Genomic DNA, 72089 nt, shown 5'->3' with positions numbered 1-72089 from the left:
GAAGAAAAGCCTAAGAGTTGCTTCCCTTAAGTTGGGATCAAGAGCACTCTTCATGGTATGTCAAAGAGATGCTTCCCTTAAGATGGGATCAAGAGCTCTCTTCATGATATGACAAGAAATTTTGACATGTATGATAAGCTATGATATGCATGATGACATGATATGTATGACATGATATTTTATTTTATATGGATTGTACCAAGGGTGGGCTCCATAAGCGCCCCGAGGTCGATGGTCTATGAAACGGGCCTCGTAAAAAGGGATGGGCTCCTTAGTACGCCCCTAGGTCGACGGACTATGAACGGACCTAGATCCCTAGTAGGTTCGGGGCTAGCTACCCTGTCCTAGGGATTGCGCGCATTATGTATGTATGTGGTACAAGCTGGGCCCTCATGATGATATTATGTTCAAGTATGTATATGATATGTTTTAAAAAGAGACATGATGCATATGTGCATTTCATGATACATGTTTTTAAAAAATAAATAAATAAATAAATAACATGAACAGGTATGAGTTATGATACATGCTTACATGATATGATATGTCTCATGATATGTGCTCACATGATATGATATGTTTCATGATATGCGCTCACATGCTATGCTATGCTATGTTATACTTCTTATATGAGATGACATGTTTACGTTATGTTCCCTCATGCTATGTTGTGATATGTTATGTTTCTTACATGATAAGATATGTTCTATGTTATGATTTCTCATACCATGTTATGATATGCTATGTTTCACATGCTATGTTGTGTTATGTGCTTTATGTTTTATGAGTAGGAAAGGAGCTCATTAAGCCTTTGGGCTTATAGTTTCTATGTTCCTTGTACTGCAGATAAAGGCAAAGAATGGATGAATTAAGAGGAGCAGTAGGAAGGGCAATGATGATGTGTGTGAAAGTGGCATGGTGGATAGATCGAATTAAATTTAAATTTATATTTGGTTAAATTGTGCATGTGAACTAAGTTTGAACTCTATGCTTATGTTCTTATGATAGATTGAGCTAGTATGTTATTCTCTTATGATATTTTACTCTTGTTAGAATGATCATGATATGATAAAATGTTAAAAGTTATGATTCACATGCCATGGTTTAAGACAATCAAATGCATATGATAAAATTTTAAGTATGTCTTCCGCTGCCATGAGTTCATATGCATTAGTATGTTAGGTGAATGTAAGTAACCCCGTCCCTCTAGGGCAGTCAGAGTGTCCATGGAAGGGCGGGCGTTACATCCTCCCCAACGGAGTCACTGCTATTGTTTTGTGTGACCAAAGGAAAACTAACTATTAATTTTATTTGTCATAAAGTTTGGATGACAAGATAATAAAATTAATGGGTTACACCCTCCTCTTATAAATGTTGAATTTGTATACGTCCACACTAACGTGACATGCAATATTCACGGTGCTTTGAGGTGTTGGTAAATTTAAATAGTATTGTTTGAGGAATCAATATTATTCTAAATTTAGAGTACTGACCAAAATTTATTTTGTGATTCTTAGGATGACTTTCAACCCACTGCCCATTATTCTAAAAGAGAATAGACTTACGGTCCAAACTATATAGATTGGAAAAGAAACCTGGATATTATCTTAACTGCTGAAAGCTATAAGTTTATACTATCAGAGGTATGCCCAGATACACCTAATGGTGACTCTACCTCAGAGGAGATTGAGTATCATAAGAAATGGGTAAAAGCTGATGAGATGGCGCAGTGTTACATTTTGGCTTCAATGTTAAATGTATTACAACATCAGCATCAAGATTTACTAACTGCTTATGATATAATGAACAATCTCAAAGAACTCTTTGGGTACCAGAGTCGGACTGCTTGGCAAGAGGCAATGAGAAAGTTAATGACAGCTACCATGTCTGAGGGGGCACCCGTAAGGGATCATATCCTCAAAATGATGGCTTATCTGAATGAAATACAAGTCCTTGGAGGAGAAATTGATGGGGAAACCCAGGTCGATATAATTCTCCAAACGCTACCCAGAAGTTTTGAGCAGTTCTGCCTGAACTATAACATGAATAAAAGGGAGTATACGTTGGTGGAACTTCTGTCGGAACTACAGGCAGCAAAAGGTATATTTCATCACATCTCTTAGATTCACTATGCTAAAAATGGTTCTACTTCTAAGTTGAAAGGCAAGAAGAAGAAGAAACAGGTCTTTTCAGCAAAGAAGATGAATAAACCTCAGGGTACAGGATAAAAAACTGGAATAAAGAAGTCGAAGGGCAAGTGTTCATCTGCAAGCAGTCAGGACATTGGAAGGTGGATTGTCCTTATAGGAATCAGAACAATAAAGGTATATCTCATGCTCTAGTAGTTGAAACATGTTTAGCGGTGTTATCTACCAGCACCTGGTGTGTAGATACGGGAGCCACTGATCATGTCTACAATTCTTTGCAGGGGTTCCAGGAAATCCGATGACTATTTGAAGGAGAGATAACCGTATACATGGGCAATGCTACTAAGGTGGCGGCTATTGCAGTGGGAGACGTCTACTTATCTTTTGATAGGAATAAAAGTTTGGTTTTAAGAAATTATCTTTATGTACCCTATTTTAGAAAGAATTTAATTTCAGTTTCTAAACTGTAATTGGATAGATATTCTGTTTCTTTTAATAAAAATGTGGTTATAAAGAGAAATAAGATTATTATCTGTTCTGGTGCATTGGTTGGTAGTTTGTATACTTTAAATCCAATTTCTCTCACAAAGCAAAAAATGGAAATTAATAACACATCTTCTAACTCAAATAAGAGAAAAGAACCTTCGGAGATGAACCAAACATATCTTTGGCATCTAAGACTTAGTCATATTAACTTAAGTAGGATTCAAAGGCTTATAGCCGATGGACTCTTGGGTACATTAGAGTTGGAAAATTTTCCAACCTGTGAATCTTGCTTGGAAGGTAAAATGACCAAGAGACCTTTTAAGGCCAAGGGGCATAGAGCCAAAGATGTGTTAGAACTGGTTCATTCTGATTTGTGTGGTCCTATGTCTATCCAGGCAAGAGGTGGTTATGAATATTTCATCTCCTTTATAGACGATTATTCAAGATACGGATACATTTACTTGATGTGCCACAAGTCTGAATGATTTGATAAGTTCAAAGAATATAGGGCTGATGTGAAGAAACGTCTTGGTAAAAGTATCAAGACACTACGGTCTGACCGTGGTGGCGAATACCTCTTTGGAGTGTTTAGGAATTACTTATCAGAAGCCGGGATTCAATCCCAATTGTCTGCACTTGGTACACCCCAATAGAATGGTGTGGCAGAACGAAGGAATAAGACTCTTATGGAAATGGTTAGATCGATGATGAGTTATTCAGAATTACCAAATTCATTTTGGGGATATACTCTGGAAACAGCAGTGTACATTCTGAATATGGTACCTTCTAAAATAGTTCCTTCTACTCCCATGGAATTATAGAATGGGAGTAAGCCTAGTCTGAATCATCCGGATATGGGGTAGTCCAGCACATGTGCTGAAGGGAGATACTGACAAGTTGGAATCACGTACAGAAGTTTGTCTATTTGTGGGATATCCTAATGGAACGAAAGGTGGTTTGTTTTATAATCCTAAAAATCAGAAGATCATTGTTAGCACCAATGCTCGATTTTTAGAAGAAGATTATGTAATGAACCATAAGCTCATGAGTGAAATTGTTCTAGAAGAAATAAGAGAGGACACATCTACTTTAGTACCAACAGTACAAGATGAAGTACCACAAGAAACTACAACACGTGTCACACATGATACACAACCAAAGACAGTGCCTCGTCGTAGTGGGAGGGTTGTAAGGCTACCTAAGACATTCATGTTTTTGGGAGAGTCTTCGGACTTGATCCCGGGTAAACATGAACCTGATCCCCGAACATATGACGAAGCACTCCAAGATATAGATGCAATATCTTAGCAAAAGGCAATGAATTCTGAAATAGAATCTATGTATAATAAGGTCTGGGAGCTTGTAGAACTACCAGATGGTGTAAAAGCCGTTGGATGCAAATGAATCTACAAAAGGAAAAGAGAGACAGACGGGAAGGTAGAAACCTTCAAAGCAAGGCTAGTTGTGAAAGGGTATACTCAGTGATCCGGCGGTAAGAATGGGGGACCCACTTCCTGAAGGGTCCCAGCTTGAGGACAGATGGAGGGCTGACTAAGCGGTTAATGGCCGCGCCGAGCAGTTGAGTAGGTCCGAGCGGAGCCAAAGATAACCCAGCCATGGGCTTGGGTTTCCGACGCCAAGGCGGGAAGACTGAATGGCTGAGCGGGTGTCCGCCCGGCTGGGACCGAAGGGCCGAGCGGGTGGTCCGCTCGGCCAGGATAAGGGCGAGGATACAAAGATTAGCCGAGCGGCCTATTCGTTCGGCTCAGGATATGGGATGTCAGCAAAGGCATGTCTGATGATTACGCCGTACACAAGAGTGCACGATGGAGGATCTCGCCGTCACATCATGGAGAGGTTGATACAGTAGCGGTATGGCCTTATGGATGCCCTTTGACAAACCCATACCTGAGCATGGTCGAAAGCAGGTGATTGCTTTGATTGGCGCGCTCAGGCTCCTTCGAGAGGTCTATATAAGGCCTCCATTTCTTCATCGGAGGTACGCGGGTCTTAATCTCTGAAGCCACCTCTTTGTTATTCCTCGCCTGACTTGAGCATCGGAGGGTCGTCGCCTGGACACCCCTCCTGGCTCGGTTTGTTGCAGGTTCACCGGAGCACTCGAGGGCCCAGCAGGGAGCGCCACGTCCCCAGCGTCCGTTGACTTCTGATTCGGACAGGATCACTCAGAAAGAGAGAATTGATTATGAGGAGACTTTTTCGCCGGTAGCTATGTTAAAGTCTATCCAGATTCTCTTATCCATTGCTGCTCATATGGATTATGAGATTTGGCAAATGGATGTCAAGACAGCATTCCTTAATGGAAGTCTTGAAGAAAACATCCATATGAAGCAACCAGAAGGGTTCATTGAAAAAGGAAAAGAGCATCTAGTGTGCAAGCTCAATCAGTCCATTTATGGACTGAAGCAAGCTTCAAGATCTTGGAACATCCAGTTTAATGAAGTAATCTAGTCATATGGATTTATTCAGTGTCCGGATGAGTCTTGTGTATACAAGAAGTGTAACGGAAACGTGGTGGTATTTCTTGTACTATACGTAGATGATATTTTGTTAATTGGCAACAATGTTAAGGTATTATCAGACGTAAGGGTATGGTTGTCCAAACAATTTGATATGAAGGACTTAGGAGAATGTGCACACTGTAACACCCATAGGGTCCTTAGCAAAATTCTAGAATATTCTATCATGAATAAAGAAAAATATATATGCTTTAGTTGAATTTTGCTCCTAGCCGAACACTTAAACAAACAAAATAGAAATAAAAATACATAAGATCTAGGACTTGAACTCTAGATCTCTCATTAGATGCCTGAATAAGATAACCACTAGACCAAGAGAAATTATTGTTAGGAAATAGAGGGAAACCATAATTAAATGTAAGAAGAAAAGACTCTTCTCTTAGAAGGAGAAGTAAGAGTTGTCTTCTCCCTCTCTAATGAAGAGATGCTCTAGAATATTCCTTTCTTACTCACCAAGAAGGGATGTATCTAGAATTTCTCTTAATTATGAGGAGAGTAAAAGAAAGGAGGAAGAAAAATATATTTTCCTTCCTCCTCTCATAATGAATAAAAGGAGGAAATTAAAGATGAGTTGTCATTTTTGCTCTCATTCTCCTCCTACTCTCCCTCACCGTGACCTCTCTCTCCCTCTCATCCTCTTGCCGAGACCAAGGAGAAAGGAAGCTCTCCTCTAGGAAGGATTCACAAGCAAGGTTCCCTCCTTAGAGAATTTAGCGAAGGATGTGAGTATTCCCCTCACTGCAGTACAAGTTGTTGTCGAATCGATCGTTAAGTTTTTTTTCAAGAGTTTTCAAAACCGTAAAATTTTCTTGTGGGTTTTGATGGATGATATTTTAGGGTCAACAAGTTTCAAGTTATGTTTTATAAAAAAAAAAAAAAGAAATCTAAACCCTCACTATGAATATTTCGGCCAAGAGACAAAAGAGGGTTAAGGCTAGGTTCTTTTTCTTGTGAGAACATGCTTGATTTCATACTTATATGATATGTGAATTTTATGTGTTGATAGTTAAGTTCTCATTCTTCATGTTGTGACAAAAACAAGGAGATTTCTATACATATGTTTCGGCCAACATGACTTATAGGCCTTAGGTCAAGAATTTTGCATAGAAACCATAGTAGTTGTACTCTTTTATGATGTAGGAAAAGTTATATGTGGATAACTTAATTTTTTATGCTTGATATGGAATGAAAAATCATGAAACCCTACTGATATGTTTCGGCCAAATTTAGATAAATAAGTTAGGGTTATAATTTTGAACTCAAATAGTCTCATTCATGAAGTATGGTGACTTGTATGTGCTTGTACAATGCCTTGTATATACTTAGATTAAGTTTGCATGTTATATGGTTAAGTTATATGATTCATATGGAATAAAATGATATGAAACCCTACTGATATGTTTCAGCCAAGTTGAGATAAATAGGTTAGGGTTAAAGTTTTGAACTCAAATAGGCTTATTCATGAAGTATAATGCCTTGTATATGCTTGTATAGTGCCTTGTATATGCTTAGATCAAATTTACATGTTATATGTTTAAGTTGTATGCTTCATATGGAATTGAATGATATGAAATCCTACTGATATGTTTTGGCCAAGTTGAGATAAATAGGTTAGGATTAAAGTTTTGAACTCAAATAGGCTTATTCATGAAGTATAATGCCTTGTATATGCTTGTATAGTGTCTTGTATATGCTTAGATCAAATTTGCATGTTATATGTTTAAGTTGTATGCTTCATATGGGATAAAATGATATGAAACCCTACTGATATGTTTCGGCCAAATTGAAATAAATGGGTTAGGGTTAGAGTTTTGAACTCAAACATGCTTATTCATGAAGTATAAAGCCTTGTATGTGCTTAGGTCAAGTTTACATGTTATGTGGATAAGTTTTATGCTTCATATGGAACCAAATGATATAAGAACTCTACTGATATGTTTCGGCCAAATTGAGATAAATGGATTAAGGTTAGAGTTTTGAACTCAAACATGCTTATTCATGAAGTATAATGCCTTGTATGTGTTTAGATCAAGTTTACATGTTATGTGGGTAAGTTCTATGCTTAATATGGAATGAAATGAGGATGAAACCTACTGATGTGGTTCGGCCAAGATGGATTAATTGGGTTAGGAAAGAGTTTAAACCTAACTAAACATGTTATGTATTCTCATGATATGTAGCCTTTGATATATGAGTAGATTAAGCTTTCATGCTTCATGATATGATGAAAATATGCCTTATGATATGTTGCATTGCTATGTCTTATGATATGATATGCCATGTTCATGATATGATATGATAGACTTATGACATGATATGCCATGTTAATGATATGATATGCTAGACTCATGATATGATATGCCATGTTCATGATATGTATGCTAAGTTCATGAGATGATATGCCATGTTTGATGATATGAAAATGACATGTTATACTTTATGTTATGATAAGAACATGTTATGTTTCATAATGCATGTATGAATGGCTTATGTAAGAAGAAAAGCCTAAAGAGTTGCTTCCCTTAAGCTGGGACCAAGAGCACTCTTCATGTTATGGAAAAGAGTTGCTTCCTTAAGTTGGGATCAAGAGCACTCTTCATGCTATGGTAAAGAGATGCTTCCTTAAGTTGGGATCAAGAGCTCTCTTAATGATATGACAAGAATTATGACATGTATGATATGATGAGATATGATATGCATGATATTTTACTTTGTATGGCTTGTACCAAGGGTGGGCTCCATAAGCGCCCCGGGGTCGACGGACTATGAACGGACCTCGTTAAGGGATGGGCTCCTCAGTACGCCCCTAGGTCGACGGACTATGAATGGACCTAGATCCCTAGTAGGTTCGGGGCTAGCTACCCTGTCCTAGGGATTGCGCGCATTTATGTTTACATGTGGTACAAGCCAGGGCCCTTCTCATGATGATGATATGATATTCAAGTATGTATACTATATGTTTTGAAAGAAGCATGATGCATATGTGCATTCCATGATACATGTTTTAAAAATATACATATTGCATCTACATGCACATATTTATGAAATTATGTTTATGCACCCTTATGAACAGGTATGAGTTATGATACATGTTTACATGATATGATAGGCTTCATGATATGTGCTTACAGAATGTGATATGAATCATGATATACACTCACATGATATACTTTGATATGTTATGCTCCTTATGTGATATGATATATTATGTTCTGCTTCCTCTCATGTTATATTATGAGATGTTATGATTTTTACATGATAAGATATGTTCTATGTTATGATTCTCCATGCTATGTTATGCTATGCTATGATTTCTACATGTTATGTTATGTTATGTGTGTTTTTTCAGATTTATGAGTAGGCAAGGACCTCACTAAGCCATATGCATTAGTAATTGATAAAAGAAAAAAAAATTTAAATAAGTCTTCCGCTGCCATGAATCCATATGCATTAGTAATTGATGTCTATGTTTCAATGACGTTCGTCCCTCCGGGGTGGCCTTAGTGCTACCTGGAAGGGCGGGCGTTACACACACATTCTTGGGATCAAAGTTATAAGGGATCGCAAGAAAAAAATGTTGTGCCTATCTCAAGCTTCATATATAGATACAATCCTTGCTCGTTTTAGCATGTAGAACTCCAAGAAAGGTTTCTTACCTTTTAGGCATAGAGTAGCCTTATCTAAAGAGATGTCTCCGAAGACATCAAAGGATATAGAGGATATGAAGGCAGTTCCTTATGCTTGGGTTGTAGGAAGTCTTATGTATGCAATACTATGTACGAGACCTGATATCTGTTTTACCGTGGGCATGGTTAGCAGATATCAAAGTAACCCTGGACAAGGACATTGGACTGTTGTAAAGCATATATTGAAGTACCTGAGAAGGACTAGAGATTATATGCTAGTTTACCAAGCAGACGATTTGCTCCTTGTGGGTTACACGGATTCAAATTTCCAATTAGATAGGGACAACAGTAAGTCTACATCAAGTTATGTGTTTACTTTAGGAGGTGGAGCCATTGCATGGAGGAGTGCTAAGGAGAAATGTGTTTCACTCAACCATGGAAGCTGAGTATGTGGCAGCCTCTGAGGTAGCCAAAGAAGCAGTATGGCTCAGGAACTTTCTAATGGACTTAGATGTGATTCCTGGTTTACCCAAAATCATCACAATTTATTGTGATAATAGCGGTGCAGTTGCAAACTCGAAGGAACCACGAGCCCATAATGCGAGTAAACATATAGAGCGCAAGTACCACCTGATACGAGACATCATCAAGAGAGGAGAAGTTGTCGTCGCAAAGATTACATCAGCAGATAACCTGGCAGATCCTTTCACTAAGACCCTTCTGGTGAAAGCTTTTGATCGACATGTGGAAGGGATGGGAATCAGATGTATGGCAACAGATATGGCAGCTTAGTCTTTTAGTATAAGTGGGAGATTGTTAGAGTGTATACTAAAAGCCTAGCTTTTGTAAACATTTATTTTTGAAATAAAAAAATCACATTGGACAAATGTCTATATTTATTTGTTGAATATAGTTGTTCAATTAATTTATAAAGTAGATAACATGGTGTGTGGTGTCACACACAGAAGATCATGTTATCAGCTCTTTATAAATTATAAATAGTTGCTCACGACTAAGATGGAAAGGAACAAACCATTGGTATAGTCATAGTGTAATTAGGTATTAGTTTATCTTGACTAATAAATTAACTAGTACACTCTAAGTGTATTGAGTAGGACCATTTTAGGTAAGTTCTTTTTATACTGACTTAATAAAAGAACTAGACCTTAGTTATTATGGAAGTGTATACTCTTAATCCTAATATAATAACAAGCATATATATTTAGTATCTATTTCTTTAACTTATCAAAGGGTAAGATTTAGCTTGATAAATCAATAGGCCCGATAAGTTGGGAAATGATATTACTTATAGTGTGTGTTGTTGATTATAGAAGGAAACTGTGTCCTAGTAATCTAGGTTGAGAATGTCCCTAAGAGGAGCTCATAAGGATTGTCATGTTAAACCCTGTAGGTGGACTTAGTCCGACATGACAATGAGGTTGAGTGGTACTACTCTTGGACTTAGATATTAATTAAGTGAATTGTCAGTAACTTACTTAATTAGTAGACATTCATTATCTTAAACACAGGGAGACTAACACACTCATGATAAGAAGGAACCCATAAATGTAATTTGGGATTGGTGGAGTAGTGCAACAATAACTCTCTAGTGGAATGAGTTATTGTTGATGAACATGAGTTGTGTATTCAGGCCGAACACGGGATACTCATGTAACGACCACCCTTCTCACTACTCTCTAAAGGTGTCCGTTACGTAACTACTATAGATTCTTACTTAACTAATATAACAATCTGTACTTAATTTTTTTTTCCAGAAAACTTAAAATTTCGGCAGAGTATATGCAGTTCAACAGGACTAAAATACAATACAATACTCTAAAAATGAACATGCACATATAACTCATAATAACATAAACATATAAAACTATAACTCCATGCAAACACCAAAAGTACGTACTTACTAAACTAGATTCATCTTAGCATGCAATCTAAAACAAGAACAATCTCAAATGACATGGAACTTAAAGTACAATTTCAAATGTTTCTTAATCACTAAAACACGAAAACTTAATAATGCCCAAGTCTCTCCCATAGTCTTAGCATCACACACATTATCGAACACCTCCTTGTCGCCTTCCTTTGCTATAGCTTTTCCTTTCCTGTATCTGCAGTAAGAGGAAATACAATCTATAAACAAAATTACTTAGTAAGCGCCATCTATCTCACAAAAACTCGAATATACATGTAAATATACTGAAATCCAAGAACTAAAAGCTCTAAAGAAAATACTACACATGCTCATCTAATAGCAAAAGAACAATGCATACTGGAATACTAAACATGTAAAGCTAATCAGAATAACATGCTAGCATAAGGGAAACTAAAACTTGCTGAATTTTAAACACTTTCTGAATCTTATTTCACTTGTTTAAAAACTTATACTTTAATACTTCAAAATAATAATCAACTTCTCTTGGGCCCAGGCGTAGTACCAAAGCGCGCTCCCTAATAGAGACTGGGGTAGCGAGCCACCAGTTCTACGAGGGTAAAGACCTCGGTCTTACCAGGGCCAAGACCTCGGAATTGGTCACCTGGATTTGTTTAATAACAACCTCAGAAGTCGGGTACTAGCCTCTTCAAAGTAAAATATCTTATTTACTTCTTCTTTAAATGTCTTGACATTTTAACAAGCACCTTGTGTGCCAAAATTCCTAAAGTCTTGACTTTGGGATCTACTTAAGGCCTTGGCCTTTTTCTTTCTTTTCTTTATCTTGCATATACTTGTTAATACCTCTATTAAAAAGATGTTTCATACGAAACCACACTAAAATGCTTATTAACTCTGTACTTAAATGCTTAACAGAAATGCATGGAAATACTTAATAAAACTATACTGAAATGCTTATTGAAACTGCACAAAAACTAAATCTGCATACAAGCTTAATCAAATCTGCCTACAAACTTAATCAAAATTCTGCACTATAAACTTAATCAAAATTCTGCACTATAAGCTTAATCAAAATTCTGCACTATAAGCTTAATCAAATCTGCCTACAAACTTAATCAAAATTCTGCACTATAAACTTAATCAAAATTCTGCACTATAAGCTTAATCAAATCTGCCTACAAACTTAATCAAAATCTGCTCTAAGATAGGAGTTCTGCATATAATACTTATCAAAATCTGCAAACAATACTTATAAAAATCTGCATACCATACAAGCTTAAACTAAATCTAAAACTCGTTGGAATTAAAACCTATACTGCATGCTTCGAATTAAAAGACTTAAATCTGTAATGCTGAACAATCAAAAATCTGCAAATCTAATTAAGCTACTAGAGATCTAATTGGATCTTCCAATGCTAAACCATCAATACTGCACTTGTAAACTTAATAAAATCTGCACTTGAAACTCTAAAGGGAATTGCCCGTAACCCTTTCATAATACCAACCGAAACTACACAGCAGCTCTAAACCAAATCATACTTTACAGGACTGAATTAATCATGCTCATAAGTTCTAAATAGGAAAGGTCTAATAGGCACAAAACAACCTTACTGCATAACCATTTAGACGCATATTTCTACCCATGGCAGCAAGAAGGAAAAACAAATACTAAGGTGTTACATGCATATAGATCAACACTGTTAACAGCAGTGATCCACGAAAACAACACACATGCTCAAAATCTAACTCAACTCTTGCTTCATTGTTAGCAACAATCCAAAATCGAAAGGCCAATCTATGAACCAAATCCGTAGCACATCCAAATCTGATACACTACTTATAAAGGTGGAAGGACTTAAAATTTCATGCCTAACTTACACAAATTTTCCTTTCTCTGTTCCCTTGAAACTCACGGCAGAACTTCAAATTTTCATGTTCTCTATTTAAAACTCACGGCAGCAAATCCAAATCAATCACTTTCATGGCATGATTCAGAAACAAGAAGTAACAAGAGGAAACAAGGTCCGAAGCAAACAATCACAAGCTAAACAACAAACCCTATTTCCTTTCTTTGAGGTACACGGCAGAAAGCTAAAGACTAAAAGAAAACTTACAACATACTTCGAATTCAAGGAAAACAAGATCCGAAACTACTCCTACCGCAGGTGAGAAGCAACTTACCGAGGTGTTCTTAGAGTTACAACCGAAGGGAAACTTCTAGGGTTTGCGGAAATCGCAAGCTTCGACCCTTCCTCGTGCTCACGGTTTCCTCTTGACGAGAGGATCACGAAGGTGTGAAGACCCCATGGAGAAAGGTGCTCGCCGGTCGCCGGAGGTGAAGCCCTAGCGTCGGCTTTGTCTTCTACCCGATCTGCCGCCGTCGCACGAGAGAGGTGAGGAGAGGTTTTAGAAATTAGGTCACGGGAGAAATCAAGCCCTAAGTTCCTCTCTTTATAACTTAGGTATTTCTGTTATCTACTACCATATAAATATTTTTCGCTTCCCTTCTTATCAGCACCGCCTGCTTGGGCACTTGGTCAGCCAGATTCGCTTAAGGTTTGGATCAGGCTGGAGCTCGTGGGTTCGAATCTCGGCTTGGACATTATTTTTTGTCGAAACTTCTTTCGTTTAGTAAAAATACCAAATGACCTCCAAAAATTACATAAAAATACTCTAAAAATTTCTAAAAATCTCTAGAATATTTCTATAGCATTTCTAAATATTTTTAAGTACTATTAGAATTCGAAATGAGGAAATTTGGGTCGTTACAATTCCCCATACCTTATAAAAAGTTCATCCTCGAACTTAGAATAATTTTGGATACTTCTGTCTCATACTGTCCTCACGCTCCCAAGTGACTTCCTCGTGCTTTTGGTTCTGTCAGATGGCATTCACTAGTGGTACTTCTTTATTCCTTAGTCTCTTGACTGCTCTGTCCACTATTTGTGTAGGTCTGCTCTCATAGCTAAGATCCTCCTGGATCTGCACTAACTGAGGCTGAATCACTTGGTTAGGGTCGTGAAGGCACTTCTTAAGCATAGAGACATGAAATACGTTGTGTATTGCTGACATATCTTATGGTAAGTCCAGCTTATAAGCTACTTTCCCAATCCACTCTGTAATCAGATAAGGTCCTACATAGCAATGATTTAATTTTCCCTTCTTTCCAAATCTCATCACTCCCTTCATAGGAGCGACTTTGAGAAAAACTGAATCCCCTACTTGGAAATCAAGTGGCCTACGGCGTGTGTCAGCATAACTTTTCTGTCTACTCTGGGCAGTCTCAATCCTCTGTCTGATCTTCTGGATAGCCTGAGTGATCTCATCTATCATCTCAGTCTGAATGCCCAACTCTACTTCCATTTCTTTTCTTTCACCTGCTTCTTGCTAGCAAATGGGTGATCTGCATTTCCTGTCATACAACGCCTCATAAGGTGCCATCTTGATGGTGGCCTGATAGCTATTGTTGTAGGCAAACTCAGCTAAGCATAGATACTTGCACCAACTTCCCTTGAAATCTAGTGCACAAGCTCTGAGCATATAAAATCTGATTTACTCGCTCTGTCTGTCCATCAGTCTGAGGATGGAAGGCTGTGCTGAACTTGAGTTTGGTGTCTAGTGCATTCTGAACACACTCCCAAAAATGAGAGGTGAAGCGCCCATCTCTATCAGACACAATAGATTTTGGAACTCCATGAAGTCTGATCACTTCCTTAACATACAGTTGTGTCAACTGCTCTATAGAATGGGGCACCTTGATGGCTAGAAAATGGGTAGACTTGGTCAATCTGTCCACTATTACCCATATCGCATCATATCCGTTCGTGGTTCTTGGAAGACCTGTTATAAAGTCCATGGATATGTCTTTCCACTTCCATTCTGGTATTGGGAGGGGTTGCAGGACTCCTCCTGGTCTCTGGTGCCCTGCTTTGACTCTCTGGCATGTCAGGCAGGTACTGACATATTTCGCAACATCTCTTTTGAGTCCAGACCACCAGAACCTCTGTTTCACATCCTGATACATCTTGGTGGAACCAGGATGCATGGAGTAAGGTGTACTATGAGCTTCTTCTAAAATTTTCTTTCTTAACTCTTCATCATTGGGGACACAAAGGTGGTTCCCCTGATAGAGGATTCCACTGTCTGATACTCGAAACTCTGAATTTTTCCCTTTTTGTACCCCTTGCTTGATCTTTTGGATATCTGTATCTTCACTTTGCTTTCTCTGTATATCCTCAAGCAGGGTTGACTCTAAGGTCAATGCAGAGAGTTCCCCATAAATAATTTCCATTCCAAAATCTGACAACTCCTTCTGCAGTGGCAGGGCTAATGATGACAAAGACATCAGGGATGCACTGGATTTTCTGCTTAGTACATCTGCGACTTTGTTAGCTTTGCCTGGGTGGTAGAGGATTTCACAATCATAGTCTTTGACCAACTCTAGCCACCTGCGCTGTCTCATGTTTAAGTCTTTCTAGGTGAAGAAATACTTTAAACTCTGATGGTCTGTGAAGATTCTGCACTGGACTCCATACAAGTAGTGTCGCCAGAGTTTCAGTGCAAAGACCACAGCTATTAGCTCAAGATCATGAGTGGGGTAGTTATTCTCATAGTCTTTGAGTTGTCTGGAAACATAAGCTATAACTTTTCCTTCTTGCATGAGTACAGCTCCTAGGCCTATCTTGGAAGCATCACTGTAGATGTCAAAACTCTTATCACTTTCTGGAACTATCAGGATGGGAGCACTGGTCAGTCTCTTCTTTAACTCTTGGAAACTCTGCTCACATTTGTCTGACCATTCAAACTTCTTGTCCTTCCTCGTTAGGGCTGTTAGTGGAGAGGCTATCTTGGAAAAAAAAATCCTCCACAAATTTTCTGTAATACCCAGCTAAACCAAGGAAACTCCTGATCTCTCTAACGTTCTTGGGCCTATGCCAATTATTGACTGCCTCTATCTTGGCAGGATCTACTTGGATGCCTTCTTTAGAAATAATGTGACCCAGAAACGCCACCTGATTTAACCAGAACTCGCACTTCGAGAATTTGGCATAAATTTGTTTCTACTATAGGGTCTGCAAGACTATTCTCAAGTGCGTGTCATGCTCCTCTGGGGTTCTGGAATAGACTAAAATGTCGTCGATGAACACGATGACAAATTTGTCAAGGTATTCTCTGAACACTCTGTTCATCAAGTCCATGAAGACTACAGGTGCATTAGTCACACCAAAAGGCATGACTACGAACTCATAGTGTCCGTATCTGGTCTTGAAAGTTGTTCTGGGTATATCACTTTCCTTCACTTTCAACTGATGGTACCCAGAGCGTAGGTCTATCTTGGAGAACACTGTTGCCCCTTTCAATTGATCAAATAGTGCAGTAGCTAAATGCTGAAAAATAACTACTTGACCTGTTATGACCGTGGAGGCACTAGCAGCTTCCTCTTTAGTGAGGGAGAATACTCTAGCACTGGCTGGAACTGGTGGGGCTTTCAACCTTCCTTGACTGAGTTGAGGTCTTCCAGAGTTGCAGGCATATAATTGTTGGTTGCTACTCAGAAAATCCATTGGCTCCACTGTACAAAAATTTTGTACGTGATCTGAACCTTTCCTAGCTACCATGTGTTCTTTTAAGTTAAACTTGTATCTCCTGCGGAACTTAACACGTTTGATTCCAAGTTTAACTTATATGTTATTTTAGGTTTAGATTTGGATCTCCTGCGGAACTTAACACGTTTGATCCAAATCACCTAGGTTATAAATTCAATTAAATATTAGTTTCCAAAATTGGCTTCCAGTATTGCATGGCGAGGCACTTGGCCTTCTTGGATATGAGAGCAACCACCACCGACTAGACAAAGCCTTTTAAGGAAAGTTAATTTTAATTTCCTTATATAACTCTAGGTTAACCAAAAGGAACAATCAAATCACAAGGAAAAAAAGAAAAAGAACACAACATCGAAATTAAATTCGAAAAACAAGAATCGAATTCCTCTTGTATTTGGTATTTATACGAAGAAAAATTAACTAGTATGACGCGAAAATTAAATACTAGTTATACCTCTTCCTTGTATGCTAAAAACCTCGAGATCTTCTGCCGTATCCCTCGCCTCCTCTTAGACGTCGTGTGGGCGACGATCCTCCAAGACGAACACCACCCGGAAAGCTTCTCCTCCTTCTCTAGAATTCGGCCACCACCACCACAAAGGAGCAAAAGAGAGCAAAGGGAAGAGAGGGAGAGGGGCCGGCCACTTGATGATCTCCAACAACACAATATCAATTGTTATGTTTTTCAAGGCCTCCCCTTCCCCCCTTTTTATATTAGTTTCCCAACGGAAAATTATGGAAAGAGTTTTATAAAAAATTAGACTCATTCCTATTTCCTTTTAATTTTTTCTTTTTCTTTCCTTTTAATTAATCAATCCTAGATTGATTTATTAATTAAATAACTATTTGTTGATGTTTAATTATTTGACCGGCCCCTTGCTTGGGCACCAAGCAAGGTGGTCGGCCACTTATTAAAAGGGAAAGAAAGAAAAAAAAATTATAAAATTTTAAAAGAAGAAAACTTCTAATAAAATTTTACAAACTCTCTTTTTTTTCTAATGTGGATATTAAAAGGAAAGTTTTAAAATTTAAAATCAAGTTGTAAAATTTAAAACATCTCTAATAATATTTCTTTTTAAAAGAAAGTTTTATAAATTTTACAACTCTCTTTTAAAACCTTGTGGCCTAATTTAAATTACGAAAATTTTATAAATTTTTAAAATCTCTCTTTTTACAAATTGTAAATATCTGAGGAAATTTAAAAATTCAAAAACAACCTTCCTAATTTAAATATTGCGGCTGGCCCCCTTGCCCAAGGCAAGGGCCGGCCACTTCTAGAGAATATGGCCATTGCTTGGTCACCAAGCAATGAACCGGCCCCTTCTTGGACACCAAGATAGGCTTTTCTTTGGATGGACTTGAGGCTTTATTGAGGCTACAACTGGGACCTAAAGGAGAAATTGGTTTTGGCCTTCCGATGAGCTTGAGTATCCCGTGCTCACCCCGAACACACAACTCAAGTTCATCGATAATAACTCATTCCACTAGAGAGTTATTACCGCACTACCACACCAATCCCAAATTACATTATGGGCTCCTTCTTATCATGAGTGTGTTAGTCTCCCTGTGTTTAAGATGTCGAATGTCCACTAATTAAGTAAGTTACTGACAACTCATTTAATTAATATCTTAATCCAAGAGTAGTACCACTCAACCTTATCGTCATGTCGGAGTAAGTCCACCTGCAGGGTTTAACATGACAATCCTTATGATCTCCTCTTGGGGACATTCTCAACCTAGATTACTAGGACACAGTTTCCTTCTATAATCAACAACACACACTATAAGTGATATCATTTCCCAACTTATCGGGCTTATTGATTTATCAAACTAAATCTCACCCATTGATAAATTAAAGAAATAAATATCAAATATATGTGCTTGTTATTATATTAGGATTAAGAGCACACACTTCCATAATAACTGATGTCTTTGTTCCTTTATAAAGTCAGTATAAAAGAAACGACCTCTAATGGTCCTACTCAATACACTCTAAGTGTACTAGTGTAATTATATAGTTAAGATAAATTAATACCTAATTACACTACGACCTTCCAATGGTTTGTTCATTTCCATCTTGGTCTTGAGCTACTGTTTATAATTTATAAGGTACTGATAACATGATCCTCTGTGTGTGACACCACACAACATGTTATCTACAATATAAATTAATTGAACAACTACATTTATCATAAATGTAGACATTTGACCAATGTGATTCTTATTTCTAGATAAATATTTATACCAAAAGCTAGGCTTTTAGGATACATCCTAACAATCTCCCACTTATACTAAAAGACTAAGCTGTCATATCTGCTGCCATACATCTGATTCCCAACCCTTCAACATGCCCATCAAAAGCTCTTGCCTTAAGGGCCTTAGTGAAAAGATCTATAGGTCATCATCTGATGCAATCTAGGCAGCAACAACTTCTCCTCATTTATACGATTTCTCGTATTGGGTGGTACTTGCGCTCTATTGTGTTTACTTGCCTTATAGACTCATGGTTTCTTCGAGTTTGCTACTGCACCACTATTATTACAATAAATTGTAATAATCTTTGGACAAACCAGAAATCATATCTAAGTCTATCTTGAGGTTATTGAGTCATTCAGCTTTTATGGTTACCTCGGAAGCTTGCCATATACTCAACTTCTATGGTGGAGTCCAGAAAAATACCTATGCTTATCACTCTTCCATAGTTATGACTTTACTTCCTAAAGTAAACACAAAACCCCGAGGTTGACTTAATATTGTCCCTATCCGATTGGAAGTCAAAATCCGTGCAACCCACAAGGACCAAATTAATTGCCTTGTAAGCTAGCATATAATCTCTAGTGCCTCTAAGGTACTTCAATATATGCTTTACTGCAGTCCAATATCCTTGTCCAGGGTTACTTTGATATCTGCTAACTATGCCCTTGGCAAAACAGATTTCTAATCTCGTGCATAGCATACATTAGGCTTCCGACAGCCGAAGCATAAAGAACTGTCTTCATTTCCTCTATCTCCTTTGATGTCTTCGGAGACATCTCTTTAGATAAAGCTACTCCAAGCCCAAAAGGTAAGAAACCTTTCTTGGAGTTCTGCATGCTTAAAACGAGCAAGGATTTTTTCGATATATGAAGTTTGGGATAAGTAAAATATTATTTTCTTGTGATCCCTTATTACTTTGATCCCAAGAATATATACATTTCTCCCAAGTCCTTCATATCGAATTGTTTGGACAATCATACCCTTACTTCTAACAACACTTTGATATTGTTTCCAACTACCAAAAATGTTATCTACGTATAGTACAAGAAATACCACCACGTTTCCATCACACTTTTTGTATACACAAGACTTATCCGGTTACCAATAAATCCATAGGTCTGGATTACTTTGATAAACCGGATGTTCCAAGACCTTGAAGCTTTGCCTCAGTCCATAGACTGATTGAGCTTGCACACAAGATGCTCTTTGCCCTTTGCAATGAACCCTTCTGGTTGCTTTATATGGATGCTTTCTTCAAGACTTTCATTAAGGAATACTGTCTTGACATCCACTTGCCAAATAGATAAAAGAATCCGGATAGACTTAAGCATGGCTACCAGTGAAAAAGTTTCCTTTTCATCAATCCTTGTTTTGAAAGTTTCTACCTTCCTGTCTATCCATCTTTTCCTATTGTAGACTTATTTTCACCGAATGGCTTTTACACCATCTAGTGGTTCTACAAGCTTCCAGATTTTATTAGAATACATATATTCTAATTCTGTATTCATTGCTCTTTGCCAAGATGCTGCATCTTTATCTTGGAGTGCTTCATCATATGTCCGGGATCAGGCTCATGTTCATTTGGGATCAAGTCCAAAAGACTCTCCCAAAACATGAATCTTTTAGGTTGTTTGACAACCCTCCCACTACGATTAGGCACTGTCTATAATTGTGTATCAATTGTGATACGTGTTGCAGTTTCTTGTGATATTTCATCTTCTACAGTTGGTACTAGATTAGACGTGTCCTTTATTAAGAACAAATTTACTTATGAACTTGTGATTCATTATATAATCCTCTTATAAAAATCAGTCATTGATGCTAACAATGACCTTCTGATTTTTAAGACTATAAACCTACTTTCGTTTCTCTAGGATAACCCACAAACAAGTGAATTCCTATCCAACTTATCATTGTCTCTCTTCAGCATATGTGCTGGATTACCCGAATCCGAATATGCTTCAAAATAGGCTTACTCTTATTCAGCAATTCTATATGAGTAGAGAGTTCTGACTTTGGAAGGTACTATGTTCACTTTCTTATTCAGAGTATATCCTTAAAACGAACTTGGTAATTTTCTGAATAACTCATCATCAATCTAATTATTTCCATAAGAGTCATATACCTTCTTTCTACTACACCATTCTGTTGGGGTGTACCAAGTGCAGTTAGTTGGAAGTGAATCCCTACTTTTGATAAGTAACTCCTAAATTATCCCAAGAGGTACTTGCCACTACAATCTTACCATAGTGACTTGATACTTTTACTTTAACGTTTCTCCACATCAGCCTTGTACTCTTTGAACTAATCAAAGCACTTAGTCTTGCGGCACATTAAGTAAATGTATTTGTATCTTGAATAGTTGTCTATAAAATAGACGAAATATTCAATACTACCTCTTGTCTGGATAGTCATAGGATCACACAAATCAGAATGAACTAATTCCAATATATCTTTGGCTCTATACCCTTTAGACTTAAAAGTTTCTTGGTTATTTTTCCTTCCAAGTAAGACTTGCAGGTTGGAAAGATTTCCACTACTAATGAACCCAAAAGTTCATCAGCTACCAATGAATCCTACTCAAGTTAATATAGCCTAGCCTTAGATGCCAAAGATATAATTGGTTCATTTCCGAAGGTTGCTTTCTCTTAAACTTAGAAGATGTGTTACTAATTTCCATTTGTTGTATCGTGGGAGTTATTGGATTTATAAATTACCAACCAACGTACCAGAACAGATAACTTCTCTCTTTTTCTTAATAACAACTTTGTTATTAAAAGAGGCAGAATATCAAGTTCTTTGAATAGTTTAGAAACTGAAAACTAGTTCTTTCCAAACTTGGTATGTAAAGACAATTACTTAAAATCCATATTTTATTCTTATCAAAGGATAAACATCTCCCACTGCAACAGCTGCCACTTTCACAGCAGTGCCCATGTGGACGGTGTTTTTATTTTCATTTAGTTGTCGGGTTTCTTGGAACCCTGCAATGAATTGCGGACATGATTAATGGCATATGTATCTACACTCCATGTTCTGGTAGATAACACCACTAAATATGTTTCAACTAATGAATTAAATACACTTATATTGTTCTTAGTTCTAAGAAGACAGTCTACCTTAATGTCTAAGTCCTATTTCCAATCATTACAATTGGGACTACTAAGTCTTTTCTATAGTATAACAACTAGGGAATTGATAAACATTTTGAATCTTAAGAATCACAAAAATATTTGGTCAAGATTAATTCTTTAAAATCCCTATGAATTTTGTATGCCACGATAGTGTGGACGTATACAAAATCAAAGAGGAGATTTTATCCTATACCATACAAGCTTAAACTAAATCTAAAACTTGTTGGAATTAAAACCTATACTTCATGCTTCGAATTAAAAGACTTAAATCTGTAATGCTGAACAATCAAAAATCTGCAAATCTAATTAAGCTACTAGAGATCTAATTGGATCTTCCAATGCTAAACCATCAAAACTGCACTTGTAAACTTAATAAAATATGCACTTGAAACTCTAAAGGGAATTGCCCGTAACCCTTTCATAATACCAACCGAAACTGCACAGCAGCTCTAAACCAAATCAAACTTCACAGGACTGAATTAATCATGCTCATAAGTTCTAAATAGGAAAGGTCTAATAGGCACAAAATAACCTTACTGCATAACCATTTAGACGCATATTTCTACCCATGGCAGCAAGAAGGAAAAACAAATACTAAGGTGTTACATGCATATAGATCAACACTGTTAACAGCAGTGATCCACGAAAACAACACACATGCTCAAAATCTAACTCAACTCTTGCTTCATTGTTAGCAACAATCCAAAACCGAAAGGCCAATCTATGAACCAAATCTATAGCACATCCAAATCTGATACACTACTTATAAAGGTGGAAGGACTTAAAATTTCATGCCTAACTTACACAAATTTTCCTTTCTCTGTTCCCTTGAAACTCACGGCAGAACTTCAAATTTTCATGTTCTCTATTTAAAACTCACGGCAGCAAATCCAAATCAATCACTTTCATGGCATGATTTGGAAACAAGAAGTAACAAGAGGAAACAAGGTTCAAAGCAAACAATCACAAGCTAAACAACAAACCCTATTTCCTTTCTTTGAGGTACACGGCAGAAATCTAAATACTAAAATAAAATCTTACAACATACTTCTAATTCAAGGAAAACAAGATCTGAAACTACTCCTACCGCAGGTGAGAAGAAACTTATTGAGGTGTTCTTGGACTTACAACCGAAGGGAAACTTCTAGGGTTTGCATAAATTGCAAGCTTCGACCCTTCCTCATGCTCACGGTTTCCTCTTGACGAGAGGATCACGAAGGTGTGAAGACCCCACGGAGAAAGGTGTTCGCCGGTCGCCGGAGGTGAAGACCTAGCGTCGGCTTTGTCTTCCACCCGATCTGCCACCGTCGCACGAGAGAGGTGAGGAGAGGTTTTAGAAATTAGGTCATGGGAGAAATCAAGCCCTAAGTTCCTCTCTTTATAACTTAGGTATTTCTGTTATCTACTACCATATAAATATTTTTTGCTTCCCTTCTTATCAGCACCACCTACTTGGGCACTTGGTCAGCCAGATTCGCTTAAGGTTTGGATCGGGCTGGAGCTCGTGGGTTCGAATCTTGACTTGGACATTATTTTTTGTCGAAACTTCTTTCGTTTAGTAAAAATACCAAATGACCTCCAAAAATTGCATAAAAATACTCTAAAAATTTCTAAAAATCTCTAGAATATTTCTATAGCATTTCTAAATATTTTTAAGTACTATTAGGATTCGAAATGAAGAAATTTAGGTCATTACAACTCAAGCTCATCGGAAGGCCAAATCAAATTTCTCCTCTAGGTCCCTATCGTAGCCTCATTAGTACCTTATAAACCACTCATTAAAAGCCCTTCTTGGTGTCCAAGAAAGGAGGTCGGCCCATTGCTTGGTTATCAAGCAATGGTCGGCCACCATCTCCTTAAGAGGGCTGGCCCTCTTGCTTGGTGACCAAGCAAGTAGGGGCCGGCCATAATAAATTCAAATAGGAGGGGTGTTTTGAATTTTTAAAATCTTCTCTTTGTAGAAAACTATAAGTTTTAAAAGAGAGATTTTAATTTTAAAAATTTTTCTTATTTGAATTAGGCCACATGGTTTAATAGAGAATTTTAAAAGTTTTAAAACTTTCCTTTTTTAACCATCCTCATGGTTTTAGAAAAAAGGAAGTGAAATTTTAAAATTAAAATTTTCTATTCATGTTAAAAAAGGAAATTTTTGAAGAGAAGTTTTAAATTTTAAAACATGGTTTTAATTTTTAAAAACTTTCCTTTTTAACATCCACTTTAGGAAAGAGAGCTTGTAAAATTTTATAAGAGAATTTCTTCTTGTAAAATTTTATTAAAAAAAATTATTATTCCTTCCTATAAGTGGCCAGCCACCCTTGCTTGCTACCCAAGCAATGGGCCGGCCAAGATTAAATCAAGTCAATCATTGATTTGGTGATTGATTCAATCAAGAGGAAAGAAAAGGAAAAATAAAAAGGAAAAACAAGAGGAAGATTTTAATTTTTGTAAAAATTCTTCCCTTATTTGCCTTGGGCAAGTAATATAAAAGAAGGGGTGAGGAGGCCTCATGAGAACACAATTCTTATTCTCTTGCTTGGTGATCCTCAAGTGGCCGGCCCCTCTCTCCCTCTCTTTTCCCTTTGCTCTCTTTTACTCCTTGGTGGTGGTGGTGGCCGAATTCTAGAGGAGGAGGAAGAAGGCTTTGGGTGGTGTTTATCTTGGAGGATCGTCGCCCACACGACGTCCAAGGCGAGACAAGGAATATGGCAGAAGATCTTGAGGTCATTAGCTTGCAAAGAAAAGGTATAACTAGTAATTTTCTTCCGCATCATGCTAGTTATTTTTTTTGTTAGAATTCCAAACACAAGAGGCATTAGATCTAGTTTTTCGAATTTGTAATTCATGTTTGTGTTTTTCTTTATTTTTTGAATTTGTGATTCGATTGTTCTTTTTGGTTAAACCTAGAGTTATATAAGGAAATTAAACATTAGCTTTCCTTAAAAGACTTTGTCTACGAAGTGGTTGTTCCCATATCCAAGAAGGTCTTGTGCCTCGCCATGTTTAACCTGGAAGCCAATTTTGGAAATTAATATTTAATTGAATTTATAACGTAGGTGGATTTGGATCAATTGTGTTAAGTTTCGCTTGCGATCCAAGTCTAAACCATTAAGAACAGATAAGTTAAATTTGGAATCAATAATGTTAAGTTCCGTTTGTGATTCCTAATTTAACTTCTAAAGAACACAATAGGTTATTTAGGAAAGGTTCGACACTTATACAAAATTTTTGTAGAGTGGAACCGGTACGATCTTCCTAGGACTAACCAACAATTACTTCCCCCGTAATTACTAAAAAGTGAAAGTGATAGTCTAATTGCCCTTTTGTCCACACTTCCACGACCATGACCACTACTAACCCATACTAAGTTCGGAAGTGGCCATCGTCGCTTCGTCTATCAACCTCACTGTGACGCCTAGTTTTCTCCTTCGAATCTTTATCCCTATCATAAGTTATTTTATTTTGACTCTTCACTTAGGAATTAGGGTTTAGACTTTTAGGGTTTATATGGTTTTGAATAGCCTTCTAGAATAGCGTAGTTACATCTACGAGCATTTAAATATTTTCTCTATATTATATTTTCTCCTAATTAATCATCATGTACGATTGAAATTTTTAAATTCATTTAGAGCCAAATATATCATTCTCTTGCAATAGAAGACACCTATGATGCTAATCAGCTATACATTCCCCAAGTTGCTGAAGACCAAAAACCATGAATTGGGATGGAATATGCATCATTGGAGGAGGCATTTTCATTCTATAACCAATATGCACGTGAAGCCGGATTTAGTGTAAGATTAGGTAACAGTAAGAAAAATAAGAGGACAAATGAAGTTAAATGTAAACAATTTATATGCTTTAAAGAAGGACATACAGATGATAAATGAAAAAAAAAAGCACAAGTTGACAGTATAAATGAAAGAGCATGTGGTGAAGTAAGGACTAAATATAGGTCAAAACTTTCACTTGTTAAATAATAGACCGGGCTAAATTGGATTGTCGCAAAATTCATGGAAAGTCATAATCATCCACTCTCCACTCCTTCAAAGGTGCATTTGCTACGCTCACATCATCATGTTTCTGAAGCCAAGAAAGTATTAACGCAGTAGTTTTCAGAGGCTAATGTGCCAACTTGTCAATAAATTTAAATATTGGAGATAGATTCTAGAGGGCCTAAGCATCTAGGTTGCACAAAAAGGGATATTAGAAATTTTGAGAAAGAGTTAAGGGATGAACAAAAGGGTATTGATGTCGAAACATTGATCGAGTTATTTGTAATTGAGAAAGAGAAGAATTCAGCCTTTTTCTATGATTATGAGACAAATTTAACTGAAAGATTCACTAGGTGTTTTTGGGTGGATCATGTATCAAGGAGGACATATAGCGTCTTTAATGATGTAGTTGTATTTGATACCACATATAACACCAACAAATATGGGCTAATTTTTGTACCCTTCATAGGAGTTAATCATCATCATTAGAGAATTGTATTTGGTTGTGCCTTTCTAAGTGATGAGAAAACTGAGTCTTTTGTTTGGTTGCTTCAGAAGTTCATAGAAGCGATGCCTAAAGGTCCACCAACCATGATCATCATTGATCAGGATCCAGCGTTGACGAAGGTCATTGCCCAAGTTTTTCCTCAAACAATGCATCAATATTGTTTGTGGCACATACTCAATAAATTTTTAGATAAATTACCCCCTTTGACTTTTTGCAGCTACTATCACACCATAAAGGATGTCATTGTGAACTCCTCAACCTCTGATGAATTTGAGAAGTCATGGGAAGAAGTTATCAAGTTGTCTAGCTTGGAGAAAAATGATTGGTTATCATTGATCTATGAATTACAACAAAGGTGGGTCCCATTATATTTTAACCGTGTTTTTTATGCTGGAATGTCAAGTAGTCAGCGATCTAAAAGCTCACATTCATTTTTTAAGAAGTATGAATCAAATAAGAACTCATTGATGGATTTTATCACGTGCTTCAATAGGGCATTGCGACAACAAAGACACACTGAGTTAGTTGCTGACCATATTGATATGATCGAGCAACCAAAGATTAAGACAAACTGGCCTATGGAAACTCAAATGGTTAAGGTGTACACAAAAAGGAAATGGTTGGATTTTCAAAGTGAAGTGAGTGTGAGTCATGGTTATTATGTGCAACAAGCATCTATAGGTGATGATTTAGTAGGTTATCATGTCATGAATTTTCAACGTGGTTCTTTCGCAAAACCAAGGGTCCTCACGCATGACAAGTATACAAAGTACATATCCTATAGTTGTAGAAAATTTGAGTTTGAGGGCATTCCATGTAGGCATATGTTAGCTTTTTTCCATATCAACCAAGTGTTTCTACTACCTGATAAGTACATACTCAACAGATGGACAAGAAATGCCAAGGTTAGGGCAATCTATGCTTTTGGTGAGCAAACTTTCATTAGTAGTTGATAACAATGATTTTACTAAAATATTTTGATTCATAAATGCATTCTTTGATGATCTTCTCATAGGCTAAACTTATACTTACATCACATTTCATGAATTACATTTATTTTTATACTTAATTGCAAACTATCTGATTATTATGATATTTGGTGCTAATATTCAAATATGATCTTTGTAGGATCAAAGGGGTATTGACTTGATCATATCAGACCAAAATTTGGGCTCAAGTCTAAGACTAAACAAGGAGATCAAGCTTTAGAGCCATATGGACCGTCCGTCGAGATCAAGAGCAATCTAAACTATCCATTGAAGATCTGGTCCATCCAAGCTAGGAGAGAATAGATCAGGTTCCTTGATGAAGATGTGAACCTTTGGATCATATTTAGATCAAACCTCACTGTTGGATCATAGGTGAATGAATCACAGCCGTCCATCATAGATCTGAGATCTTATTTAAATCACATGAGAATTTATAGGGTCCTTCATCAAATCTCCACAGTGTTCTTCAAGTCAAGCAGTAGGGAGGCGCGAGCCTCTTCGGCGATTCCGACCCCAATTCTAACTCCGATCATCTTATCAGGTGACGACCTCGGTGGAGAGCTTCAAGGCAGCTACTGGACATAATTCTCGATCATTTGGAGTCGCCGGCAATTGCTTTGCTGGTGGAACTCTGCTTCTCAGATTCTCTGTTTCCACCACAGATTTGGCGGAGTTCCTCCGATCTGTAGTTCCACTTTCTATCAGCAACATTTGGCGGTGTTCCTCCGATGTTACTGAGATCCATCCGACGATCATCCACCATCCGCAACTACCATCCAGATTCAGAGAACAATTTTTAGAATTCTAGATTTTCATTCATTGACAAGTTCCAAAGTGTTTCCAGCTTGCCGGAGGCGTTTTGCCAGTGTTGCTGAGCAATTCTGGAATTGATTTGCAGCTAAGGGTTCTTCACTGATGACCATAATTAGGCGTTCTCATCTCCGACTTCTTGTGTGACGGCAAGAAGTGTTTGCTTGTGTAGATTGGTTATGAGTTGGATTGGTTTAGCTCACTTTATTACTATTTTTTGTAGCTTAGAATAGATTTCTTGTTTGTTATGTTCTTATCAAGTAATCTAGCATTTCTTTATCTTGTTGAAGTTTAATTCGTGTTAAGTAGGTAGAACTTCATTGGTGTAATTTAGTTTAAGACTTATTTAAGCTTGGTTAATTGTTAAGTGGCTAAGTTTTATGTTAGTACTTAATTTTTACTTTAGATCAAATTCAATTGTGTCTTGCTATTTCAATCTTAGTTTAAGTGTGTTGATGGTTAAATCATAACGTAGGGTGATAATGCATTATGGATTAATTGTTGGCACCTAATTAGATTTTTTGTCTAGTATTAGATTAGTTTCTTATTTGCTTTACTTTTCAATTAATTAGTTTAGAATCGAAACTCAAGCCCCCAATTCTAAATTAAAACCCCAGAAATAGGAATAACATATGATCCTAAATTTATCATCCTATTATTGCATTCATTGGGAGATGACCCGGTCCTCTACTATACTATCTTAGTGTAGGTTAAGGGGTTCGGTTGAGTATAAATGAATTATTTTGATCCTGTGAAAGTGGCAGTTGTGCACTAATCAAAATTTAGTGTCGTTGCTGGGGAGTGTAGCGGTGTTTGATAATCTTAGGATTGTTCTTTATTTTGAAAACTTAAAAACAAATGTTTCGATTGCTTTCATGTTCATATATCCATGTGTTTGATTTTATATGTTCTTTTGTCTTATGATCTTATTTGCAAGTATTTTGGTGTAAGAACAGGAAATTTCTTTTAGTATGGATCCATATTTTTAGCATTTTGGAGGTGGAATAGATAGTCAGTATTTTCAACCTGAGCATCAATTTTATCCAACCATGAGTTAACAAAATAGATATGAGTCATTTTCTAATAGTTATAATGCTAATTGGGTGGATCATTCACATTTCTGGTATGAAAATGCACAAGGACAATTTATTGAGTCATATCCAGCCTACCAGAATTCATATGGGTTTCAGGAGGTTTCAACAGTTACTTGACCATATTCTCTTCAACAGAACAATCCTCAAATTGATGAGACAACATGGAGAGTCAATGATCTTATGCAACAAATGAGAGAGCATCAAGAGCAACAATTTTCAAGGATACAAAATATAAAGATTCAATTAGATCAAATTGCGTCATCCATCAACTAGTTACAACACAAAACTCTAGTGGGGAGATGGAAAGTAGAGATTTTGTCAGACCTGATCCTACTTTCATTACTTCACAAGATTTTTCTAGTATTTTTTGTGATGATGATGTAGTTGCACAGATTTCTGATTCTTCTGATATTGTTGTTATAGATGTTGTTGATGATGCAGGAATTGAAAATTTACTTGAAGATGATTTAAGTGTAGGGTATTGCTTACAGGAAGCAATACCTCAAGGATCACCTAAACCAAAGTTTGAGTTAGATAATGATGACATAAGTGTAGGGAATTGCTTAATGGAAGCAATATCCCAAGAATCATTTGAACCGGAGTTTGAGTCGTTACTTGTTGATAAGGAGGTAGTAATCACCATTCTAGAACCCACAGGTACCTTTCAACATGACAAGGTCAGTATTTCTTGTGATTTATTAGAAAATTTCATAGAGGTACCATTAATTGAAATTATTAGATGTGATTCATTTCTTGATATATTTTCTACAAAAACTAATATTCTCCTATCTTCTTCTTATCCCATATGCATATGGGAGGTGTTGTCCTTTATTCTTCCGGAGTGGATGCTTAAATTAAACCGCTTCCGACCTCCAGAAAGAATTTTCAAGGGAAAATGATAAATAAAAAGGATTTGATTACCACGAGTACTCATTTACCGGAGTGGATGCTACTTCTAAATCGTTTGTAACCGCCCGGAATAAAGGGGAGTTCGTTCTTTGCTTTTCCTGTTGCATTTTACATTTCTTTAGTTTCATACTTTACATTTGCATTTTGCTTCCATACTTTACATTTTGTGTAGTATACATAACATGCCATCTTGAATAAATTTTCAATGGAATTGATCTAGTAATAATTTTAAGATGGTAAATGTAAGGTCTCACGAGCGTAATTAAGAAATTTATTTATGAAATATTCTAAGCTCACATGAGCACTAATTAAGGAATTCAGTTATAAAATTTTCTACGAATTTTAGGAATTTTTTTCAAAATTTTAAATCAACTCATATAACATGTTTCAAAGGCATAAAACTAATAAGCTAGATAGGTACACATGCTACCCCATTAAGTAGGGAGTTGATTAACCTTAGTTACCCTAAATTATCCTAAGTTTGAGTCTATAACCTAACTACATCAAAACCTAAGCCTCATGCCCGATTCCTCTTCTCCAAAATCATCATCCCCTTCTCGCCGTCTCCACCAAATCGACGCAATGTCTCGGTAAACCTCGAGCTCCGGCCAGGCGTCACCACACGCGGGTGAGTTTCTGGAGATGGCGCGATTAGGCACAGAGCTTGTGATGGTCTCCCCGGCAGCGCGATAATTGTGGGCGAGAGCTTCGAGTGATTGTACGAGGAAGAAAATGTTGGGTTCTTCGGGCCGCGAAAACCGCTTTTTCGCGTCGCGGAAACCCCGAAACCCCCGCCACCGGATCCGTGCGAAGAATAAAATTTCAAAAACATTACGAGTACGAGCTTACAAACTCTAGATCTACATTAGAGTACGAGTTTTACCCTTGATGCGTGCCTTTCGCAAATCCCGCTCGTCCAAGGTGCCGGATCTCAAGATTGTCAAAGTAGACAACCCTCTAGAAGTATTCACATGAACAAATCGATAGAGGGAGAACCTTAGAGTGTGCTAGCACTCCAAGAAGGTCTTGGCAATGGAGAGGAGAGGGAGAGAAGAATTGGAGCAAGGAAGAAGATGAGTTGAATTCACTTGAAATGAAAAAATCAATCTCATTCACTATGAAAAGTGGTCGGCCACAATGGGAAGTGTAACCCCCATTCTCATTTAATGTGTTCATTAAAAAGATTTGTAACCTCCATGAGGTGGCACACACATGTGCTAAACATGATGATGTGGCACATCATCATTGGCCACTTAATGCCAACTCACAAGTGAGGTGGCAAATAGTCAAGTCAAACTTGACTCTTCCTCTTCCTATCAAGTCAAGTCAAACTTGACTTAATCTCTCTCATGGTTGATCTAATCCAAACATTTAATTCAAGCCAATTTAATATAATGAATCTAATTCATTTAATTAAATTGATTCAAAGAGTCATAATCTAAATTAAATTCATTGAACACATGAATCAATTTGAGTCCAACTCAATTAGCCCAATTAGGATTACTCTTAATCCAATTTGATTCATCACATGAATCTAATCCTCTTGGTTCAACATATGAACCTAATCTTCATCTAATTGTCCTTTGTGTGTGACCCTATAGGTTCTTGTAACGTTGGCAATGCCCTAACCCCATTTAGGAGCATAAGTAATGAGCGGTATCTAGCAACACATCATTACTACCCAAGTTACAAGAATGTTGAGATCTAACATCACCTTGTGACTACTGATTGTGACTCCTCACAATATATGACAATTGTCCTTCTATCCTTGATATCTAAATTGATCAATGTGAGGCATAGACCATGTCATCCTCTGACCAATCTAAATCTTGAACTCCAAGTAGACTCACTCAATCAAATGAGCTCAATATCTCATATTGACTCATTTGGGCATGGCCATGCACTTCGTGGTCTCACTCTATCAAGAATATCGATGTCTCTCCCGTCATATAGGAGGGATAGATCCCATCTACATCACTCACATCCCTCTGTATAATTCGTTACATACCCAGTAATCGCCTTTATAGTCCACCCAGTTACGGGTGACGTTTGACGAAACCAAAGTACATAACTCCTTATGTAGGGAATCATGGTGACTTCAGGTCTAAGGACTAATAGTCATACTAATATCCATATGAGAAAGTATATGACACTCATATAACGATCCATGATACTTTCTCATGGCGGGTCATTCAGTATACATTCTCCAATGCATACCCATGTGTCAACTTGATATCTCCATATCCATGACTTGTGAGATCAAGTCATCGAGTTGACCTACATGCTAGTCTCATCGCATTAACATTGTCCCTGAATGTTAATACTCGACTAGAAACGATTAAGAGTAGTATTCCCTATATCATCTCACTATCGGTTCAACTAACCGATTGATATAGGTAAGAACCCTCTACTCAAGGACGCTATTATACTTAGTTTATTTGGCACCAATACAAGTAAGTATAATAACCAAAACAAATGCCTTTATTTATATAAGAATATGATACAACAAGTCCATAATACAATCATCAATGATTGGCTCTAGGGCTCTAACTAACAGAAAAAGGCAAGTACCCTCTTCTATGATTGATATGAGACCTTTACAATAAGGAACTGGTAACTAGAAGGAGTTTTAGGGTTGTTGGCGAAGCCGATGGGTGGAACGTGAGGTGATTTGATTTCTATTCGAGGTGCTTACTTCATCTTGTGTTGTTTTCTGGATTTTAACAAGGGGTTCAGGTGTTTGTGAGTGAACTTGGTTTTCAATCAGTTTCTTCTCGACAATTTGGCATTCGAGACCGAGGTCTAAGTGGTCTCGGCTTGATGTGATGATGTTTTGCTCTTTCCGATTCCCTTAGAAAGTCTTGGTCAGTTGTTAATGATTTGAGCCTTGAATGAAGATTTACTGAACTGATTTGGAAGGGGTGGACTCATGTGGATGTTGTTTTGTTCTTCGAATAGTTGGGGGTCTTGTGTGGACGCATTTTCATTGATGAATTGTTTCTTCAGATAGCTGTGGATTTATGCGATCGCAATTCCAGGTTGTTCTGGATCATGTCTTGAATCCCTGTAATTTTGCTGGATTTAGTGTTTGTTATGGTTTCTATAGGACTGATTGGGTTATGGACCAAGTTTTTGGTAATTTCAGTTAGTTATGTTAATGCTAATTTCCTTGTTGTTTCCAATTGATGATGTGTTAAGCTAGATCGAAGATGCTTTGGCTCTCTCTGTTGTTTCTGGAATGCAGAACTGGTTTGGGAAGGTGTGAAATCGAAGTGATTTCTACTCCTTGTGATGATTTCAATCATCATTTTGATTTTGATTCGGTTTGAGGTGTATTGGTTTTTCTTGTGAAGGTTTCGAATTCCTTTCTCTTCTAAACAGATTTAGTGGATGCTGGATTGATTTCGAGTTTATTCCTATGTGATACCGATGTGTTTAGGACTTTATATGGGATTGGTTAGGTTTTCCTCTAACTACTGTAGCTTTGCTATGAGTTTTGGTTTTCCTCTATTTTTTAACAATTTTGATGGAGGTGCTTTGACTTTTGATTCATGCTCCTTCTTTTTGTGAATTCTATGGATGTCTGGATGGATTGGAAGTGATGATCCGATTTTGGGGGTATTGGTTCATGTAACATGATTCAAGTTTTTGCATGCTAGTCGTAGTTATGGTGTTCCATCCTCTATTTCATTATGCTTGAGTTAGGTTCTTATTTGGTATTCTTATGCTTATACATGATTTTGGATAAAGAAAGGTTCTCATGAATTGTTATGTATATAGAATGATTGAAGTGTGCTATTGAAATAAGTATATTGTGGATAGGTTATGTTTCCTTATGTAGCTAATTGGATGAGTATGAGCCAATATGGTAACAGTACGGGATGGGTGCCCCGGGATGAGCTCCGAGGAGGGCCCTTCTAATCCTGATTGATACTATAAATCTATGACTAATACTATAAGTTTATGACTGATACTATAATTTATGTTAGCTTCGGCTATATACTGCATGTTCTCTAGGATGGACGCCTCTAGGGTCATGGGACTAATTGACTTGCTCAAATGATGGTTACCACCTTATGACATATCCACCCTAATTAGCTATGTTGTCTCTTTTACGTACCGTATTTCTCTTTCTATTTTCTAATTGAGTTTAAGTTCTATGCCTATTAGTTATTGCTCCTGCTACTTTATGGATGTCATATCTTTTATATTGGATTGTACTTGCTGGGTTCGTAGACTCATGATGCCTACGTTACAAGTGAGGGAGACATCTCCTAGGATATGATGAAGGTGTTGGGATTTTTAATTCAATTCCCTTTAGTCCCACATTGCTAAGCTAAAGAAGCTTAGAAGCCTTTATATATGGAAGGCTTCCATGCTAGCTTAGTCAAGTTAAGGAGGACCTACACGCATGCGCGGGCTAAGCCAAAATCAGGTGGTTTCAGGGGGTTCGAACCGGAAATCCATAAATCGGGCGCGAGGCACGCGATCATCGTGCGCAGGGGGGGTGCAAATCCCCAGCTCGTGGGCCTCGCGCTTACGGGCGGCCCGGTTCGTGTTTGCCAGTCTGGTTTGGTTCACCCGGTTCGTTTTTGATAGCCGGTTTAGTTCACACCTGGTTTGGTCCGCGTGAGGAAGCGAAGCAGTGCTTCGGTTCTGTCCGCGTCACGTGAGGATGCGAAGCAACGCATCCAGCGCATCCGCGCGTGAGAAGAGGAAGCATAAGCAAAGTGTGCGTCTCTTCCTCTGCACTGCTTTAAGTGTATAAATACACTTCCTCACTTCCTTCTCAACTCACTCCAGAAAGCAAAGCATTCCTTCTTCCTTGCTTTCTACTTCTTCTTCCTTCTTTCTGAGTTGTTCTGAGGCTTGGTTCGCGATCTGAGGTTGAGTCCGAGTGCGGTGCTCGTTTTGGAGTGCACCTACGAGCGACGCGAGCGGTTGTCGGATCTTGGGAGGATTTTGTCGGAGAGCCTCTACACCGTGGGCGGTAATAAATTCTCTAAAGACAATTGGCACATCCGACGCTTCGACCGGAGATACACAATTTCTTAACCCTTACTGTTATTAACGTTTATTGCATGCTCGTCATTTATTGGTGCAATTATAGATTACTGTATTAGCGTAATTAGTTCTATTACAATTTTAGAGAATTTATTGTAGCATCAATAAACATGATGAATGATAGGGTAACAGGGTCTGATGAGGCTAGCGCCCGACCCGAAAGATTTTTCGGGTAAAACTTCAGACGTTGGCAACAATGAATGAAATTTTGGCTTACTACGCTAGGGCTATTCTCCGTTATAGAAACAAACCCTCCTTCACCTAATGAAGAGGAACCTGCCCGTAGTGCTTCCTTAGAGAGGTTTAAGCAAAGGGATTATCTCTGCCATGGGAGAATCCTATTTGCCCTCTCAGACGTACTATTTGATGTGTACTGTTCAACCGCTTCAGCTAAAGAGCTGTGGAAATCTTTGGATAAAAAATATAACTCTGAAGATTCTGGTTTAGAAAAGTACACTGTGGCAAAATTCCTAAACTTCAAAATGGTTGAAGGCAAATCTGTGATAGAGCAGACACATGAATTCCAAGTCCAAATTCATGGTCTTGCTGAAGGAGATATGCCATTACCTGAAAATTTTCAGGTCTTGTCAATCATCGAAAAATTGCCTCCGAGTTGGAAAGATTTTGGCATGACTCTTAAACATCGGAGAGGTAAAATCTCTCTCGAAGATTTGATGATTGCCTTAAATATCGAAGAAGAACATCGGAAGCAACATAAAAATGATGATACAAGAATGCCTATGGATTTTATTCCAAAGGCGAATGTAGTAGTCTCATCTGACAAGAAGAAATTCAAAAAACAGAAAATGAAAAACAAGATGAAACCCAACCCAAAGGTTCAAAAGAAAACTGGAACCAAACCTAAGCCTTGCTGGGCATGTGGACAGGTTGGACATTATGCCAAATTCTGCCCTAAGCGAAAGGACAAGGAGAAAAACCAAAGCAATACGTCCAACACCAAGGCACAAGTAAATGTCGTGACTGCTAGTGACGACACCAGCGATAGGTTTGTTACCTTCAAACCTGAACTAAACTTGATCTATCAACCCAATAAATGGTTAGTTGATACAGGTGCTAATGTACACTGTTGTGCTGATCACTCTGCCTTCCTTACTTATCAGGTAATTGAAGGCACTTCCGTGACCATGGGGAACCATTCTGCAGCCAGGGTGTTTGGGATAGGACAAGTTGACCTGAGGTTCACCTCTGGAAAAGTCCTGTCACTGCATGAGGTGCATCATGTTCCAGTGGTCCGTCGGAATTTGATTAGCGGATCAAAGTTAGTCCGTGCTGGTTATGAGTTGAACTTCAAATGTAATAAAGTTGTAATATTACATTTAGGAACCTTTATTGGAAAAGGTTACCTTAATGAAGGTTTATTTAAACTCAATGTAGAAAATGTTACTTTAAATAAAACTTCTGATATTGGTTGTTCATATAACATTGAGTCTTATGATCTGTGGCATGACATATTAGGACATGTCAATTTTAATACCGTAAAAAGGATGATGAATCTTGACATGATCCCTTAGCATGCTATAAATGATAAGAAAAAATGTGAAATTTGTGTGCAATATAAACAACCCCGTAAACCCTTCAAATCAGTTGATAGAAATTCTGATATTTTAGAATTGATTCATACTAACTGTTGTGAGTTTAACGGTGTAATAACGAGAGACCATAAAAGGTATTTCATTACCTTCATTGATGATCACTCTCGTTATTGTTATGTTTATTTGCTAAAAACTAATGATGAAGCTTTAGATAAATTTATGATTTTTAAATCTGAAGCTGAGAATCAAACCGATAAAACTATTAAGAGGTTAAGGTCTGATAGGGGTGGAGAATTTACCTCGAACCTGTTTCAAAAATTTTGTCAAGATACAGGTATAATCCATGAGGTAACTGCTTCATATAGTCCTCAGTCCAACGGTATAGTAGAACGGAAAAATCGAACCCTTGAAGATATGATTAATTCCATGTTAGGCAGTTCTAGGTTACCCAACTTTATGTGGGGGGAGGCTCTATACACTGCATGTCATGTGCTAAATAGAGTCCCAATGAAGTCAAGGGATAAAACCCCATATGAGCTTTGGAAAGGCCGAAGGACAAGTTTAAAATACCTTAAAGTGTGGGGGTGCCTGGCAAAGGTACTAGTACCTGAACACAGAAGGAAAAAACTTGGTCCAAAGACCGTAGATGGTATCTTCTTGGGTTATGCTCAAAATAGTATTGCATATAGGTTCCTGATTATTAAATCAGAAATTCCTGGAATAGATGCAAATACTATTGTAGAACTTCGCGATGCTACATTTTTTGAGGATATATTTCCTATGAAGACGAGAACACCTCAATCTAGTATTCCTACTAGAAATGAGCCTTTTTCCGTAGAGGTCCCATTATCCGTAGTGGGTACACCTTCCTCAAGTCACTCTAGACTAGATGAATCTAGTGAGTATACAGAACCGAGAAGGAGCAAGAGGCAACGTGTGTCTACGGATTTAGGCCAGGACTTTATCACCTATAATATAGAAGGTGACCCTGTGACATATAGAGATGCTATGACTTCTCCTGAAGCTAAGCACTGGAAAGAGGCCATTAAAAGTGAAATGAACTCTATTATCTCTAATGTCACTTGGGAGTTGGTAGATTTACCTCCTGGGTGTAACACTATAGGATGTAAATGGGTGTTTAAAAGAAAACTAAAACCTGATGGGTCAGTAGATAAATTCAAAGCCCGCCTAGTTGCTAAGGGATTCAAACAGAAAGAAGGGATTGACTATTTTGACACTTATTCTCCTGTTACAAGAATTACTACAATCCGAGTGTTAATAGCATTGGCGTCCATATATCATCTTGAGATCCATCAAATGGATGTCAAAACGGCATTCCTTAATGGAGATCTTGAAGAAGAGATATATATGGATCAACCTGAGGGATATGTAGTTTCTGGAAATGAGAACAAAGTTTGTAGGTTAGTCAAATCTCTTTATGGTTTGAAGCAAACCCCAAAGCAATGGCACGAAAAATTTGATAGAGCTATGCTATCATTTGACTTTGAAGTGAATGACTCTGATAAATGTGTATATGCTAAAATGAAAGGTGATAATTGTATTATCCTATGCTTATATGTAGATGATATTCTACTGTTTGGAACTAACCTTTCTATTATAAAAGAGACTAAGGCCCTCTTAAGTGGTAAGTTTGATATGAAGGATATGGGTTGTGCTGATATAATTTTAGGGCTGAAGTTGACTCGTTCAACTGATGGAATAGCAATTTCTCAGTCACTCTATGTTGAGAAAGTATTAGAGAAATATGGCTATAGCCAAGTTAAATATGTTGTCACACCATATGACCCTTCAAAAACTCTCCACAAGAATAATAGTGGTGTGGCAGTGTCTCAATTAAGATACTCACAAATAATAGGTAGTCTAATGTATTTAGCTAATTGTTCTAGACCTGATATTTCTTTTGCTATAACGAAATTGAGAAGGTTTACCAGCTGTCCGGACAGAACGCATTGGGATGCATTAGACAGAGTACTCAGATATCTGAAAGGCACTATATCCTTGGGCTTGTGGTTGGGAGATTCCCTGCAGTCCTGGAGGGATATAGTGATGCTAGTTGGATAGCTGACACTGCTGAGTATAAAGGCGTTACTGGTTATGTCTTTACACTTGGAGGCGGTGCAGTTGCTTAGAGGTCTGTTAAACAGACAATTATAACCCGGTCTACATCTGAGGCAGAATTGTGTGCTCTTGGTCTTCCTCATGAGGTGGCACACAATGATGTCGCCTTGATGATGCGGAACATCATCATTGGACGGCTCATGCCAAGTCACAATGAGGTGGTATTTAGTCAAGTCAAACTTGACCCTTCATCTTCCCTCTCAAGTCAAGTCAAACTTGACCTCTTATCTCCCATGGTTGATCAAATCTAACCTTTGATTCCAATCAATTTAATTTAATGAATCTCTATTCATTGATTTAAATTGATTCAATGAATCATAGTCTAAATTAGACTCATTCGACACATGAATCAAATTGAGTCCAACTCAATTAGTCTAATTTGGATTACTCTTAATCTAATTTGGTTCATCACATGAACTTAATCCTCTTAGTCCATCATATGAACCTAATCTCCATCTAACTGCCCTTTGTTTGTGACCCTATAGGTTCTTGTAATATTGGCAATGCGCCTAAATCCATTTAGAAACATAAGCAATGAGCGGTATCTAGCAACACGTCATTACTACCCAAGTTACAAGAATGTTGAGATCCAACATCACCATTGTGACTACTAATTGTGACTCTCATAATATGTGACAATGTCCTTCTATCCATGACATCTAAATTGATCAATAGAGGCATAGACGGTGTTATCCTCTAATCAATTTATGTCTTGAACTCCAAGTAGACTCACTCTAATCAAATGAGCTCAATATCTCATATTGACTTATTTGGACATTGCCATGCACTTAGTGGTCTCACTCTATCAAGAATCATGATATCACTCCCGTCATATAGGAGGGATAGATCCCTTCTACATCACTCACATCCCTCCGCATAATTTGTTACATACCCAGTAGTGCCTTTATAGTCCACTCATTTACGGGTGACGTTTGACGAAGCCAAAGTATGCAACTCCTTATGTAGGGAACCATGGTGACTTCAGGTCAAAGAACTGATAGTCATACTAATAGTCACATGAGAAAGTATATGACACTCATATAACGATCCATGATACTTTCTCATAGCGGATCATTCAGTATACATTCTCCAATGCATACCCATGTGTCAACTTGATATCTAATATCCATGACTTATGAGATCAAGTCATCGAGTTAAGCTATATGCTAGTCTTATCGCATTAACATTGTCCCTGAATGTTAATACTTTACTAGGAATGATTAAGAGTAGTGTTCTCTATATCATCTCATCATCAATTCAACCAATCGATTGATATAGATAAGAACCTTCTACTCAAGGACGCTATTATACTCAGTTATTTAGCACCAATACAAGTAAGTATAATAACCATAAAGAAATGCCTTTATATATATATATAGAAATATGATACATCGAGTCCATACAACAATCATCATATGATTGGCTCTAGGGCTCTCACTAACAACCTCCCACTAGCACTAGTGCCAATCAGTGTAGGCTTTAACACTCAATGAACTAGTGTGACCATCATGCTTTCTCTATGCCAAAGTCTTGGTCAAGGGATCAGCGATGTTAGCCTCTGTGGGTACTCTGTAAATTTTCACATCTCCTTTATCGATGATCTCTTGAATGAGATGGAAGCGCCGTAGTATGTGTTTGGTTCGCTGGTGTGAGTGAGGTTCCTTAGCCTGCATAATTGCTCCATTGTTGTCACAATAGAGCTTTATAGGATCGGCTATACTAGGAACCACCCCAAGCTCAATAATGAACTTGCGGATCCAAACTGCCTCCTTTGTTGCTTCTAATGCAGCAATATACTCGGCCTCTATTGTAGAATCAGCAACTGTGTCCTGCTTCGAACTCTTCCAGCTCACAATGCCACCATTCAAGCAAAACACGAACCTAGACTGCGATCTATAATCATACTGGTCAGTTTGGAAACTGGCATCACTGTAACCCTTTACAGCTAGCTCGCCATTGCCTCCAAATATCAAGGAATATTCTTTAGTCCTTCTCAAGTACTTAAGAATATTCTTGATCGCTATCCAGTGACGCTCACCTGGAGCTGACTGATATCTGCTAGTCATGCTCAAACCATACGAAACATCAAAACGAGTACATAGCATGGTGTACATGATAGATCCTATGGCTGAAGCATAAGGGATCTTATCCATGCGGTCTCTCTCCTCTCTAGAAGAGAGACTTTGAGTCTTCGAAAGACTCACACCATGTGACATCGACAAAAATCCTTTCTTGGAATTCTGCATGGCAAACCGTAGTAATACCGTGTCAATATATGTACTTTGATTTAGGTCAAGCAATCTCTTAGATCTATCTCTATAAATCTTTATGCCTAGAATACAGGCTGCTTCACGTAAGTCCTTCATTGAGAAACAATTCCCCAGCCAAGTCTTTACAGACTGCAGCAAAGGGATGTCATTTCCAATGAGTAGTATGTCATCCACATACAATACAAGGAAGATAATTGTGTTCCCAACAACCTTCTTGTAGACACAGGGTTCATCTTCATTCTTGATGAAACCAAACTATTTGATCGCATCATCGAATCGAAGATTCCAGCTCTGAGAAGCTTGCTTTAATCTATAAATGGACTTATGCAGCTTGCATACTCTGCCAGTATGCAGTGGATCTAAAAAACCCTCAGGTTGTGTCATGTACACATCCTCGAGTAAGTTTCCATTCAGAAACGTGGTTTTGACATCCATCTGTCAGATCTCATAATCGTGGTATGTTGCAATAGCAAGCATGATCCGAATGGACTTAAACATCGCTACTGGAGAAAAAGTTTCATCATAGTCAATACCATGAATTTTCTTGAAACCTTTAGCTACCAAACGACCCTTATATGTAATAAGTCCATCCATGTCAGTCTTTCTCTTAAAGACCCACTTACACCCAATGGGTTTGACGCCTTCAGATGGATCAACCAAAGTCTATACTTGGTTGGTGTACATGGATTCCATCTCGGATCTCATGGCCTCGAGCCATTTCTCAAAATCTGGTCTCATCACAGCTTCCTGATAGGAGGTAGGCTCATTCTCAATGAGCATAACGTCGTCATGGTCAGACAAAAGAAATGAGTATTTCTCAGGCTGACAATGTACCCTATCAGACCTGCGAAGAGGTAGGTCTACTTGAACTGGTTGTTGTTCCTCAACTCCTTGTGCAACAATCTCATCATCCATAATATTTTACGGTTCCAGTTCAACTTCCATCAAGGCTTCAGTGATATGGTCCATATCTTGAACTTCTTCAAGATCGAACGTACTCCCACTAGTTTTTTTAGAAACAAAGTTCTTTTCTAGAAATACCCCAATCTTAGCCACAAACACTTTGTGGTGACTGGAATGTAGAAGTAATATCCCTTCGTTTCCTTAGGAAATCCTATAAAATAGCACTTATCGGATTTGGGTCCCAGTTTATCCGAGACTTAACGTCAAACGTAAGCCTCACAACCCCAAATTCTCATAAAAGATATCTGGGTATCTCTCCCAGTCCATATCCTATATGGTGTCTTTATCACAGCTTTGGATGGAACACGGTTAAGTGTGAAGGCTGATGTATCTAGAGCATATCCCCAAAAAGATATAGGAAGATCTGTGTGACTCATCATAGATCGTACCATATCTAATAGGATATGATTCCTCCTTTCGGATACACCATTCCATTGTGGTGTTCCAGGAGGAGTGAGTTGGGATAGAATCTCACACTCAGCTAGATAGTCACAAAACTCATGGCTAAGGTATTCACCACCTCGATCTGATCGAAGTATCTTAATACTCTTGCCTAGCTGATTTTGTACTTCATTCTTGAATTCTTTGAACTTTTCAAAGGATTATGACTTATATGTCATCAGATACACATAATCATATCTACTGAAGTCATCAGTAAATGTGATAAAGTACCTATAATCACCTCTGATATGTCATCACCCATCAATTTTATTTTATTTTATTTTAATTTTATTTTATTTTAATTTTATTTTATTTTATTTTATTTTAATTTATTTTAATTTTAATTTGATTTAATTTAATTTAAATTTTATTTTATTTTATTTTATTTTAATGTCTTTAGTCATCTCACCCGATCTATGTTTTCAATCAGGGAATCCTATAATTTTGTGAGATGAATTAGGTTCAATTTTAGGGTTTGTTTTTAACTTGTGTTAGATTCAGGTTTAACTTTGAGTTCAACAAATAGGTGTTCTCTGGATAAACTTCTGGGCTATGGTGAATCACTTGGACATCATTAGAGTAACCATGCCTTCGAGGTTTTTCAAATAGTCCTATCCACTGGACTTAGTACAAAACCTTGGTCTAACTGGTTAGGATCCATAAAGGGTAGTTTGGTCAGTTCCACTTAGCCAAATGCACCAGGTCGAAGCCATATCTTCCTAGACATGCATAGACTAAGCTTCCCTAACGTACTATCATCTAATATTTCACCAGTACCATTTTTTAAGTTAAACTTGAACCCTTTTTAACTAATCTTAATTACCCTGTCGGGTAAGTTGGTTAGGGTTACCCTGCCGGGTAGGTTAGTTTTGGAGGTGTCAGTTATTCTGGAGCCTCCCCCTGAATTAATGGCCATTAATTTAATTTTTAGTTCTTGGTTTATGTCTATTTCTTTTATAATTAGATTTTACTTGGTGATAGTTTAAATTTTGTTGAGTTCTAATATGTTTAGATTTTAAATTTTTTATTTAAGTTTGTGTTCTGGTTTTTGATTTGGTTTGTTTGACTTTACGTAATATATTTTATCTTTAGGGATGTAATATTAGTTAGGTCCTATTTGCGTGGTTAAACACGCTTTCGGAACCCAGGCTTTATTTGTTGATTTGTATTGGGTTACTAATGATTTAAAAGTTTTATTCGACTTCGACTTATATCCGAGTCCGGTTTTATTATAACATGCTTTTTGATTATTTAGAATTAAGTCTAAATTTTTGGATCTGGTAGTAAATTTTTTTAACATATTTTTTAAATTATTAATTTCTAATTTTAATGATGAATTTTCCTCCTCAAGTGTTAGATCTTAAGTTGGTTTATTATTTACAACTTGTTCCTTGAGGATTTGATTTTCCTCGAGGAACAATTTGTTTTCATTTTCTAATTTAACTAATTTATTATTTAAGCAAGAAATGATTTTAAAAAACTTTCAATTTAAGTTTAGGAGTACCTCTTCGGAACCTTCGGAAACGAGTATGGACTCGTGGCTCGATTCAGGTTCGGACCTGTCTTCCGATTCATCTTCCGACTCTACTTCGCGGGCCATCAGTGTAACGACCCAACTCCTAGGTACTAAGCTATGAGCCGGATCACTACATTAACTACTGATGCTACTGTGCGGAAACTGGGTAAAATAAAATTTCACTAGTTGACTCTATTAAACTGACAACTGGTACACCCATGCTGTTATAAGGAAGGGTTCAAGACCTTTCCGGTTGGGGTATATGTGCTAAGGAGGATACTTGACCTCCCATCTGAGCTAGAACTCGAATCTAACTTCCCAGCTAGCTGCTGTTCGATCCACGGATCGATCAAACTTGCCCTGCTTCTGTGCCCTGCTGGATCGGTCTGCGGACCGATCCAGCAGAGGCTGGATCGGTCGGCCAGACCGATCCAGGTGTGTCTGGATCGGTCTGCAGACCGATCCAGGCACCTGGAGACGCTGGGATACCTTCTGTTCGATGCTGGATCGGTCGGCTGACCGATCCAGGAGAAGGAATGGCACTGGATCGGTCTGCTGACCGATCCAGGAGAAGGAATGGCACTGGATCGGTCTGCTGACCGATCCAGGTTCTGATAGTCTGAAACAAAATCAGAATTTCTGATTTCCAGCACTGATTCGTGTCAAAACCTCACACTACCACTATCTAATGCATAATAAACATTCTAGCAACATGTAATAACAATTCTAAACTTAAGCTAAAGCAAGGTTTACTAGTTCATGGCATTTTAACAACTTAAAGTGCATGAAGGTATGAATTTCTAAAAGTTCTAATTGCTTAAAACATGAAACTAAACTAATTAACTGAAAAGTGCTCAAGTAAATGCTAAATCCCCAGAGGGTCTTTTATTCCAGTTCCTTCCACACACATCCTCATCTGCATTGACCTCCAGCCTCCACTGCTAATCCATTTTCCTTTTTCTTGTATCTGCAGTATAAGGAAAATAGTATCTGTAAGCTTTAAGCTTAGTAAGAAACCATCTACCTCACAAAAACATGCAACGATGCATTTCATGACTTTTAAAACATGCTATTTGAAAACCGAGCTGAGCATGACAACATGGCATGGCATATAAAAGCATAAACTGGAGCTGAAACATGGCATAGCATATAAATTAAACATGCTTTAAACTGAACATGGCATACTTATAAACTGAGCATGAAACTGAACTAGTCATGCATATATCTAAATCTGTACATGAACTCAAATCATGTAAACTGAACCTGAACTGAACTGAAAGTTAAATTAGTGTTCTCATCACTGGTTTCAAATTTGAAAACTATACATATAATAGATGAAAATACTAAACATGCTGTTGGGGCCCTGGCAACTGTACTTACTGTGCGCGCATCCCTACGAGACCCGGGATTGCAAGTTCCGAATCCAGCAGGGTTACTAGGTTATCTGAACCTAGGGACGACTGTGGGAGTCCATCCCATGGATATCTGATCCAAATACATTGCCAACTGAATAAAAGTAAAATACTGAATACTGTTTTATTTTACTTCGTTGTTCTAGGTTATCTGAACCTAGAGGCTACTGTGGGAGCCCACCCAATGGATATCTGATCCATATAGCTGTAATAACTGATAATAAACTGAATAAAATGTTTCTATTACATTTTACATGCTGTTAGGACGCCTACTGGTGCATCCTTCTGAACTGGGCATTCTACCGAATGCTTGGTGTACACTGAGAGCACACCTTATAACTAAAAACTGTAAAACTACTGAACTAACGCCGAAACTAACAAGCGAGAGCAATTATACTGCAGGTGAGGGGTTTCTTACCTCAATCGCAAGGTTTTCTTACGATTCTATCCGCTAGGTTTTCCGGAAAACTGCTCCGTTCGACGAACCGCTTACGTCCTCGCGTTCCTCTCGCGGAGAAGAACCTTTTTCGTGTTGGAGTCGTCGCTGGAAGATGTTCCCTTGACCCTTGGCTTGGTGTGTCGTGCGTGAGGAAGAGGAGAAGAAGAGAGGTGCGGCGGTTTTAGGTTTCGGGTGAGGAAAATCTACGGTGAGAAATAATCTAAAACTTCTCACTTAAATCCTTATTTATATTTACTAATTAATTCATCCAAAAATCAATTATAAATATAATTGATTCCCTCTTCTTTCAGCACGGCCCTGCTGGGTTCAACTGGTTACTAGCATTATCCCTTACACCATAGGTCTCGGGTTCGATTCCCGCCTAAGCTATTTTGCGGTTCTAATTATTTTTACTACTTCCGCTTCTCGGAAAAATTCCGGAAAAATATCTAAAAATTACAGAAAATCATAGAATAATTCTAATGCAAGTTTGAGAATTTTTGGGCGTTACAATCCCCCATACCTTATAAAAAGTTCGTCCCCGAACTTAAAATAATTCTGGGTACTTCTGTCTCATGCTGGCCTCTATCTCCCAAGTCGCCTCTGCTGTTGTGTGATTTTGCCAGCTGACTTTGACTAATGGTACTTCCTTGTTCCGTAATTTCTTTACTGCTCGGTCTATTATCTGAATAGGCCGACTGTCATAGCTGAGATCATCACGGACCTGTACCAACTGGGGCTCAATCACCTGGGTGGCGTCTGGAATATGCTTCTTCAGCATGGAGACATGAAATACGTTGTGGACAGCTGGCATCTCCTGAGGTAGCTCTAGCTCATATGCTACCTTGCCCATTCTCTTCATGATAAGGTATGGTCCCACATATCTGGGAGCTAGCTTGCCCTTCTTCCCAAAACGCATGACTCCCTTCATGGGAGCTACTCTGAGAAAAACTGTATCCCCAACTGAAAACTCTAGGGGTCTGCGTCGTGTATCAGCATAGCTCTTCTGGCCTCTGTCTGTCTCTATCCTCTGGCGAATCTGCTGTGTAGCTGCTGTGGTATCCGCTACTAGATCTGTCTAGTTCCTTCTGCTCACCACTCTCATACCAGCAGATTGGTGATCTGCACCTCCGCCCATAGAGTGCCTCATAAGGTGCCATGCCGATAGTGGCCTGATAACTGTTGTTGTATGCAAATTCTGCTAGACTCAGATATTTGCACCAACTTCCCTTGAAATCTAGGGCACAAGCCCGGAGCATATCTTCGAGTACCTGATTTACTCGCTCCGTCTGACCATCTGTCTGAGGATGGAAGGCTGTGCTGAATTTTAACTGGGTGCCCATAGCTGTCTGTACACACACTTCCAGAAGTGTGATGTAAATCTGCTGTCTCTGTCTGATATAATGGTTCGTGGGACTCCATGCAGCCTGACAATCTCCTTGAGATACAATTGAGCTAGCTGCTCCATGGAATAGGATATTCTGATAGCTAAGAAGTGGGCTGATTTAGTCAACCTGTCGACTATTACCCAGATGGCATCGAAACCATTCGTGGTTCTGGGTAATCCCACTATGAAGTCCATAGAGATATCCTCCCACTTCCATTCTGGAATCTGGATCGGCTGTAGATGTTCTGCCTTAACCCTCTGACAGGTTAGGCAGATGCTGACGTATCTGGCGATATCTCGCTTCATCCCAGGCCACCAAAATCGTTTCTTTAGATCCTGATACATTTTGGTGGAACCAGGATGCATCGCATAGGGAGTCCTGTGAGCCTCGTCTAGAATCTGTTTTCGTAGTTCCTCTTGATCTGGAACACAAAGTCTGTCACCACAGTACACTACCCCACTGGCGGACACTCTGAACTCTCCACTTTCTGATTCTGCTAACCCTTGCTTGATTTTCTGGATTTCAGGATCCTGCTCCTGAGCTGTCTGGATATCATCAAGCAAGGTAGATGCTAAGGACATAGTGGAAAGCTGCCCGACTATAAGCTCGAGACTAAAAGCTGTAATCTCCTTCCTTAGGGGTGGTGACATAGCTGCTAAAGATAATAAGGTAGCGTTGGACTTCCTGCTGAGTGCGTCTGCTACCTTATTAGCTTTCCCTGGATGGTAGAGGATATCTATGTCATAATCCTTGACCAGCTCTAACCATCTGCGCTGTCGCATATTCAGATCCTTCTGAGTAAAGAAATACTTCAGACTTTGATGATCTGTATACACTCTGCACTGAGCTCCATACAAATAATGTCTCCAAATCTTGAGAGCGAACACCACTGCTGCAAGCTCAAGGTCGTGAGTAGGATAGTTCCTCTCATAATCCTTGAGTTGTCTGGAGGCATAGGCGATCACCTTGCCCTTTTGCAGTATCGCTCCTAATCCCAATTTAGAGGCGTCCAGATGTCAAGTCGTGTTTTGGTATAGCTAAAATAGAGCACCGTCAATCTCCGTTTTAGTTATTTGAAACTGCTTCTCATGATTCTCGTCCTTGAAATTTCTTGTTCTTCCCGGTGAGAGCTGTGGGGAGGCTATCCCGGAGAAGTCCTCTACAAATTTCTGTAGTAGCTCGCTAATCCTAGAAAGCTTCGATTTCACTGGCGTTCTGGGTCTCTTCCGCTATTTACTGCTTCTATCTTGCTGGGATCTACCATAACACCATCCTTGGAGATGATGTGGCCTAGAAAGGCTACCTGGTCTAGCCAAAATTCACATTTCGTGAATTTGGCGTACAGCTGGTTCTGCTGAAAGATATGCAAAACTGTCTTCAGATGCTCTGCATGGTCCTCCTGAGTGCCTGAATAGATAAGAATGTCATCGATGAACACGATGACAAACTTGTCTAAGTATTCTCCGAATACTCTGTTCATGAGGTCCATGAAAGTAGCTGGAGCATTTGTCACGCCGAAAGGCATGACTACGAACTCATAATGTCCGTATCTGGTCCTGAAAGTTGTTTTAGGTATATCACCTTTCTTGACTCTAACCTGGTGATATCCCGATCTGAGGTCAATTTTAGAGAACACTGTGGCTCCCTTTAGCTGGTCAAACAGGTCATCTATCATGGGGAGAGGGTACCTGTTTTTAATTGTGACCTGGTTCAAGGCACGGTAGTCTATGCATAGGCGCATGCTTCCATCCTTCTTCTTCACGAACAACACAGGTGCTCCCCATGGTGAGTGACTAGGGCGTATGAAACCCTTGTCAAGAAGCTCCTGTAATTGCTCCTGAAGTTCCTTCAGTTCTGCTGGAGCCATGCGGTATGGTGCCTTGGAAATTGGATTTGTGCCGGGAATGAGCTCTATCTCAAATTCAATCTCCCTGTCTGGTGCTAAGCCTGGTAGGAAGACTGCTGGGTAGTCACAAACGACTCGAACCTCTGATAGCTGTTGGTTCTTGTCCTGGCTGGTGTTGACTACATTTGCTAAAAATCCCATGCATCCTGAATCCATTAGCTGCTGTGCTTTCAGTGCTGAGAGAAACTTCCTGGCTTTTCTCTTTGGTTTTCCCATGTACTCAAACTGTACTCCTTCTTCAGGTTGGAATATGACCTTCTGTTTACGGCACTCTATAGAAGCGCCATATCTGATCAGAAAATCCATTCCAAAGATGACATCGTAGTCAGTCATTTCTAGAACTATCAGATCACCAAAAAGTTCTCTGTCTGCTATAATGACTGACACTGCTCTGAGCCAGTGTGTAGATGCCATAATGTCTCCTGAGGGTAATGTTGTCAGAAACTGACTATTGAGTACCTCTGGAGGTGTTGCTAATTTCTCGACAAATGCCCTGGATACATAAGAGTGGGTTGCCCCAATATCGAATAAGACAGTTGCATTATGCTGTAAAATACTGATCTGACCTGTGACAACTGTCGAGACATTTGCTACATCCTCTCTGGTCAGTGAGAAAATCCTGGCATTCGTGATAGCTGTGGGGGCTTCTAATCTGCCCTGACTGATCTGTGGACCATCTAAGGCAGCATACATCTAGTGTAGCTGCGCTGGCTGAGCTCTATACTGTATCGGCTGAGGCTGAGGAAGACTGTTCTTGTTCGGGCACTGCTTAGCCATGTGCCCTTCTTGTCCACATTCAAAACAACCTCGCGTACCCTTGCGGCAAACTCCTGGATGATGTTTCCCACAAGTAGCACACTTGGGATGTTTGGAATGTTTTCCAGCTGGTCCTCCTTTTGGGTCACTGCTTGCCTTGCGTTTCCCCTTCCCGTTGGAGCTATGTCCCTGTTGTTTCTGCTGAGTACCTGAGCCAGCTTGTCCCTTGGGCTCTGTGGAAACCTGCTTCTGCTGGGTGATGCTGTGCTGATAGTGCTCGGTGATCAGAGCACTACTCACTAGCTCCTCTGTGGTTTGTGACCTATGAACGCCTCCAGCCACATTCATTGCGATCTCTGGTCTGAGCATCTTCAGCATCAACCGTACTCGTTCCTTCTCTGTGCTGACTAGTTCTGGACACAACCGAACCAACCTGTTGAATTTCTTCACGGCTTCCTGAACTGATAGGTTGCCCTGACGAAATTCTGTAAACTCGTCATAGTGTCGGTTCGTGACTTGTATGTGAAAGAATTCCTCGAAGAATTCTTTCTCGAAGTTGGCCCATGTCATCTGGTTTACTGGCCACTTCGATTTAATCCGCTCCCACCACATGCGTGCGTCTCCTGTTAAACAGAAGGAGGCACACTTCACCTTTTCGTGCTCTGGCCAGTCTAGAAGCTCCATCGTGCTTTCCAGTGTTTTAAACCATGCCTGAGCATTCCATGGTTCGCTGGTGCCTGAGAAGTTCTCGGGCTTAATTCTCTGCCACTGGATAAGGTAAGCTTCTCTCTTAGCCCCTGCTACTGGGGCTACTGGGACTGGTACTGCAGGCTGAGCTGGTACAACCTCTGTGATTACTGGGGTCGTGAGGTTCGGTACTGGAGTGACTGGGGGAGTAGTCTGCTGGTTAGCCTTTAAGGAGGCTATCTCCTGCTGCTGTAGCTGAGCCACTAGTGCTGTAAGGTCTGGGGGAGGCACTGAACTGCCTGCCTCATGCTGGGGCTCAGCCGCTGATGCTTTCTTAGCTGGACGTCCTCGTACCATTTTCTAAATAGCAGAGAACACATATATATAACTAGGCTATCATGTTATAGTTAACTACTGGTAACATGTTAAATACTATCACTGTAAACATGAATTAATTAACTACCAACATGAGAGCAAACATGAAAGCACATATAACTGATATGAAAGCTGAAAACAAAACTGGGTGAGAGATGTTCTTACTTGGAAGCTGTAGGCACAATGCTGATGTGTGTGTAGGAAGTATGGAACACTGCTCTGATACCACTCTGTAACGACCCAACTCCTAGGTACTAAGCTGTGAGCCGGATCACTACATTAACTACTGATGCTACTGTGCGGAAACTGGGTAAAATAAAATTTCACTAGTTGACTCTATTAAACTGACAACTGGTACACCCATGCTGTTATAAGGAAGGGTTCAAGACCTTTCCGGTTGGGGTATATGTGCTAAGGAGGATACTTGACCTCCCATCTGAGCTAGAACTCGAATCTAACTTCCCAGCTAGCTGCTGTTCGATCCACGGATCGATCAAACTTGCCCTGCTTCTGTGCCCTGCTGGATCGGTCTGCGGACCGATCCAGCAGAGGCTGGATCGGTCGGCCAGACCGATCCAGGTGTGTCTGGATCGGTCTGCAGACCGATCCAGGCACCTGGAGACGCTACTGTATCCATCTGGATCGGTCGGCTGACCGATCCAGGAGAAGGAATGGCACTGGATCGGTCTGCTGACCGATCCAGGTTCTGATAGTCTGAAACGAAATCAGAATTTCTGATTTCCAGCACTGATTCGTGCCAAAACCTCACACTACCACTATCTAATGCATAATAAACATTCTAGCAACATGTAATAACAATTCTAAACTTAAGCTAAAGCAAGGTTTACTAGTTCATGGCATTTTAACAACTTAAAGTGCATGAAGGTATGAATTTCTAAAAGTTCTAATTGCTTAAAACATGAAACTAAACTAATAAACTGAAAAGTGCTAAAGTAAATGCTAAATCCCCAGAGGGTCTTTTATTCCAGTTCCTTCCACACACATCCTCATCTGCATTGACCTCCAGCCTCCACTGCTAATCCATTTTCCTTTTTCCTGTATCTGCAGTATAAGGAAAATAGTATCTGTAAGCTTTAAGCTTAGTAAGAAACCATCTACCTCACAAAAACATGCAACGATGCATTTCATGACTTTTAAAACATGCTATTTGAAAATCGAGCTGAGCATGACAACATGGCATGGCATATAAAAGCATAAATTGGAGCTGAAACATGGCATAGCATATAAATTAAACATGCTTTAAACTGAACATGGCATACTTATAAACTGAGCATGAAACTGAACTAGTCATGCATATATCTAAATCTGTACATGAACTCAAATCATGTAAACTGAACATGAACTAAACTGAAAGCTAAATTAGTGTTCTCATCACTGGTTTCAAATTTGAAAACTATACATATAATAGATGAAAATACTAAACATGCTGTTGGGGCCCTGGCAACTGTACTTACTGTGCGCGCATCCCTACGAGACCCGGGATTGCAAGTTCCGAATCCAGCAGGGTTACTAGGTTATCTGAACCTAGGGACGACTGTGGGAGTCCAGCCCATGGATATCTGATCCAAATACATTGCCAACTGAATAAAAGTAAAATACTGAATACTGTTTTATTTTACTTCGCTGTTCTAGGTTATCTGAACCTAGAGGCTACTGTGGGAGCCCACCCAATGGATATCTGATCCATATAGCTGTAATAACTGATAATAAACTGAATAAAATGTTTCTATTACATTTTACATGCTGTTAGGACGCCTACTGGTGCATCCTTCTGAACTGGGCATTCTACCGAATGCTTGGTGTGCACTGAGAGCACACCTTATAACTGAAAACTGTAAAACTACTGAACTAACGCCGAAACTAACAAGCGAGAGCAATTATACTGCAGGTGAGGGGTTTCTTATCTCAATCGCAAGGTTTTCTTACGATTCTATCCGCTAGGTTTTCCGGAAAACTGCTCCGTTCGACGAACCGCTTACGTCCTCGCGTTCCTCTCGCAGAGAAGAACCTTTTTCGTGTTGGAGTCATCGCTGGAAGATGTTCCCTTGACCCTTGGCTTGGTGTGCCGTGCGTGAGGAAGAGGAGAAGAAGAGAGGTGCGGCGGTTTTAGGTTTCGGGTGAGGAAAAACTACGATGAGAAATAATCTAAAACTTCTCACTTAAATCCTTATTTATATTTACTAATTAATTCATCCAAAAATCAATTATAAATATAATTGATTCCCTCTTCTTTCAGCACGGCCCTGCTGGATTCAACTGGTTACTAGCATTATCCCTTACACCATAGGTCTCGGGTTCGATTCCCGCCTAAGCTATTTTGCGGTTCTAATTATTTTTGCTACTTCCGCTTCTCGGAAAAATTCCGGAAAAATATCTAAAAATTTCAGAAAATCATAAAATAATTCTAATGCAAGTTTGAGAATTTTCGGGCATTACAATCAGCGCGAGGTGCCTCTGGTGCTTCTGATCTTCTGCTTCTGATTCTTCCGAGGAGGAGTCATCCCACGTCACTTTGAGGGCCTTCTTTTTGGTCGGCTTCGGTTTGTCGATCTTCAATCTCGGGCACTCGTTCTTGTAGTGGCCCTTCTTGTTGCATCCGAAGCACGTCACGCTCCTCGATTCGGTTAGAGAATTGATCTTTTGAAGGTCCTTCTTGCTGAAGCTTCTTTTCCTCCTGGTGAACATCTTCCTTACCAAGTTCACCAGGTGTTCTTCATCTTCAGAGTTCTGGTCAGAATCTTCTTCCGGTTCAGACTTGTTCTTCTTTTCTTTTGAGGAACCTGCAAATAAAGCTACACCTTTCTCGACCCCAGCGTTAGTTTGCTCATGCAGTTCTAATTCACAGAAAAGCTCATCTAGTTTCAATTTTGATAGATTTTTAGAGATCTTGTAGGCATCTACGATAAATGCCCACAAGCTGTTGCATGGAAAAGCATTTAAGGCATACCTTATTAAGTCCCGGTTCTCCATTTGGTGCCCTATTGCATGGAGTCCGTTGAGAATGTCTTTGATTCTTGCGTGGAGTTGGTTGGTCGTTTCTCCTTCCTGCATTTTTATGTTAAAAATTCTATTTAAAAGCAAGTCTCGTTTTGTTACCTTAGCGTCGCTTGTTCCTTCGTGCAACTCAATCAGTTTGTCCCACAGCTCTTTAGTGTTTTTATGTGGTCCGACCCGGTTCAGTTCTTCTCTAGTTAATCCACACTGTAATGTGTTGATTGCCTTGTTCTCTGTTGAGGCCTTCTTCTTTAAGTCTGTTGTCCAATCTTCAGGGTCCAGTAGATTCCCAGAGCTGTCTACTAGTATTTTGTAGGCTCTTGTGACGCTCAGCCACTGGTCGAAGTCTGTCTTTAGATATACTTCCATCCGCTTCTTCTAGTACAGGAAATCATCCCCGTTGAAGAGGGGAGGTCGCACTGTGCTGAAGCCCTCAATCTGCGACATTTTTAATCTGCACACAAAAAAAATATATAGAAAGGTTCCAAGACTTGGTCTTGGATTAGTAGTGTGGGAAGAATTAAATGGAAATAACTAAATTGGTGTTGCACCAATTTAGATTTAATTACGACGAAAAAAATTCCAAAAAAAAAGGTAATAATACTAGTTTGGAGATATGCGAAAAGCTGAAAGCCGAAAATAAAAAAAAAATTAAAAATAAATCACCCCCTTGCCTGATTGGTGGTTGCACCTAATCAGAGCGGTACCTGCTCTGATACCACTTGTTGGATCGTAGACGTTCGATAGAGGGGGGGTGAATATCGATTACGAAAAATTCTTCGATAAGAGTTAAACGCAGTGGAAAAATTAAGCAATGCTAACACAGACCAATTTTACTTGGTTCGGAGCCTGTGTCGACTCCTACTCCAAGGCCCGCACTCGTTGAGTGCTTTCGGTGGGCAATCACTAACAATTCGAAATTTATTACAAACTTAAGTACAGAAATTGCTAATGAAGAAATAAAAGCGATACCGACAAAGAAATAACTTGAAAAGAAAACGTGCGTTGTCGGAGCTTCGTTAGCGTCGCAGGAGCGCAGAGCAGCAGAGCAAGCAGTAGAAGATCTTGTGAATTGTTGTATTGAGCTCCACCCCTGACCCTCCTTTTATATGAGGCTCGGGGCGTCCCGGATCCCTTCTGGGCGCCCTGGTGAGACGTGGCCGGTCCAATCAGCGAGCTCCACGTGGCGACAACGTGATAGGATAAAAGTTACCTCCCGAGCGCCTGGATCCCTTCCAGGCGCCCGGACCTCCGGGCGCCTGAATCCCCTCTGGGCGCCCAGACCACCTTTCTCTAGGGAACACCTTTCCTGCAAAACATCGTAAGTCCGAGGCAAGTAGATAATGTATATCCTGCAAAACAAAGTGTTAGTTCAGTTTATAGTTTGACAAAGAAGAGTATGACTTAGATTCCGTCTTTTTGAGACCGGAATCTAGTCACGATCTCAACTTAGATATCCAAAATGGATCTAAGTCGAATTGACGCCTAATGTTCCCTTCCCGGAAACGCGTCCTCACAGTCACTCCCTTCCAGTGACTTACCTTTACTCACCTACCAGACGTCCGGTCAACCCTTCGACCCGTCTGGACTTCTCGCCGGCTATCCGGTCAGCCCGTCGACCTAGCTGGACTTCTCGCCAAGTGTCCGGTCAGCCCGTCGACCCGCTTGGACTTCTCGCCAGCTATCCGGTTAGCCCGTCGACCTAGCTGGACTTCGTGCCAAGCGTCCGGTCAGCCCGTCGACCCGCTTGGACTTTGTGTCAGACATCCGATCAGCCCGTCGACCTGTCTGAACTTCGCCTGCACACTCGGTTAGAGTGTTAGATCATGACAAACCAAACTTAACCTGATTTGTCATTCATCAAAACTTGAGTTAGACCGTTAGTACTAACCACACCAATAATAATAACTATTATATGTTTATTGGTATCAATTTCTTTAAGAAAGGGAACATGGTATACTTATTGTGCATGAAAATATCCATACGTGTAGCTTGGCTTCCTTTGTATTTAATTAGCTCTTAGAGAAGCCCCAAGTACTCATATATATGCATATTCTTCGATCTATTTATTTAAATTGTTTTTACTATTTTGTTTAAAGTAACATCGAACTCTGTCGCCTATATTAGATTTCGTTATGGAATAAGAGGCTTGCTTGTGAATAAGTAAATTTCTTGAAAATTCTACAGAAGTTACTATGCTGGGTCTGAAATTTCTGTAGATATTCTATTTAGGCCATCTGGAAGTCATATCGTATTATCAAGTGGTATGAGTGGGTACGTTATATACTCTATTAGAGTTCGTATCATTGCTTTAAAATTAGTCCATACTGCCACATATGCTTATACTACATATTAGTTTTGAATCATCTCAGTTTCATTGAACTAGTCTAGGTTTGAGGGTGTAATCCAATTTAATTTCTTTAGTAATATTGATATTTAGATGACGATGTAGTTTATGTTTAATTTAATGCAAATATAAATAAAGGATAAAATGGGAAGTTAAAGACCACTTCATTGAAAATGATTCAATACGTAAAAAAAAAAAATTATATATAGTATTATATATTTCCTAAGGTCTATAGCTAATGAATAATTTTAACTAGGGACTTATACCTCATTAAAAAAAAAAAAGGCAGCAGAAAGGAGATTTTGAGCATTGATAGATATGGTTGGAATATACTTAGTAGCTTTAAACCTCCTAATCCATTGGAAGCTCTTAAAACCACAGTTTATATATTACCTTAGGTTTGGGTTCAGGGTTCATATTTAATTGTTTTGAGAAAAATCGATTAAATTATGTCATAACAATTATGATTTAAGGAACATAACACATAATGATACATAGAAGATAACGAAAGATATGAGGACCTAAGTTATATGACAAATTTAAGATTGGTGCCTGGTAGTACTACATCATATGTTTATTTTGTTCAATTTGCTCATTTGGCTTCTCTAGGTAGCATGAATGAGATGAGTTTTAAGAGATAAGTTATGGTTAATATCGAGTTGGTGGGTCTCTAAAGAGGTAACTTAACATTAGATTACTCTAAGATTTGCATTGTTAAGGGACTTAATCAAGGTGTTGCAGGGGAGTGACGAAATGCCAAATCAAATTCTTGATCGACAAGTCTAAAAGTTGAGGGACAGGGAGATCAAAATGGTGAAGATCTTATGGGGAAAGCAGCTGATGGAGGAAGCCAATGGGGAGACTGAACTAGATATGCGCAATCACTACCCAGGATTATTTGGAAAGTCAAATTTCGAGGACGAAATTTTTATAAGGAGGGGAGAATTGTAAGGTCTCACGAGCGTAATTAAGAAATTTATTTACGAAATATTCTAAGGTCACATGAGCGCTAATTAAGGAATTCAGTTATAAAATTTTCTACGAATTTTAGGAATTTTTTTCAGAATTTTAAATCAACTCGTATAACATGTTTCAAAGGCATAAAACTAATAAGCTAGATGGGTACACATGGTACCCCATTAAGTAGGGAGTTGATTAACCTTAGTTACCCTAAATTATCCTAAGTTAGAGCGTATAACCTAACTATATAAAAACCTAAGCCTCATGCCCGATTCCTCTTCTCCAAAATCACCGTCCCCTTCTCGCCGTCTCCACCAAATCGACGCAGTGTCCCGGCAAACCTCGAGCTCCGGCCAGGCGTCTGTTAGTTAGAGCCCTAGAGCCAATCATTTGATGATTGTTGTATAGACTCATTGTATCATATTCTTGTATATTAATAAAGGTATTTATTTTGGTTATTATACTTACTTGTATTAGTGCCAAATAACTAAGTATAATAGCGTCCTTGAGTAGAGGGTTCTTCTATATCAATCGGTTAGTTGAACCGATAGTGAGATGATATAGGGAACACTACTCTTAATCATTCCTAGTCGGGTATTAACATTCAGGGACAATGTTAATGCGACAAGACTAGCATGTAGGTCAACTCGATGACTTGATCTCACAAGTCATGGATATAGAAATATCAAGTTGACACATGTGTATGCATTGGAGAATGTATACTGAATGACCCGCCATGAGAAAGTATCATGGATCATTATATGAGTGTCATATACTTTCTCATGTGGCTATTAGTATTACTACTAGTCCTTGGACCTGAAGTCACCATGGATCCCTACATAAGGAGTTATGTACTTTGGTTTCGTCAAACGTCACCCGTAACTGGGTGGACTATAAAGGCGATTACTGGGTATGTAACAAATTACGCAGAGGGATGTGAGTGATGTAGATGGGATCTATTCCTCCTATATGACGGGAGCGACATCAATATTCTTGATAGAGTGAGACCACTAAGTGCATGGTCATGCCCAAATGAGTTAATATAAGATGTTGAGCTCATTTGATTGAGTGAGTCTACTTGGAGTTCAAGATTTAGATTGATTAGAGGATGACACGATCTATACCTCACATTGATCAATCTAGATGTCAAGGATAGAAGGACACTTGTCATATTTTGTGAGGAGTCACAATTAGTAGTCACAAGGTGATGTTGGATCTCAACATTCTTGTAACTTGGGTAGTAATGATGTGTTGCTAGATACCGCTCATTACTTATGCTTCTAAATGGGTTTAGAAGCATTTTCAACGTTACAAGAACCTATAAGGTCACACACAAAGGACAATGAGATGGAGATTAGGTTCATATGATGAACCAAGAGGATTATATTCATGTGATGAATCAAATTGGATTAACAGTAATCCTAATTGAGCTAATTGAGTTGGACTCAAGTTGATTCATGTGTTCCATGAGTCTAATTTAGATTATGACTCATTGAATCAATTTAATTAAATGAATTAGATTCATTATATTAAGTTGGTTTAAATCAAATGGTTAGATTAGATCAACCATGAGAGAGATTTGGTCAAGTTTGACTTGACTTGAGAAGGAAGATGAAAGGTCAAGTTTGACTTGACCATTTGCCACCACTTTTGTGAGTGAATGAGATTTATTTTTCATTCAAGCCAATTGATTCCATCATCTTCCTCCTTGCATCTTCTTGTTGTCCCTCTCCTTCTCCTTGGCCGAGACCCTCTAGGAGTGCTAGCACACTCTAAGGCTCTCCCTCCATTGATTTGTTCGTGTGGATACTTCTAGGGAGTGTCTACTTTGACACTCTCGAGATCCAGCACCCTTTGGACTAGTAGGATTGCGAAGGGCAACGCATCAAGGGTAAAAGACTCTTCTCCTAGTGTAGATCTAGGCTTTAGTAAACTCGTACTCAAATTTTTGTTTTATTTTACTTCGCACGGATCCGGTGGCATGAGAATCGGGGTTTCAGCAACGTAAAAAAGCGGTTTTTGCGGCCTAAAATTCCCAACAGTGGTATCAGAGCCAAGTGCAAATTCTTGTACGAGTTTATTTTGTACTTTTATGAAAAATAGCAGTTCTGTAATATTCTGTAAATTTCCCATTTTTATAGTTTTTATGGGTATTTTTCTCGTAGAAGCGAAGCACAAGTGTTTCGACACTTGTAGGCTTCGACTACTGAGAAGATTTTTCTGAAACGGCAAGGTTTCGCCTCAAATCTTTTTGGGACAGTGGGCTAAGGCGCTGTAGGATTGCTAAGGAACACTCGCGATGGTTAGATCGCGGGTAGGGGCGCTGCCCCTGGCCCCGCAAGGGGATTCATTCCGCGATTGCGCCCGAAAATCCATTAAACGGAACCACCAGGAATTTTACTCATAAAAATTGTAAAAATATAGTAAAAATTACAGAAAATTATAGAAAATACATAATTTAGAATTATGTATTATTTTGTGATAGTCATGACCCAAAAAGACCCAATCTGATTGGAAATGTGTTGTAATTCATAATTCGGCCTGTGTGCCGTCATGTGATGTGCGTGTTGTATATTTGATTCACGACCTGCGCGTCGTGCCTTTCTCTATTTTTATATTCTTGTTATAAATTAGTTTAGACTCGAATGTAACTCGAGTTTCAAAATTGTAATGTATAAAATTGGAGCGGTGGAAGGTCCACTCGAGACGGAGTTACGAGGAGGGAGCGAGCAACACAAGGTGGTCAAAGGGAGGAGCTTGAGAAGCTGTTGACCCTAGGTTGACCATCCGATCTTCTCATTGGCTTGAGAAGATCATAGTAGGGTCATGACTAATCACAAAATTTAATTAATTGCTTGTGTGTGTATGTGATGCATGCTAGATTAGTAATTAATTAGTGTCTAACAATTAGATTAGATCTAAATCGTGTACAAGATGCACCCTCTCGATTATATTAGATCTCAATTGCGTCAACTCAAATGCCTACCGTGCCGTGATACCTATCACTACCTCGATCACATGTGTTGTTGAATCTGCCAAAGCAGAGCAACACATATTATCTTGGTAGGGTACGGAGGGACAATCTTGGTCCCGCCTATCAACGCATGGGTGAGTACAACTCAATTAGATTGAGTAACTAGTTAACTCAATTGGATCGAGTTTAACTATAGGCATTTTCCAATGGTTGGTAGTTAGGTCAAAATCACATTTATATTAATTCTTGGGCGTATTAGCCAAAGCTAACTCAAGTCTTAATATACATGCGGATCTTGTCCTATAAACAAGAGTTGCATAGAGATGTAATTGGTAATTAGTTACCTACCGATCATACTAAGTCTTGGGCGATTTAGCCAAAGCTAACTCAAGGCGTAGTATGATGTGGATCTGGTCCCACATGAATTATAGAATTCAGTGGGAGCATCATTTAGTTAAAAGGCCTAATTAAATGATTTAAAAGAATATGTTATTTACTTTCTGCTTTAATTTCTGTTGTAGATTACCATGACGTCAAATACGAACTCTTTCTCCCTGCGTTCTATCCTTGAGAAGGACAAGCTCAACGGAGCAAATTTCCTGGACTGGTATAGGAACCTGAGAATAGTTCTCACCCAAGAATGTAAACTGTACGTTCTGGAGCAGCCCATTCCGGAGGCTCCTTCTGCCACTGCCACGCGAGCTGACCGAGATGCTTACAAGAAGTATCAAGATGACACATTAGATGTGTCCTGTCTGATGCTCGCGACCATGAACTCTGAACTTCAGAAGTAACATGAGTTGATGGGAGCTTATGATATGGTTGAACATCTTCGTCAACTATATCAAGGACAAGCGCGGCATGAGAGATTTGAGATCTCTAGGGCATTATTTCAGTGCAAGATGTCAGATGGGGCTCCCGTAGGTCCATATGTACTCAAAATGATTGGGTACATATAGAATCTACAGAGGTTGGGATTCCCACTTGGCCAAGAGCTGGCCACTGACTTGATCTTGCAGTCTTTGCTAGAGAGCTACAGTCAATTTGTCATGAACTACAACATGAACGAAATTGACAAGCCACTGCCCAAACTGCTTAGTATGTTACGAACTACTGAGCTCAACCTTAAGAAGGTTAAGCCCAACTCTATTCTGATGGTTCAGAAACACAAGGGCAAGGGCAAGCCTAAAGGCAAGGGAAAGTCCCAAGCCAAGGGCAAAGGCAAAGCACTGAAGCCTAAAGGAGGGGTCGCCAAGGATGCTACCAGCTTCCACTGCGGTCAGACCGGGCACTAGAAGAGGAACTGTAAGGTGTACTTGGAAGATCTTAAGAAGAAGAGAAGTGAGACTTCCACTTGAGGTATATATGTTATAGAAGTCAATCTATCTATTTCTTCATCATGGGTATTAGATACCGGACGTGCTTCTCACATTTGTACTAATGTGCAAGCGCTAAGAAATAGCAGGGCATTGACAAAGGGCGAGGTGGACCTACGAGTAGGCAATGGAGCACGGGTTGCTGCTGTTGCTGTAGGGACTTATTTTCTATCTCTACCCTCTAGGCTTGTACTAGAGTTGGATGATTATTGTTATGTGTCTGCTTTAACTAAGAACATAATTTCAGTTTCTTGTTTGGACAAGAAAGGTTTCTCTTTTATAATAAAGGACAAATGTTGTTCTATTTATTTAAAAGATATGTTCTATTGTAGTGCACCTCTGATGAACGGACTCTATATTCTAGACCTTGAGAGCCCTATCTATAACATAAATACCAAGAGGTTCAAGTCAAATGACATGAACCAAACCTATCTCTGGCACTATCGCTTAGGTCATATAAATGACAAGCGCTTATCCCAGCTCCATAAGGATGGTTTGCTGGACTCATTTGATTTTGAATCTTATGAGACGTGCGAGTCATACCTACTAGGGAAGATGACCAAGACTCCCTTTAGTGGGCACAGCGAAAGAGCGACTGATTTGTTAGGACTTATACATAGTGATGTATGTGGCCCTTTCAATATCGCTAATAGACGTGGTTATAGGTACTTCATCATATTTACTGATGACTTCAGTAGATATGGTTATGTGTACTTGATGACATATAAGTCTGAATCCTTTGAAAAGTTCAAAAAGTTCAAGAAAGAAGTACAAAACCAGCTTGACAAGAGTATTAAGATACTTCGATCAGATCAAGGTGGAGAATACCTTAGCCATGAGTTTCGTGACTATCTAGCTGAGTGTGGGATTCTATCCCAACTCACTCCTCCTGGAACACCACAGTGGAATGGAGTATCTGAAAGAAGGAATCGTACCCTATTGATATGGTACGGTTAATGATGAGTCACATAGATCTTCCTACATTTCTTTGGGGCTATGCTCTAGACATGGCAGCTTTTATACTCAACCGAGTTCCATCCAAGGCTGTGATAAAGACACCATATAGGATATGGACTGGGAGAGATGCCCAGGTGTCTTTTATGAGGATTTGGGGTTGTGAGGCTACGTTCGACGTCAAGTCTCAGACAAATTAGGACCCAAATTCGACAAGTGCTACTTTATTGGATATCCCAAGGAAACTAAGGGATATTACTTCTACATTCCCAGTCAGCACAAGGTAGTTGTGGCAAAGACTGGGTCTTTCTAGAAAGGGGCTTTGTTTCTAGAAAGACTAGTGGGAGTACGTTCTATCTTGAAGAAGTTCAAGATGCTGACCATAGCACTGAAGCCTCAATGAAAGTTGAACTGGAACCACAAAGTGTTGTGGATGATGTTGTTCCACAAAGAGTTGAGGAACAACAACCAGTTCAAGTAGACATATCTCTTCGCAGGTCTGATAGGGTACGTCGTCAGCCTGAGAGATACTCATTTCTCTTGTCTGACCATGATGACGTTGTGCTCATAAAGGATGAGTCTACCACCTATCAGGAAGCTGTGATGAGACCAGATTCCGAGAAATGGCTAGAGGCCATGAGATCCGTGATGGAATCCATGTATACCAACCAAGTATGGACTTTGGTTGATCCACCTGAAGGGGTAAAACCCATTGGGTGTAAGTGGGTCTTTAAGAGAAAGACTGACATGGATGGACTTATTTATAAGGGTCTCTTGGTAGCTAAAGGTTTCAAGCAAATTCATGGTATTGACTATGATAAAACCTTTTCTCCAATAGCGATGTTTAAGTCTATTCGGATCATGCTTGCTATTGCAGCATACCATGACTATGAGATATGGCAGATGGATGTCAAAACCGCGTTTCTGAATGGAAACCTACTCGAGGATGTGTACATGACATAACCTGAGGGTTTTGTAGATCCACAGCATACTAGTAGAGTATGCAAGCTGCATAGGTCTATTTATGGACTAAAGCAAGCTTCTCAGAGCTGGAATCATCGATTCGATGATGCAATCAAACAGTTTGATTTCATCAAGAATGAAGATGAACCTTATGTCTACAAGAAGGTTGTAGGGGATATAGTTGTCTTCCTCATATTGTATGTGGATGACATACTGCTCATTGGGAAAGACATCCCTTTGCTACAGTTTGTCAAGACTTAGCTAGGGACATGTTTCTCAATGAAGGACTTAGGTGAAGCATCCCGCATTCTAGGCATACAGATCTATAGAGATAGATCTAAGAGGTTTCTTGGCCTAAGTCAGAGTACATATATTGACAAGGTACTCCTACGGTTTGCCATGCAGAACTCCAAGAAGGGATTTTTGCCGATGTCACATGGTGTGAGTCTTTCGAAGACTCAAGGTCCCTCTTCTAGAGAGGAGAGAGATCGCATGGATCAGATCTCTTATGCCTCAACCATAGGATCTATCATGTACGTCATGCTATGTACTCGTCCTGATGTCTCGTATGCTTTGAGCATGACGAGCAGATACCAGTCAGATCTAGGTGAAAGTCACTGGATAGCAGTCAATAATATTCTTAAGTACTTAAGAAGGACTAAAGAATATTTCTTGATATATGGAGGCGATGACGAGCTAGCTGTAAAGGGTTACAGTGATGTCAGCTTCCAGACCGACTAGGACGATTATCGATCACAGTCAGGGTTCGTGTTTTGTATAAATGGTGGTGATGTGAGCTGGAAGAGTTCGAAGCAGGACACAGTAGCTGATTCTACGACAGAGGCCGAGTATATTGCTGCATCAGAAGCAACAAAGGAGGCAGTTTGGATCCGCAAGTTCATCACTGAACTTGGGGTGGTTCCTAGCATTACTGGCCCTATTGAGCTCTATTGTGACAACAATGGAGCTATAGCACAGGCGAAGGAACCTCGCTCACACCAGCGGACCAAACACATACTACGGCGCTTCCATCTCATTCGAGAGATTATCGATAGAGGAGATGTGAAGATTTGCATAGTACCTACAGAGACTAACATCGCAGATCCCTTGACCAAGGCTTTAGCATAGAGAAAGCATGATGATCACACTAGGTCATTGGGGCTTAGAGCCTACACTGATTGGCACTAGTACTAGTGGGAGATTATTAGTTAGAGCCTTAGAGCCAATCATTAGCATAGCGAAGGTAGCCGACTCCTTCCTTTGCCCTAGGTTCCCTCTTGTTGCCGGATCCGAACCTTAGCTCCTCTAGGTTGGGTTGTGGTCAGCCTACCCGACAGGTAATTCTTCCTACTTTGCCACCAGCTGCCTTCTTCCTGCTTTGCCACCAGCTGCCGACAGAGAGAAAAACAAGGGCTATCGAGTTGGGTAAGGCAAATAAAGAGGTGTTTGGATTTTGGATGTAGGAGTTGGATCATGTGCTAATTGTTTCTGGTTTCCGGCAATAAGGTTTTCAGCTGTGTCAATTGGAAATTCTTCGACCTTGGATTAAAAAGTGATACATCCAGATTTAGGTGAGTTTAGAGGTGATTCCATTCTACATTGAATTTCATTAATAGTAATGGATAGTACCAGACCATCCCGTCCACTCGATCACTCATCAGGAGCAGTGACGACAGAGTGCACGGTTGTCACAGCCCTACCCACTCTGTCTCACTATTGTGTGTGAGATGGTAGACTGGTGTCAGGGGTGACCAGGACGCATCATTGACATCATACGCATTGATGCATTTATTGCTTGTATTTATGCTTGCTGCATTTATATGCTGTATATTGTTTGGATGTCTATGTTTGACATGTATACAGGGTTTCTATGTCACTCGGACTGTTTGTCCTTATACCCAGGTCCTGGTTAGTACAGTTTTTCTCCTATTTACTTCAGTTGCATTTCATCCTTTTATATCAGGAGACTGTACGCATGATTAGTGCTAGATGTTATTTCCCTACTTTGCATATCAATTGTACCTGCTGAGTGTTGGACTCACCCCGCCTCTATTGTTGTTATTTTTCAGGTGGATGTTGTCAGGAGAGAGTTCCAGTTGCTAGTCCCTGCAGACCTCGAGGATATTATTGGTCTTTTGGTTTTCTTACATAGACTATGCTATATTTGTTTTGTTTGATGGTATGGATATGGTATGGATTTTGTGATGTCGATGGATTTGGTTTGGTTTTTCTTTTACTACATGCCTGCCTAGACGGCAGAAGAGGTAAATTGATCTTATTGTCGGATTTGTGTTTTATGAGTGTAGTGGAGTAGGGTTGTTTTCGAGTCATGGTATTACTGATTTGTTTATTTCTTATTAAACTGCGTGAAATGCCTGTGTGTTGTATTTTATTATCGTTATTATTCCAGCCGCATGTGGCTGAGGTATATGGATATGTAGAAAGTTTCAGATTGTCCGCCGTGCAGGGGAGATGCTGCCGAAATTTCTTCGGACAGGAACTCTCATGTGGGTATATGGCGACCTCTCATGTCGTCGACCGACGACCCTTTGGCCGTGCCGTTACTCACTAGGACTTTCCACCCCTGGCAGTGTATTTTTGCCTCCCCCAGGATTCGAACTCTAGACCTCCAGGCTAAGTAGTAGAGTTTATGAATCCTGGTAACCAAGTGAGATTCATAAACTCTAATACTTAAGCCTAGAGGTTTAGAGTTCGAATCCTGGGGGAGGCAAAAATCTACTGACCAGGGGTGGAAAGTCCTAGTGAGTAACGACACGGCCAAGGGTCGGTCGACGACATAGAAGTCGCCAAATGGGCCGACGACATAAGGGCCGACGGTCGACGACCCGAGGGTCGCCAAATGGACCGCCAGATGGGCCAAGAGGGTCGGGTCGTTACATGAATAGAATAATATTAATATTCTAAACAAAGATAATAACATAAGACAAACAAAATCTTAAGCCAAAAAGTTATTACAAACTTTAATGCTATAATCATTTGATTTATAGTATTCTCTAATGCTACATTAACTTGGGATAGTTATCGTCGCACTTGGACAAATTCAGTTTGATTCTTTTTCTCTCGTAGAAGAGTGGCATCGCTAAGGAGATGTTAGACTGAACTTCACAAAGAATGACATTTCACTCATTCATTTGATTCATAGAATCCTCTAATCCTCCATTAACTTAGGACAGTTGTCATCGCAACTGCACAAGTTCAATTTGGTTCTTTTTCTCTCAGAAAAGGGCAGCTTCCAACTCCTTCCTCGCCTGATTTCGTTATTATTTGAGAATTTTAATATAGCCATAAACAACATGATGCTCCATGGCTAGACTGAGATACCTGTTAGGATTATTTTAGAAAAATCATAAATTCAAGGAAAGAAAGATATATATAATAGAGGAAGAATGGATAATACAAACCGAGAAGCAGACGAGTTTACTGATAGAGATGGTCTTTCAAAGGAAGAAGACATAGAGCTTGAATCCTCTTCAATAGGGGGATTCTTTAACACCACCCAAAGTGGCTTTCGTCTTCCTGCTAAAGCAAGACATGTTCCTTGAACAACTACAAAAAAACCCAATGTATAAGAGAACGAAGGGCTAGGTAGCGTGAAAGAATGAGTTAGGTTGATAGACGATTTATAGGAAAATGAGTTCTAACATCATTAACTCTTGATAAAGACAAGTCAAACCAGAGTGTCTTTCCAATACCATAAAAATAGATCATCAAATTATAGATAGTACAACTCATCAAAACCTGTGAAAAGATAAAATAAACAGTAAAGACAAGGATAACCAACCGTCGGACCTTGATTCCTTCCATGCACATAATGTATACTCTATCATGGCAGTAGTTGCTACACTGTTGTAGAGCTATCATTCTAAGTAGCTGCTACAGAGTTGTAACAGCTACCATTCCAAGTAGCTGCTACAACGTTGTAGCAGCTAACCGTTGAGTTAGCTGCTATAGAGTTGTAGCAGCTATCATTCCAAGTAGCTGCTACAATATTGTAGCAGCTAACCATTGAGTTAGTTGCTATAGAGTTGTAGCAGCTATCATTCCAAGTAGCTGCTATAGCATTGTAGCAGCTAGCGATGGAATTAATTACCAGTTTATCACCCAAGGCGTCCAATAAAGATAATCACGGATACAACCTGTAGCAGCTAATCAGCAGAAGCTGCTACAACGTGTAGCAGCTTCTCTGCAACGTGTAGCAGCTTCTCAAGACTAGCTACTACACTGTGTTGCAGTTAGTGCGACTTAGCTGATACAAATTGCAGTAGCTACTCCAGAGATGTGAGCTACTATAACATGTAGTAACTACCGCCGATACAGCTAACAAGCCCTAAGATGTATTAATAATTCCATGGTCACTCATATAAATTGAAATTAATGAATTTATGGAGACACATAAATTAATTAATGATAACTTACTAAATCTAGTTCATTACTCTCTCATCGTTCATAGAATGACCACTCATAGTTGTCATAACCCATATGACTAGTCATAAATCATGACCCGTGACTACTGGTAAAATCCTGTTTTGTCAGAAGGGCAACTGTAGGCTCGTGAATACACCTATTTCCAGATTGAATTGTATAGCTGTTCCTATATAACAGAGGGTGGCTCTGTTAATGACATCCCAATTAAAATGAGTAACTTATTCATGGATTGCAGACATTTTCTCGACACCACCTTCATCATTTCTTTCATGGCATCCACTGTAAATCTTGAAGTGTATCTTGCTCCCAAATCGGGAATGACAAAGTGGTCTTGTTGCCTTCCACAATCTAGTGTAAGCTTCCATATTCGTAAAGGAATTTCTTTAAAGAGACCACTAACGTCTAGCCCCGATGAGTGTATGTTGATGAGGTTAAGCCGCTCATGGAGTGGTTTAAGTTCGTCCAATATTCCGTGTTAGCGACGAAGAGCCTCAGCAATGCCTTGAGTCTCCTGGATTAGGGGAGAGGATGATCGCCTCGACGACCTTTTCCCAGCCACGACCAAAGGATGTGAGGGACATGGAAAATAATAGAAGTTGTTTGGTGTTCACAACAGTATACGTTGATTAAGGGTGATCGCTCATGCAAAAGACTGTGGGCACAACTCAGCCAATATGAAATGACGTTGTACAACTTATGAGAATAATGTGAGCGCTCATGGGGGTTATGAATACTGTGTTCAATATTAAACTTACGATGTAATCGAAATGTAAATTTATTGATAATATTTTGTCAAGAAAGGTATAAATGTATTTCATAACTGTTACACCTTGTTTTCTTACTCCTGAGTAGCTGGTACATGATATAGCAGCTACTGCCAACTATCTGTTGTGATTATTCTATAGGTATATGTTAAACATCGTGCTTGAATTTGTTCTCCAATATTTTTAATCACCCAATAAAATTATTTTTGTATATATTATTCCTATTTTATTTTTTAAGTATGTTGTCATATCATGATGTGGTAAATTAAAGAGGACTCATGAGTCTTGATCAAGCTTACGAACAAAGAACATGAGCTCCACGTTGTAGCAGCTAGTGTGTGGTAGTCATAAACACCATTGTAGCATTTGAAAAAATCATTTCTGGATAACACATTAAATACAATGGAAGGATTCAGTGAAATTGAATTTTAATCAAGTTGATGTTGTAGCAGTTGCTGGTCCGTGACTGCTACAACATAGACTTTATGTTGTAGCAGCTACCTATCAAGATTCAGTATAACAAAGATAATTATAAGCCAAACTTTCTCAAGATCCAATATTAAAGCGAGTTGCTACAACATGTAGCGACTTCTCATAAGTTGCTGCTACACTGTGTAGCAGTTAATGCTGATTAGCTGCTACATATTGTAACAGCAACTCTAGAGAAGTGAGGTGCTACGTGTATCTATGCTATTACCGATGCAGCTAACAAGACCCAATCCCTATTAATAATTCAATGGTCACTTATATAATTTGAAATTAATAGATTTTTGGAGACCCATCAATTCATTAATGGCAGAATTAGGGATCGGGGATGAAAGCAAGATTAATGGATTAATGAATTTGTTACTACACATATGGAGGCTTTATGTAATACTTTTCAGATGATTAATGGACTAACAACGTAAGAATCAAAGTAGAAAGAAAATTATCGCTAGCTGAGAGTTTGGTAAACCTAGCTTCATAAATAAACGATATATAAGATGAATAGAGGAGAGGAAATTACAATTTAAAATGAAATGACTTAGGTAAGAGCTGCTATAACATTGTAGCATCAACTTGAACAGTTAGCTGCTACACGTTGTAGTAGCTACATGGACAATTAGCTGCTATAAGATGTAACAGTTAACTGTTGAAGTAGCTACTGCAACGTGTAGCTAACCATCGAGTTAGCTACCACAGCATTGTAGCAGCTATCATTCCAAGTTAGCTGGTACAACATTGTAGCACCTAACATTCCAAGTAATTGCTACAATGCTGTAGTAGCTACCTCGACGGTTAGCTGCTACACTGTTGTAACAACTACCCGTCGAGTTAGTAGCTATAGTGTTGTAGCAGCTATTATTCCAAGTAGTTGCTACAATGTTTTGAAAAATGAAATGACTTATAAAGTAGCTGCTACAAAGTGAAGTATTTTCTTCTGATAATACAATAAACTATATAAGCAAGTTATCTACAAATTATATAAGCAAAACACTGGTAGCATAGCAGCTAGGGCTTGTGCTTGGTAGGATATATATATAGTGCAAAAAAAGAAATTGTACAGAGCTGAATCACTAGAAAATGTCTAACCTACCAATTTATGCAAAAAAAAAGGTTATTTGGAGATCAGTAGTAGTTACTAGGCATTGTAGCAGTTATTCTGGAGTAGCTACTATAATATGTAGCAGCTAATCTGTAGCAACTACTACATAGTGTAACAACTACTCTTGAGAAGCTACTACAACGTGTAGTAGCTTTTGACAACTAGTTACTTCAATGTGCTACAGTAGCTGCTACAATATGTAGCAGCTTCTAACTATTTATACATTAATTGATATAACGCATAGAACCTTTTTTAATTGATTTAAATAAAAACTAAGATTGCTATAATCTATTAATGGTTGAAAATGCAGAGTAACATCTTATTGAGCGTAAATAAAGAAAGATCTAGTACAACGTTATAGCAGCTAACATTCCAAGTTAGCTACTACAAGTTATAGTAGCTACATGGATAGTTATCTGCTACAAGGTGTAGCAGTTATTTGGAGAAGTAGCTCCTACAACGTGTAGCAGCAAAGCAAAGACGTTGCAGTAGTAAAAATAATTTTAAACAATTTTTTACCAAATTGATATACATCTATAAAAATATTTTTAGGGGTAATATCTGCTAGAAAATGTAGCTACTAAAAAAATAACTTACCAAGTGACTACTACATGTTGTAGCAACTACATGGACAACTATTACAAGATGTAGTAGTTAATTGTTGAAATAACTACTACAACTTGTAGCAATATTCGATGTCCAAGTGGCTGCAGGCATTTGTAGCAGGTGTCGGCCTTGCACGTCGTAGTATAAATCCTTCCTTCCTTCTACGACCACCATTCCAAATTAGCTACTACAAGTTGTAATAGCTATATGGATAGTTAGCTGTGAAGTTGCCGCTGCAACGTTTAACAGCAAAGCAAAGGTGCTACATCAGCAAAAATAATTTCAAATAATTTTTTACCAAGTTGATATACATCAACTTAAATATTTTTAGGGGTAATATCTGCTTGAAAATATAGCTACTACAAAAACAACTTAGCAAGTGGCTACTACACTTGTAGCAGCTACTTGGACAGTTAGCTGCTACAAGGTGTCATAGTTAACTATCAAAGTAGTTGCTACAATATGTAGCGGCTACCTTTCCAAGTGGCTGCAGCTTGCAGGCATTTGTAGCAAGCGTCGTCCTTACACGTTATAACATTAATCCTTCTAATATATGTTCGGATCACGGTGGGGAATAACAAATTAAAATGAAACGAATTACCATTGAGTATGAAATAGAAGGAATTAAAGACGTTGTCCTTACGATCGAGATTGGAGAGGTGGTAAGCACAACAACAGCTGTCAGACGTGGTGTTACCGGTGAAGTAAGAGACGAGAGCAAGAGAGAGAGCGGCAAGCCAAGTAGCTTGCAGCGCCTTTGCTTTACTTTCCTGACAGGAGCGCGAAGTCCGATGGACGACGAAGAAGGAATGCGCGAGAGATAGAGAGCAGTGAAGAAAATTTAGAAATTGAAAAATTTCGCTTTATGATGTTTTGAAAAGAAAGCCGAAGGAGAGAGAGAATAAATGAAATATTTTTTTGCAAAAAAATCAAGCTGACAACGCCACGTCTGTGTGTCACTCATGACCGTGCGTAAAACGTCATTTAACATATCAAATCTCTCTTTCTATCTTTCATAAAATATACAATAATATATATATATATATATATATATATATATATATATATATAAATATCATTGTATATTTTATGAAAGATTTTTCCTTCTAAATATTATCATTGTATATTTTTGGAAAAGGTTAAATTTGTCTAGTATACAATGCATAATTTACGTCTGCAACCTTTTATTC

This window comes from Zingiber officinale, chromosome 9B (assembly GCF_018446385.1).
Source record: "Zingiber officinale cultivar Zhangliang chromosome 9B, Zo_v1.1, whole genome shotgun sequence".
NCBI lineage: Eukaryota > Viridiplantae > Streptophyta > Magnoliopsida > Zingiberales > Zingiberaceae > Zingiber > Zingiber officinale.
Note: the sequence above shows the minus strand (reverse complement) of the source record.